The 59556-nt window shown below is 40.8% G+C and overlaps 3 protein-coding genes across 6 annotated transcripts in view; all 3 read right to left on the bottom strand.

Annotated features, from left to right (window-relative positions):
* Window positions 1–6556: 6556 nt before the first annotated feature.
* TAC3 (tachykinin precursor 3) lies at window positions 6557–14620 on the bottom strand. Its single transcript, XM_074220797.1, has 6 exons — window positions 14507–14620; window positions 11442–11550; window positions 11131–11160; window positions 10453–10506; window positions 9965–10039; window positions 6557–6722 (listed from the first exon to the last, which is right to left on the bottom strand). The coding sequence occupies exons 1-5, from the start codon at window positions 14618–14620 to the stop codon at window positions 9966–9968; spliced, it is 381 nt and encodes a 126-aa protein (XP_074076898.1). The 3' UTR covers window positions 6557–6722; window position 9965.
* Window positions 14621–27000: 12380 nt separating this feature from the next.
* On the bottom strand, window positions 27001–43441 carry MYO1A (myosin IA). The gene is made up of 27 exons (XM_074220796.1): window positions 43328–43441; window positions 43008–43123; window positions 42600–42694; window positions 42245–42349; window positions 41995–42041; window positions 41736–41799; window positions 41449–41547; window positions 40804–40907; window positions 40446–40593; window positions 38372–38490; window positions 38192–38278; window positions 37880–37945; window positions 35973–36077; window positions 34753–34815; window positions 34261–34461; window positions 33738–33964; window positions 32634–32834; window positions 32234–32327; window positions 31800–31949; window positions 31541–31609; window positions 30005–30079; window positions 28844–28975; window positions 28589–28695; window positions 28263–28389; window positions 27761–27913; window positions 27506–27633; window positions 27001–27127 (listed from the first exon to the last, which is right to left on the bottom strand). Exons 1-27 carry the CDS (start codon window positions 43439–43441, stop codon window positions 27001–27003), a joined length of 3123 nt encoding a protein of 1040 aa, XP_074076897.1.
* An 11314-nt stretch (window positions 43442–54755) lies between these two features.
* Window positions 54756–59556, bottom strand: part of NEMP1 (nuclear envelope integral membrane protein 1) — a 19013-nt gene continuing 14212 nt past the window's right edge. For 2 of the 4 annotated variants that reach the window (XM_074226334.1, XM_074226335.1), the window contains exons 8-9: window positions 58648–58821; window positions 54756–57954 (exon numbers count right to left, since the gene is read on the bottom strand). In XM_074226334.1, coding sequence (XP_074082435.1) covers window positions 57771–57954; window positions 58648–58821 — 358 coding nt within the window. In that variant the 3' untranslated portion in view covers window positions 54756–57770. The remainder of the gene's footprint in view (window positions 57955–58647; window positions 58822–59556) is intronic. The other 2 variants (XM_074226332.1, XM_074226333.1) reach the window with 2 other exon arrangements.

Below are 59556 nucleotides of genomic sequence, written 5' to 3'. Positions count from 1 at the left end.
TCCAGGGTGTATGGGATGTTCAAGGAGGACTAGCACCTCTGGTCCTTTTCAAGGTTGCTCATTCACCTTTGGTGTCCACCTTCACCATACCCTCAATCTGTGGCTCCAAGATGCTGCCACATCCTGTTAAAACTATCTCATCCAATAGGCTAAACAAGGTGAAGGCCTTATATGAAATAATTCTATGCCTGATTTTATAGCTAGCTATGGATGTGGTCCCCTAACTGCCTTCCTTTCGGATAAGCCCTGAGACATCTGTTTCCCACTTCAATCTCCACCCAATGTGCCTGTCCCACAATTTCACTATAAGCTAGTGAAAGGTCAAAAAAAAAAAAAACCTGCATACAGGTTTCTTTAATATATTGTTGAATTTGAAGACCCCAGCTAACTGCAAGTCAGTATCTGACACAAATATACATGGGGTGGTCAAATGAATACTTTTAAAATGAAGGAAATTTGTCCTCCAAAAATAAAAAACAGAATTAATCACAGAATTTACTAATTTCTAAGTTCAGACCTCACTTGATTTCCTCAACTACTAAACATCTGAGGAGGGAGGAAGGAAGTGATTGAAAATAAAAGCAATGTTGGGGGGGGGGGATGGGGGTGATGGGAGTTCACAAAGCCCAAATTTAGAGGCAGGCACCTGCAGAACTGCAGTAGAATAGTTAAATAGAATAATTTGCTAACATTTTTGCTAAAATTCTAGTTGGCAAGAAAATTGTTGTTTAATTTCTAGTCAGCAAGAATAATTAATTAAAATTATTGTTAAAATTCTAGTTAGCAAGAATAATTTGTTAAAATAATTGTTAAGAAAGCAGCTAGGTTGGCATGGTGGATAGAGTACCAGCCCTAGAGTCAGGAGGACCTGAGTTCAAATCCGACCTCAGATTCTTTTTTTTTTTTCTTTTTTTTAGGTTTTTGCAAGGCAGATGGGGTTAAGTGGCTTGCCCAGGGCCACACAGCTAGGAAATTATGAAGTGTCTGAGACTGGATTTGAACCCAGGTACTCCTGACTCCAGGGCCAGTGCTTTATCCACTATGCCACTTAGCTGCCCCCTCCTGACCTCAGATTCTTAATAATTACCCAGCCGTGTTACCTTGGACAAGTCACTTAACCCCATTGCCATAAATTTAAAAAAATTAAGAAAAAAAGGTAAAATTATTGTCAAAATTCTAGTTAGCAAGAATAATTTATTAAAACAAAGAAGCTATTCAATGGGTTAAGTTGCTTCTTTCCTTATTTGCTCACCTACCCTATTCCTGAGGCTGCTTAAACCTAAGTCCCCACATAGCATTAGTCCCCGTAGGGTGGTGATATTCTGTCTTCTCATCTTTCCTACCCTTAATTGATAGCCACTTTTCATTCTTCTAACCTTAATGGTTAGGTTGACTGAGAAAAACAAAAATCTTAGTTATGACTCTAATTGAAAATCTGATCCTATTCCTTAGACTTAAAAAACAACCTCAGGAGGGTTGAATTTGATTTGTCTTCATTACTTCTGGAATTCCCAACACTGCAGTTTTTATTTAGCCCACCAGAGAGCAATCTTTCTGCATTTATGTCATTCCATTTCTTGGAAATCTTATGGTCCAAGATATGTTCCCTTAGCTGAACAAAAGCAACACAATTCCCTCATTTTCCCACCCCATGAAGACACTCACACCTTCTGAAATGGTATGAAAAGTTTAATGAGGTGATCAGTGCTTAAAAAAGCACCTGAGGTAAGGTGTATTCCCTAACAGGAAAATAATCAAAATCGGTAATTTGGAGGAAAGATGTTTTCATTAATGCCACTGAGTCATTGTTAAGTTACTGAGGTACCTAGCAGTGGAGATTGTTTATATTTCAGATGACAGAATTGTGACCATGATTGGAATTAAATTCCATAGTTAGACTGTAAGCTCTCTGCAGGTAGTAAATGTATCTCATCTAGCACAATGTTCTACACATAGTAAATGGTTAATAAATATTTATTAACCATTTATATATATATAACCATTTATAATCATAAATGATAATTTATAATAATAAATATATGTAACAATTTACAACCATAAATAATAATTTATATGATTAAACAGGGGTGTATGCCCCAAATATTCAAAGACTTCTTCCAGTGGAATGGAAAGTTGAGATTAATTTCTTCCAGGGGCCATGATGGTGGCTGCTGTGGAGGCTTAGAATTTGATCACTTTTTTTTACTGCTTTTTTTTAATTAAAGATTTCATTTATTTTGAGTTTTACAACTTTCCCCCAATCTTACTTCCCTCCCCCCACCTCCCCACAGAAAGCAATTTGTCAGTCTTTACATTGTTTCCATGTTGTACTTGATCCAAACTGAGTGTGATGAGAGAGAAATCATATCCTTAAAGAAGAAACGTAAAGTATAAGAGATAACAAAAATCAGACTATAAGATATCAGGTTTTTTTTTCTAAATTAAAGGGAATAGTCCTTGAACTTTGTTCAAACTTCACGGTTCTTTATCTGGATACAGATGGTATTCTCCATTGCAGACAGCCCCAAATTGTCCCTGATTGTTGCACTGATGTAAAGAGCAAGTCCATCAAGGTTGATCATCACCCCCATGTTGCTGTCAAGGTGTACAGTATTTTTCTGGTTCTGCTCTTCTCACTCAGCATCAGTTCATGCAAATCCCTCCAGGCTTCCCTGAATTCCCATCCCTCCTGGTTTCTAATAGAACAATAGTGTTCCATGACAAACACATACCTCAGTTTGCTAAGCCATTCCCCAATTGAAGGACATTTACTTGATTTCCAATTCTTTGCTACCACAAACAGGGCTGCTATGAATATTTTTGTACAAGTGATGTTTTTACCCTTTTTCATCATCTCTTCAGGGTATAGACCCAGTAGTGGTATTGCTGGGTCAAAGGGTATGACATTTTTGTTGCCCTTTGGGCATAATTCCAAATTTCTCTCCAGAAAGGTTGGATGAGTTCACAACTCCACCAACAATGTAATAATATCCCAGATTTCCCACAACCCTTCCAACAATGATTGTTATCCTTTCTGGTCATATTGGCCATTCTGAGAGGTGTTGAGGTGGTACCTCAGAGAAGCTTTAATTTGCATTTCTCTAATAAGTAATGATTTAGAGCAATTTTTCATATGACTATGGATTGCTTTGATCTCCTCATCTGTAAATTGCCTTTGCATATCCTTTGACCATTTTATCAACTGGGGAATGGCTTTTTTAAAAAATATGACTCAGTTCTCTGTATATTTTAGAAATGAGTCCTTTGTCAGAAACATTAGTTGTAAAGATTGTTTCCCAGTTTACTACATTTCTTTTAATCTTGGTTGCAGTGGTTTTATCTGTGCAAAAGCTTTTTAATTTAATGTAATCAAAATCATCTACTTTGTTTTTAGTCATAAACTGGTTCCCTTTCCATAGATCTGACAGGTAAACTAGTCCTTGATCATCTAATTTGCTTATAGTATTGTTTTTTATGTGTAAATCCTGTATCTATTTGGATCTTATCTTGGAATAGGGTGTGAGGTGTTGGTCTAATCTAAGTTTCTTCCATACTAACTTCCAATTTTCCCAGCAGTTTTTATCAAAGAGAGAGTCTTTATCCCAATAGCTGGACTCTTTGGGTTTAACAAACAGCAGATTACTATAATCGTTTCCTGCTATTGCACCTAGTCTATGCCACTGATCCACCACTCTATTTCTTAGCCAATACCATTCAGTTTTGATGACTGATGCTTTATAATATAATTTTAGATTGGGCAGGGATAAGCCCCCATCTTTTGCACTTTTTTCATTAAATCTCTGGAAATTCCTGACTTTTTGTTTCTCCATATGAATGAATTTGATCAATTATAGACGACAAGACCATCCACGCAACCAGGGACCATTACCAATTCTGGTTTTTGTCTTGCTGCTAGACTTCCATGAGTCAGGAAAAGAGGGTGAAGCTAATGACTATGTACAACTCTACCTTCTCTTAAATCCAATTCACAAGCAAGTCAAGACATCATCCTGTGATCTTAGAAATGAAGGGCAGACCACAAGTTCAAACAGAGCTTGTATGACCATTTGTCATTCTCTCTAAAGAGAACTTACCTGGACCAGGTTACCTCTAAGCCTCCTTTGAACTTTATAATTTTATTATGTGATTGTTTAGAATGCCTGGGGTAAAGCATGTATGACTTCTAGAAGATTGAAACAAAAAGAAACACTTAGTAAGGCTACCAGATCCATAAGATAAAACAATTATAATTAACATCTACATAGTTGCTACTATGAACCAGGCTCTTTTTCAAAGTCTTATCTCAGGTGAAGGTAGGTGCTATTAGATTTGATCTCAGATTTTCCTGAGTCTTACAGGTACAGGCCTTTATCCATTGTAAAGCCTAGCTGCCTCATATCCCAGTCACCCTCCCCCCAGAATTGATGATGAAGGTGCTACCCACCTCCTGACAGAGAGATGACAGATTAAGTCTGAAGAATGACACATTTTTGGATATTGCTGAAATGAGTTTATTTTGCTTTATTCTTCATATTTTTAAAAAGGATGTTGGCTTTTTTAAAATCTGTCTTCTTTGATGTGATAGGGAGGCTGGAAGGAGAGAAATAAATGCTTAGTAACTAAAAAAAAATTAATTAAAAAAAACTCCCCTCAAAGAAGGTAAGGAGGACAATATTCACAAATGAGCCCCAGATGACTCTTTATGAGTTTTCTTACCTTAAATAGGTTCTAAGTCCAGATCCAGTGGGGTCCATCTGGTGCCCTAATGTCAGATCCACTGAAATTTAATGCATATTATTCCCCCTCTAGTAGAATATTAGTGAGATAGCTTTAGTTTTTTTTTGTATTGCTTACATTGCACACAGTAGACCTAACATGCCCATTTAACTGAATTGAATATTGGCCTCTTGGTCAAAGCTACCACAAGAATTACCCAGGATACTTGGATTTTTCCAGAAGAAAACAACCACAGCTTTTCTTTAATTGACTAAGACAGGACAGGGTTTCAGAAAAGAGGGAAAAAAAACGTAGATAATTAAAGACAAAGATACTAGACAGCAGAAGCAGATGAAAAGCTTAGATGATCAAGTTTTATGAACGTATAGTTTATTGTTTCATAACCTGAGTATTATCTTTCTTTTTTAAACAGAATTTTTTTATTGCTCTTTGATTACAATAAATATGCATTTTTATGAGACAGTGGGGGTTAAGTGACTTCCCCAGGGCCATATAGCTAATAGGTGTAGCCTAACAGGGTTAGTTCCACTAGTCAGATAAGAAGCAGACCAGAGAGAGCTAGAACAAACTAAATCTCTCCCAGCCTGTCTATGTGAATAATGAGGATTTTAAGCTTCATCTGCTTCCAAATACATCTCTTTAAGGGTGCCTTATGGATCTTATTATTGTTGTTGTTTGTCCTCCTTTCTGAAAGAGGACTTGATGACCTTAACGGGGTGCTATTTTGACTTGCACATGAATAGGATTGAAGTGATATAGAGCTATGCAAAACTATCAGCCCCACTCTTTCCTCCAAAGTCTTCAGATTCCAATGACAAGACATAGGTCAGGATCTAAGACTTTGACCCAAGAACCAAGGATCCAGAAGAGAAAGTGATTTACACACACACACACACACACACACACACAGTTTCTCTTTCATTTGTGGCTCCTGCTTTTGCCTCACTTTGGTACCTAGTCTAGGAGAAGCTCCCACCCCAAGTGCAGGGCTTAGGCTGCTGGTAGACAGCACTGGAAATTCTGCAGACTATTATTTGGGTCAGGAATTCCCCTTGGGATTGGTGGACTGTGATTTATGGCACATGAATTAACAACAGACACCCTCCCCCTCCCTAAGCCCCCTGCCCCTAAACCAAATCTCAGCTCATATAATCAAAACTGTTAGACCAGAGCTACAGGGGATGGTAACTAAGTATATCCTTAAGGATTGTCATCTTTTTAAACCACTGAGTGAACCCCCATCTCACCCAGGTTTTCAGATTAAGATGAAGAGGAGGAGTCAGGAAGGGGCTGCAGCAACCATCACTATAGTATTAGAGGACTGAACACAACAGTACCCCAAAATGAGCCTTTTTCTGCAGATATGCCTTGTTCTGAACACTTGCCTCCTTAAAGTAGGAGAATCCACCTCCTCCTAAAAGTTCAGATAAAGTAATCAGATCCCCATGTCTTTGTCTGAGATTGGCTTCTGAAAGTCTTTGGGCTTCTATTTTCCAAATTCATACCTTAGTGAATGTACTAATTCAATATTGAGGACTACTGATTAGCTTGAGGAGAGTCCAAAGTGAGGTGCCTTGGAAGGAGGATGGGTGGGGGATAGAAAACTGTACCATTTATTATACTATATTATCCTATTCTCTAGGAGCTTAGAATAACCCACCATTCAATGAAAAACTCAACCAAACCAAGAAAGACACCACTCTAGGTAGGTCATGTGTAAAAATCCTTTTATTGATGATGAGTATGGAGATTATATTTTGAATTTGTCACTAAAGAAAATTGCTTGACATCAGCAGTCAATGCCCTGTGGATTGACAGTACTCTATGTGGTTGTATGGTGTGGGGAGTGGAGTGATAAAAGTAGAATGATACAACAATGGATGAGAAAATAGAATTGAGGGTATTCTATCCAAAGGTTGAGAGGAGGCAGGCAAAATGTCTTCAAAATGCAGTCCAGAATCCCAGGAAGTAGACAGTATGGGAGACTGGCAAAACAAAAAACAAAAAAAACCAACACATTTTCTTTGTCTGTTGAAAGACTTTTGGCTTTCATTCCTACAGCTAGTTTGGAGAAATCTTCTGGGGGAAAAAGGAGCGAAAGCCAAATCTTAACACTTTGCTTTTTCTGTAGGCTGTAAGGAGAAGGGCTAATAAGAAGCTAGATTTCCCCTGCCAATACAATTCCTTTATGTTCTGGGCATCCCATTTAACTGATGGTTTCATTCCTCACAGCCACCTCTGCATATATATATATAGTATATATATATATATATATATATATATATATATATATATATATATATATATATACTATATATATATATACTATATGTGTGTATATATGTATATAAAGAGATAGATAAAGGGATAGATATAGGTAGATATATAATGTTATTTTCCCACTTACAAGTAAAAATAATTTTTAACATTCAATTTTTAAAATTTTGAATTCTAAATTCCTCCTTCCTTCCTTTAACCCCTTTCGGAGATGGTAAGCAATCTGATATGTTATACTTGTGTATCTATACATTTTGCCTAAGATGAACTATGCTGGTATTTCCATTTGTCTACCCACCAAGGGGAGCCCATCACATATCCCTATCCAGGACACTTGTGTGAGTGATTCTAGATCCTATACACATCAATGCCTACTGCTTCCTCCTGGGAGGAAGTCAATAATAATAATAATAATAATAATAATGAGTCTTTAATAATAAAGAAGAACTCTGAATGATAACAGTCTTAAATGAAGGAAATAAGAGGGCAACCTTCCCTTAGGTAATCTATTCTCAAGAGATAGGCCAGGATCTGTGAGGTCAAAATTATTTTCATAATAATACTAAGATGTTTTAATTTCTAATATAATAAATGTCAATAGATATGCTAAATAAACCAAAAGCTCTTTGATTAAGGTTCCATCTGGAGTCAGTTCTTTGTAAGAGTATTAAGTGGTCCTAAGAGTAAAAAGTTTGAGAACCATTATCCCTAGACTCCTTCCCTTCCATTAAAAAAAAAACCCAATATGTTTATTTATTTCAAATCATCTCCGAATGGCATTTCCATTTTCTCCCTACACCTCCTCCCTCCTCCCCAACCTCATGATTTATTCTGCCTGATGCTTCACAGGTTGTGAATGATCCATTCACCCTATGATGTTGATAAGGAGGGACATAATTATGTTCCTAAATCTTTTGAAAAGAGCCTGGATTCACCCGCACGGATTAAAAGTAGGTTTCTACAAAGCTCTTCTTTCTGCCATTTGTATAAAATACTATGGCAAAATTGCACTGTAATTATCTTTATGGGATGGTGCATTACACTGGGGGAAAGTATGTCATCCCGATATAGCTGCCCGTATAATTACCCAGCCATTGGCAGGACTGAAATAACCATCTAATGAGAGCAAAATGATACGGTAAGTACCATGTAATCAAGGAGTTACGGTTATTAATGTTCTTTGTGCCCTCTCACCCAGCAACGAATGGGGACCCAGACCTAACTACTGGGAATCAGATATATACACTGTACCTCTTCAAAGGTGAGTCCATGGGTTTCTGGTCTGGTACTCTAAGGTCTATAGCATGGATAACAGGGACCGTTAGGTTGGGGGGTTCTCTTAAAGGTCATTTGTGGATTTCCAAATTTTCTTCTTCCTCCAAATATCCTCTACCTTCCTAGCTGTAACAACCTCAGAAGCCTCCCCATTTCATTAAACAAAGCAGCCCCAGGAAGTTTAAAAGCCCCCCAGTTACTGTCAGAGCAATAGTAACTGTCCATAGCCCCTTTCCCAGCTGGTGGGGAGTTTGAATAGCAACTCCCTAGGAGTCTTCCCTCCCTTCTCAAATAGCATGAATCAACACCAGTCCCCAGATACAGGTTTCTCACCCCCTCCTCTACTGTCTAGTGTAGCTCTGGATTTTACTGATTGGGTAGGGAGCCTCATTCCACCAGGACCCCAGTTCTACCCAGACCCTAGTGAAACTGACTTGTTCCCATCTTCCCAAATTGCCCTATGTCCCTTAAATAAAATTGGCTTGCCTAATATCTTGTGTGCTACATGTTTGCTTGGCTTATTGGTATTCTGAATCTTACTAAACCTATATCTCTCTGGTACTAATGAAATAAAAAGACCAGATGAGTCACTCTTGTGTGGGGGAAAGATGGTGGTGGGGTGACAAATTCTATGTTTTGACTAGTCATATCCCCAAAGGGACTATCACACCCAGCTCACCAAGTGAGAAATCTGTCAGTCTATTTCATCTAAGGGGGGTCCAGTATGGACAGCATAGTCAGGTTGGCATAGTCTCACAGTCTGCCAATAGGATCATCAGGGACTCTCCCATCACCTGCCCCAACTCCTGCTAGACAGTAAAACCAAGGATATTCTTTTCATTAGATCTAGAGGCATTTTCTGTTCCTTACAAATTCATTCTCTGTTATAGAAAAAGCCACAATGACCAACTTTTCTGAATTTTAAGAAACAAAAGTATACTTTTAACAAGGCTTTGGGAAAAAATTATTCTTTGTCAGATTATGTGACCTGATTTGTGGCTATGAAAGCATGATCTCTGTAGTGCCTCAATGTGGGTACTGGACTAGATGCCCTTTAGATCTAGACTCCTAGGATTCTTATAGGACACAAGAAGAAAAATTAGTTTCAGAGGGCTAATGAATTGTAAAATGCTTTCTTCTTTAAACTAGAGATGTTGGTAATTTAGATGACAATCTTATTTTATTTTACACAGTGCCCTGATACCCATACAGTTCTGACTTTAAAGAGGGAAAACCAAACAAGTGTCAATCCCAGGGAAATCCCAGGAAAAGTCTGTCTCAGCCTCTGGCTCTATCACCAGTTCTAGTCCCTCAGGCTCCCTATTTTCACTCCCAACTGAAGCTTGGACTCTGGCACAAACCACTTAGAACAAGTCTACTTATTTCCTCCTTTTTCCCAGAGCACAGACCAACCAGGATGTGGTGAATGAATCAGACTGCCATGTCCAAGGTTCAAAATGCTCCATGAATAGACTCTTGTGTGTGTTCACATGTGTTCATCTGTCTATTCTGAATACTGTGTGTTTAGAGATAGTATCTTTTCTTGCATCAGTTTTGTAGGCATCAATTATTCACATAACTATTTTTTTATCAAGATGGACTTTTTTGAGAAATAAAAAGAAGAGGAAGGTTGTGGTTCATTTTTCCATACTCTTCCCTCCTATTCTAGACTTACCTCATTCTGAATTGGGGGAATACTTGGGATCGCCAAAACCAGGGAAGTTTTCTTGGTTCACCTCCATGGGTGGTTCTGAGGAAGGACAAACAAGAAACTTAGAGACTTCTCAGAGACTAGCCACTATGTACCCCATTCTTACCAGATAAAGATTGGAATGGTATGGAAATTGAGGACTAATTGAGAGGTTAGGATTAGAAAGTAAAGATGGAGAGAACAGGTGCTCTTTTCAGAGCGATAGGAAGGCAAAGATGGGACTTTAGCCCCCACTCTTTCTGTCTTATTTCATGACTACAACTGGGATGACTCACAAGTGTTTCTTCCCTTTATTCCAGAAGTCTCCATATGGATTGCGGTCAAAGTTGATTGATTGAGAGAGGAAGGGACTGAATGAGGGATCATAGTAGCCCTCGCCAAGGAAAACATCTTTCCTCTGGTTGAATTTTGCTCTATTTAGTTCCTAAGCCCTTAACCCACCCCACACTTACCTGACTGTATATTCCTTTTCCCCATGAGCCCCACAAAGAAGTCATGCATGTCACCTGCAGAAAGAGATAAAAACACCGACTGATAGTGAAAGACAATAGGAGGCAAATCTCAGCACTCAGACTGTTTCTGTCTTACCTACTATTATCTTTATTTCTCCTCCCTTATTTCAAAAAGGGGTGTACTCTACTCTTTTAGCTCCCTACAATCCTCTACCTCATTTTTTAAAACAAGGGTTAAGGAACTTGCCCAAGGTCACATAGCTAGGTAATTATTAAGTATCTAAGTCTGGATTTGAACTCAGGTCCTCTATCCACTGCACCATCTAGCTGCCCCTGCACTACCTAGCTGAACCCCCACTACCTCTTTTAATTACTATCTGAAATCTTCTCCCTCATATTACCCCTATACAGCTTTCTCTCTTTTCCCACTTGGCTTTCGAGCCTTTATACATGCCAGTCCCACTGACTGCTGAGCAGCATTCAACTGTAGATGGATAATCTTTTCATGGCTTCAACTACACCCCTTGAATCAGGAGCAAACTGGCTGAAGAAGAGCTGCTGGTTGAGATGCGCCTTGCCAAATAGCCTACCAGGACCCAAAAATCAGGGAGGCTTGAGCACACAGTAAGCAGGGAGGAAATTGGGGAAGGGGAGAGAGTAATAGAAAGGGTTACTTACGTTTCTGGAAATCCATGGATTCCTTAGGATCTATGAAGCCAAGAAAATGCATGTAAGGAAAAGCACAGGCTGGTATGGAAGGGAGCCCTGAGGAAATGATTCTAAAGGATGAGGGCAAATAAAACAAACCAAGATTCCCTCAGTCAGTGTCCCCCACTAAGAAATCTCTCAGTTTCTTCTCACCTTCACTTCATTGAGGGTGGCTTAGATTGGACCCAGCCCCTGAAATGTTTCTCCAGTCTCTCCTCCTCCCTAAGCTCTTGTACCTCATACCATCTCTGTAATCCTGTAGCAGGAGATGAGGGTCTTACCCACACTTGTCTTGCTCAGCAGCCTCAGCAACCCATCCAGAGAGAGAGATCGACTGTTATACAACCTCCGAAGGAGGGATGGAGGAAGTTGATAGAGATCTAAGACTTTCTGGTGGAGACAGATACAGAAAAACAAGGGTAGAAGCCCCTCCCCCAAGATTCACATATAGCTTTGGAGGGTTATGCCCTAGTCCCTTGGTTTGCTTTCTAAATGATAGCACAACTCCATTTTGAACCCACCACATTCATGTCCAGTTCTCTTTAACCTAATTAGACTTTCTTGCCAGGGACTACTTAGCACACCATAAGATTATCTCATTTATTTCTGGATTTCCTATGTTTAACATCTTCCTTCCCCCTGATTTCAGATACTGAATATTATTGGGAAAAGAAAAGCATAAAGAACTCAAAGAATCAGCCTATGGCCAAGCTCATTCAGGCTTCCTAATCATTGTCCTTAATGAAAGGTCACTGTCTGAGGATACAAAAGAGAGGACTGTGAAGCCAGTAATACTAGCAGTAATACCGCCCCATGTCCTTGATCCAACAGGAACTGCATTGAATTGAAGTTCTAGGGGAGCCTGAGTATGGGGGAGATAAAAAGTGGGAATGCTGAATGTGGAGTCAAGAGGGATCTGAAATTGAATCTACCTTGGATGTCCATTGACTGTGTGACTAATGACTTGACTGCACGGTCAAGTCATTAACCTCTCTCAATCCCAGTTTCTTCATCGGTAAAATGAAGATAATAATGCCACGTAGGCCACAGGGCTGTTGTGAGAATCAAGTGATACAATATATTTAAAGTGCTTTGCAAACCTTGAAGTGCAATATAAATGCTAGTTATTATTATTATTTTTATTGAAGAACTTCAAACTTCAAGTGGGATGGCATCTTAAGGCCATCTCTTTGCTCCTTGTTTGTGCTACCACTCCATATGTTAGATGAGGACTGCCTAAGGTCCCCTTTACTCTGATAAACGTCAGTAGTGACTGTTCATGGATTTTGAATAGCTTGATTAGGGAAAGGGAGTAGAGATTAAGAGCCCTGGCCTCCCTCCTCCCTGCCCCCTCCCCATCCATTGTAGTGGTGGGAAGAATAATGAATCTAGAGTCAGAAGTCCTGTTTGAATCCCAAATGTACCACCTGTCTAACTTTGGGCAAGTGATTTAATCCCTCATGGCTTTGGCTAGTTCACCTCTCAAATGGGAAGGTAAGATGACAGTCCTAATAAGTTGGGGCAATAAATTGAATGTCATCCAAATTGATCTCCCTTGATGGGTTAGCCAGGTGGGGAATTGGGAGAAAAGGGGTTTTACTTTTTGGTAAAATATTGGGCTATACCTACTCTTTTGTGATTTCCCTCTATTCCCCTGAAACACACAAGGAGAAACCCCATCTTTTGTTTCCATCTTTTTGGCTTTCTCAGCCTCTATCTCTGATTCTTTCTTTCCCATTCCATTCCCACTTCATCTACTCTGGTTTTATTTGTCATGGTGTTACTGAGTTTAAAAATCCTTTCCCTTGTGGGAGCTCCTAATTGTTCTCATGATGGGTTTCTCTCTCTCTCTCTCTCTCTCTCTCTCTCTCTCTCTCTCTCTCTCTCTCTGTGTGTGTGTGTGTGTGTGTGTGTGTGTGTGTTTATGTGTGTGTGTGTATGTGCGTGTCTCTGTCTCTGTCTCTCTCTGTCTCTCCCCTCTCTCTATCTCTCCTTGTTTCTGTCTCTACATGTGTTTGTGTGTTTCTCTCCCTCTGTCTCTCTGTCTCTGTCTCTGTCTCTGTCTCTGTCTCTCTCTCTCCCTCTCTCTCTCTCACACACACACACACACACACACACACACATACATGAAACCCTGTGAAAGCTAGAATGGAATGGAAAGCTTTGTCATCCTGTTCAGAATAAAGAATAGAGAGATTGCCTTAGGTCACCCAGCAAGAGAGAAGCAGAAATTCTAACCATTATATACTAAAGCTCTACCTATGATCTCATATATCTGGGAAAGGTAACCCCAGCATCCTGCCCCCACTGCCATGGGCTACTCTGGCTATTCAGGCAATTTGGCACCTAAAATTGTCGATCTCTTTTTATGCCCGGCTTCCATCTCCTAGGGAGGCCACTTTTCCCAAATTGCTCAAATAGTCTTCCCACCTTCTGTAATGAGATGCTAAGCAGACTTGGGCTAGAAAAACAGCAAGATTTCTCACACACAGAATTTGTAATAAGTCCCACCTGTAATCATCTTAAAAGCATTTGTGCTGGTGTAATTGCTGTCATTTCAAAACTCTGAAAAGACTTATCCTTTCCTTTCTCCCCTCCTCCCCAACCTCCTCTTCCCAGAAAGAACTTTAGACATCAGAGTCCAACCTGTTGTTTTTCTATGCTGGGGTAACCCAGTCTGAGAAATCCTAAATTAGAAGGTGGGGGGGGGGGAAGATCACTGGAAGAAGAGGAGAAGGGACTGGATAACTAAGGGAAATGGATGGGGGGTGGGGGCAAGGAGGAGAAGAAAGACAGTAAAATAATTTTTTGCATTTTAATAATTGCATGACTGTGATATTTGTATGCAAAGTAGTGTGTAAATAGTCATTGATTATTTTGGGAACAAGGTTTATTTGTTATTATTTTATTGTTATTATATTATTGGGAACAAGGGTTATTTTTATTTGGGAACAAGGGTGCTGGTGTCTTACTAGGGCTCTGATCATCTGACCAGGAACCAAGCTTTGGGAACCAGTAGAACCTATAGCTCACTCTGCCTTCCCTCCCCCAGTAGCACCATTCAATCAATATTAATCAATCAAGTATTTTTTAACAGCTACTATTAAGTTCTTCTCCCTAAATACAGAGATACAGATACAATGATGGATAGAGATGTACTTTCTTGCACACACACACACACACACACACACACACACACCTACACAAATATATAGCTACACAAAAAGAATTTTTCAACACACACACACATACACACACACACGTTCCTTCCTTTCCTGCCTCTACAACTGAAGAGGCTATAACTAAGGGAAAATATGATTCTGTAGAGGTAAAGGGGGTGTCTTACCTTGCTGTGGCCCCCACCAAATGCCCCTTGTTCCTGTGATTCCTCACAAACAGCTTGGCAGCTTCTTCCAACACCGAGGACCAGAATGGCCATGAGCAGCAGAGTACTTTTCATGGTGCCTAGGAGAGTGAAGTTGGTGAGCCTTGGGCATGGGGTAAGGAAGAGGAGAGCCCTTCTATGATTGCCAGAGCACAGTCCAAGTCTACATTCGACAGACACTAAGCACAGAAACAACATAGGTGTTCATGTGTCTAAAGAGCATATGTGAGCCTACACCCCACCACAGCCCAAGATTCCAAGGATGGGAAGAGACAAGAAGGAAAGCACATATTGAAGCTCTTTGCTTCAACTTCCCTTCCTATCATGGGGTGTCATCCTTCACCTCCCCAAAAGCTAAATCTGACAGAGACAAACCTTTGAGCTGAGAACAGGTTCCATGCCCTTTGCTTACACCCATGGAAGAGTCCTAAATGGTCAATAGCTCCCCAACAGAGAAGTTTTCCAGTTGAAGAAAATGGAGAATGAACCTTTAGTCTCCTAACATTGACCTACTCCTCAACAGAATCTATCCCACAACTTACATATCCTTGTCTATTTGTCCAGTCCCTTGCCTTTATTATCAACTTCCATCTTCCAGTCTCTTCCTCTTGACTGTGGACCCCATCAGTAAAACCTGTCCCTTAATTTCAATGCCCACCTCTCACACACACATATGTTCACATACTCTTTTTCCTCTGACATATTTTATCTCCTTTCCCAATCATACCTACCTGGAATTGACTCCTGGTAAGCTATGGAGTCTTGGATTCTATGGGTCTTGGGGTCCGGCTTCCCAGCTCCACAAGGATGCTGCTGCTGAAGGGAGAGGAGATCTTGGATCTGGCAAAGACTCAGTCACTGCTCCCTGATAAGGGCTTTGGGAGGGTCTAGGGGACTGAGGGGAGGGGCTGAGAGCCACCAATCCTGGGGTAGATAGAAGAGAGGGGGGAGATTGGGTTTCTGGGGGTGGGGAGGAAAACATTGCAGCCAGAAACCTTGAGAAGACAGGCACCCAGCTAGCACCACTGCCACCTTCCCAATACTGTTTGAATAAGGGACTCAGAAAATAAGTACTTATTTATTTGTAGGTGGTTTGATGTGGAATATATTCAAGACATGTCAACAGGTACAAATGCAGTCAGTCCCTTCATCTTTACCCTTATCTCTTAGAGGGTCTTCTGTCTCCAGAATACCTCTGACTCCTCTCCTTCTCTCCCCACTCCATCCCCAGCCCCTTTATCCATTAGCGGGGATGGCCAGTCTGAGAAAAATCCTATTAGGGTTCCCCTAAAGCATCTCACAGTCAGAGTCTGCTCTGGTCCCTTGTACAGGTAGCCTGCATTATATGGGGCCATATTTGAAGATGTTACTCTTAGGACTCTAGGACTGACCTTATCCTTTGCTATGTCCCCACAGCTTCTGAACTGGGATCCAGGATCAGATCAGGATTGGTTAAGGGGTAACTAGGTGGCACAGTGGATAGAGCACTAGCCCTGGAGTCAGGAGGATCTAAGTACAAATCTGGCTTCAGATGCTAAATAATTACTTAGCTGTATGACCTTGGGAAAGTCACTTAACCCCATTACTTTGCAAAAAAAAAAAAGATCAGGAGTGATTAGAGGTAAGGAGGCATGATAAGGAGAGTCTCGAGGACCAGATAAAGGGATGGATTTGATGGATTTTCTCTCCTTCTCCAAAAATAGCTCCCCATGCAAATGCCTATGTTAAAAGTCAACCATATCAACTTGCAAATAAATTAAAATCAATGCCTCTGGTTTGAGTTTCTTCACCTGTGAATTCAGAGTTGGTCTAGAGGAATTCTGACATCCCTTCCAGTTCTAAATGTATGCTGTTTTGATCAATTCAAATCCAGAAATCCCTTCCCCATGTTCCAGCTCATTACTCAAAGATCTTTTGGGACCAGGGAGATCTGGGCTTCCTGTCTCTTACCCTGCCCCAAGGATGTTCCTGACTGTCCTTGCTGTTGTCTAACCTTTGCAGTCTCACTAAAGATAGAGAATAAAAGAACATGACTTCTTGTCTGCCCCTACCACCCCCGCCATGCCTCAGGATTGATCTCTTAATTGCTCTGCCTTTTTTTCCCCTTGTTTCAGTCCCCCCCCCCATCTAATCTGCTTCCCTGAAGTTCTGTCATCTTCTCCTGTGACTTTTTAACCATGCTCTGTACTCCCCTGCTGTTAGGGGGAGCTTATTCTGCTTCATTTACCCCTTTTGAAGCCCCAGGAGATAGGAAGAGGGAGGAGAGGGGGAGAGAGACAGAGAAAGGGAGGAAAGGAGGAAAGGAGGGAGAGAGAGATAGAGAGGAGAGAAAGAAGACAGAAGAGACAGAGACAAAGACAGAGAGAGGTAGGAAAGAGACGAGAGAGAGAGAGGAAGGCAGAGAAGACAGAAGAGAAAGACAGAGAGACAGACAGAGACAAAGACAAAGAGAAACGGAGAGAGGGAGGAGAGGCAGAGATAGAGATAGAAAGGGAGAGATAGACAGAGAATAAATAGAGTTAGAGAGAGAATGGAGTGGAGATAAGAATAAACACATACAGAAAAAGATAAATATTAGTAACTACCGCGATTCAGCCAGATGCTTGAGAGTAGCCTAGCTGGGGTAACCATCTACCCTGCAGTTCTCCCCAGGGTCTGGAAGAAAGCAAGAGAGGAAGACTGAGCCTGCCTACCTCACCTTATCCTTGGATCTCTCTTATCCTGAATCCATCTTAGATGCTTCCTCCCTGTATTCTCTTTTGCTCCTTTTCTTTTGGAGCAGGCACTCAGACTTAATAGCAAGAAGCTGCAGCTTCCTTAAACAGAGGATCTTAACCTAGGGTCTGAAGATGCCCAGAATTCCATGAATAGATATCAGAGGATCCATGAATTGATATCTTTATTTTTCACTGAAATCTAACTGAAACATAGCATTTACTTCAATTATGAATTTTTTTTTTAAAAAAATAACATTTCTTTTGGAGAAGGGATCTGTAAACTGCACAAGACCACCTAAAGAGACCATAATACCAAAAGGGTTAAGAACCCCTGGACCAGAGTATGGGCAGCAGCTGGTTCCCCAGACCCCTTAATTATGCACAAGCCTAATGAGGCCCCTTTCAACACTCAGTTAATTACTGGACTGGATGTACCCTGAAGGAAAAGGAAAAGGACTGGTGAGAAAAAGCACGAAGGGAGAGGCCTTAAAATTTCTGGATACTTAGAGGCAGGAACCAGAGGAGAAAGGTAGGTGCTGAGAGAAGGATAGAGTCGGTTGTTCATGCAAATAAAATGCCAAGTAGCTGATCAATGGATTATTGATTTCAGATACAAAGCTAAGGCAATGTTTAAAAATCCACGTTCTATGTATTAAAAGATAGAGAATGATATGGGTAGGTGAGAAAATAAATGCTTAGTAATTTTTCAAAATAAAATTTGATTTAAAAAGTCAAAACTATTTGATACTGGATAAGAAACAGAATAGTGGATAAGTGAAATAGAGTAGATATACAATGCACAGTAGTAAATATAGTAACCTTATGGTTGATAAACATAAAGATCTAAGTTTTTGGAATCAGAATACATTATTTTATAAAAATTACTGGGAAAGCTAGAAAGCAATCTGGGGGAAACTAGGTATAGTCCAATGTCCTATACTATTTACCAAGATATGATCAAAAGGGATACATAACTTAGCTATAAAAGGAGATATCATAAGTAAATTAGAAGAAAATGGAACATATTACCTATCAAATTTATAGATAGAAAAAGAATTTAAGAATAAAAAATAGAGAACATTATAAAATATAAAATGGATTGTTTTGATTAAATTAAATTAAATTAAAACCAAGGTAGCCAAGGTTAGAAGGAAAGCAGAAAGTCAGGGACAGTTCTCAGCTCAAATGTATTGAGAACTGAGTCAAATTTATAAGATATGAGTCATTCCCCATTGATAAATGGTCAAAGGATATGAAAGGGAAATTTTTGAAGAAGAAATCAAAGCAATATATAGGCATATGAAAAATGCTCTAAATCATTATTGATTAAAGAAATGAAAATTAAAACAACTTTGAGATATCATCTCATATTTATCAGAGCAGTTAAAATGACAAAGTTGGAGTTGCATCACTAATACTTTGTTGGTTGAACTGTGAACCAATCCAACCAATTTGGAGAGCAATCTGGAATTATGCCCAAAGATGTATAAGATTGGGTGATACCCTTGGATCCGACAAAACCACTTTTAGTTCTGTTTTTCAAGATGATTGGAGAAAAATTAAATGAAATATTTATGAAATATTTCTAAAATATTTAGAGCAGTTCCATTTGTGATGGTAAAGATAAGAAATTCAGGAAATGTCTTTTAATTGAGGAATGGTTGAATAAGTTGTAGTATATGATTGTGATGGAGTATTGTTCTAAAAGTAGCAATGAACAGGTTGATTTTAGAAAAACGTGGAAAGATTTGCAGAAAATATTGAAGAGTGAAATGAGCAGAACCAAGTAAATGTATAAAATAATGGCATTACTGTGAATGATTAAGTTATTCTGAGTAATATGAATTTTCAAATCAACTATGAAGGACTTATTAAGGAAAATGCTACCTATGTTCAGAGAAAGAACTGATATATAGAAATATATTTTGTATAGTTGCATAATATTATATGTATGTGTGTGTGTAATGCTGACTTTCTCCAATTTGAGATTGGGAGGGAGAGAGGAAGATAACTAGAACTCAAAATGGAACAAAAATGAGAAAAGAAATATTAAAAGAAAAACAAAAAAATTTAATTGATGCTTCCTCTTTGGTAATTAGTGCCTACTTTGGTGGCACTTTGGGGGCAAGAGAGCTTAAGATGGGTAGAGGAGCTCAGGTTTGGTAACAAAGATCTCTTAGGTCCTGTTTGTGACTCTTCCCTCTTTTCTTCTCCCTCTTTCCTTTCCCTGTCGGAGAGCTTTGGGTAAAGGTCTGATATGAATAATGTTCTTTGATAAGGCTCCCTATGCTCCTGGGAGTGGGGGGCTCAGAGGGGGGTAAGCAAGGAGATGGCAGGGGGAACTAGTAGCCCCTTGATCTGCAGGATTCGTTAGGACTTGAAAGGATTGATACTTAGCTGAGCCAGAGAAGAAGGAAAGAGAGCCTGGCATGGGGGGGGGGTTGTATTCTGGGAGGAGAGGGACAGGGGCAGCTTTTGATGGAAAAGATTAGGGACTTAGGTGTGCATTTAGCCTGGGAAAAAAATATATGCAGATGATACTCAGAATATTGCACAGTACCAGTTCACTTCTATTAGGGATTAGGGACTTAGGTGTGCATTTAGCCTGGAAAAAAATTATATGCAGATGATACTCAGAATATTGCACAGTACCAGTTCACTTCTATTAGGGATTAGGGACTTAGGTGTGCATTTAGCCTGGAAAAAAATTATATGCAGATGATACTCAGAATATTGCACAGTACCAGTTCACTTATATGAACAGCCCCTATTGTAACTAGAATACCAGGGTACCCGCACTCTCCTCTCCTTTTCTTAGAGGAGACCAGGTAGGAGTGGGGGTTGAGAGAAAGGGTTGCCTTAACAATGCCAGCTAAGCTCAGAAAAGGTGATTTAATTACTCCCCAGGACTCTGGAGTGGGGGGGGAGTTCCAGAAAAGGAGAAGGGAGGTGGGCATAGGTATGTACCTGATAATCTTCCCTTATCCCTGTGTAAGCCCACCTCTGCTCTCCTGCATCCTTCCCCCATCATTTGAGATGATGGCTCTGTCCTTGAGGGAGCAGGTGGGGAGGCTGACTTTGGAGGATTGTAACGTCCACTCCAAGCCAAGTCATGGAGCTGAGAGCGGAAACAGTGGCCCTGATTCTTAAAGGCCAAGAGGCGGGTAGCAGGCAGGGCAGAGTGCGTGGGGAGCTGATGGAAATGTCATCCAGGCAAGGCTGAAACCTCCCAGCCAAATGAAATCATGGAATAGTAATGGAGAAACATGGCCCTGAGCCAGTCAAGTACCTAGGCAGCCAAGATGTCCCAAGCTGCTGCACCTTGTATTTCTTGGAGCCCCAAATCTCACAGGTTAGAGAAGATCCACTTCCAGGAATTAAAATAAGGGCTGAAATTATATAGCATGAAAGATTGAGGCTAGAGTATGGTTTTTTTAAAAAAAATGAATTTTTATTGATGCCTTTTTTTAATATCCCCCAAAATTACCCTTGTACTCCCCATCCAACACTTCACAGTCTTTCCATATAATAAATATCATTTTTAAAGAGAAAAAAATTGACAAAATTTGATTAATATATTTTAAAAGTATGAAAATATGTGCAAAGTAAAATACTGCAGAGGGTGGGCATATTCTCATATCTCTTTTTGAGTCATGCTTGATCTTTGCAGTTTTGTGATTGTCTTTTCTATTTATGCTGTTTTAGTCATTTTATATATCATTTTCTTGGTTCATCTTAATTTTCTCTGCTTTGGTTTAGGAATATTTTTCCACGCTTCTCTGTATTCATCAGATTAGTCATTTTTTACAGCACAGTAATAGTCATTGCACTCATGTCTCATAGTTTTTCATTACCCATTCAGGAGTCTATTTTGCTTCCAATTATTTATGATTACCAAAGGAAAAGTTTGCTCTAAGAACTGTAATGATATATGGAGACCTCATTCTTTCCAGTGGCCTCCTTGGGGTAGTGGTGGAATCTCTAAGTCAGAGAATATGGGCTAGTGTAATCACTTTATTTACATGATTACCATTTGTTTTCCAAAAAAAAATTTTTTTTTTACTGATTCACAGCTCTACTAACAATGCACCAGTGTGCTTATATTCCCAGAACCCTACAAACATCAACTCTTCCCATTTTTTGTCATTTTTTTCCAATTTGTAGTGTATAAGGTAAAAATTCAGGGTTGTTTGATTTTTATTTCTTTTATTATCAGTGATTTGGAGCATTCTTTAGTATGGTTGTTAACAGTTTGAAATTATTCTTCTTTTGAGAACTCTATTCATAGCCACTAACCATTTATCTGTTTATCTATATAGTTTTTATATCTACATATCCACACTCACATATGTATATGGCTATATATCTATTAATTGTTTATATACCTTGGTATATTTTTGCTATTTGAAAACAAAGGTATATAAACAATTAACAGATATATAGCCGTATGTATATATATATATATATATATATATATATATATATAATCTGTTAATTGTTTATATACCTCAGATATCAAACATATATGTATGTCATATTGTATATATATATATATATATATATATAAATTGTTTTTGTAACTTGAATACTAGATCCTTATCTGAAAATGTTAATGAAAGTATTTTTTTTCCTATTCAACTACTTCCTAGGATTTCATTTGTACAGGTTGGGAGACACTAGCATGGTGGTAGCATATTGAATATTTTTTTAAATTTTATTTAAGGCAATGGGGTTAAGTGACTTGCCCAAGGTCACACAGCTAAGCAATTATCAAATGTCTGAGGTCAGATTTGAACTCAGGTCCTCCTGACTCCAGGGATGGTACTCTATTTACTGCACCACCTAGCTGCCCCTAGTATTCTGAATTTGGTCTCAAGAGAGGCCAAGGCTCAAATCCAGCTTACTTGTGTAATCTTGGACAAGTCACTTACTATCCCTAATAAATATACCAAGTACTCTTTCATACACACAACAATGACTAGGTTTTGAGTATTCCAAACCACTCATATGTTCCTACTTTTCAAATCTCTAAATAGTGCAATAGAAATTGTGTCAACTTCCTGTTCCCCTCAAGTGTTCTACACAGAAGCAAATAGGGTCCAAGGGAGTATGTTGTACATATAAGCTCTTTCCTGGGCTCACTCTCAAGTCCAACCTTTCAAACATCCCATTGTCCCTGCAAAGCTGACAGACTTGTAGTCTGAAGCTCTGGTTTCAAGTCCTAACTAGCTTTATGACTCTTGGGTATATTACTTAACTGGTTTGAGCCTCTGTTTACTTATTTGTAAAATGGGAATAATAATACCTGTACTGTTGACCTCAGAAGATTCTGGTGAAATAGAAGGTGGAATAATGGTTAGACAGATAGACTTGGAATTAGGAAGAACAGTGTTCAAAACCCAGTGCAGACTCAGTTTCCTCATTTGTAAAATTGGGATTATAAACTCATAGATTTAAAGCTGAAAGGAATTTTAGAAGACATTTATTTCACTTCCCTCATTTCACAGATGAGGAAGCTGAGGCTTAGTGACTTACTCAAGTAGTGTCAGAGTTCAGGATTTGAACTCAGGTCCTCTGACTCCATATTTTTGGTACTACCTAGTAAAATAATTTTAAGGTCTACCTTTCAAGAATATTGCAAAGGAAGCACTTTATAGACCTTAAAATACTATATAAATATGAGTTACTGTTGCTAATAAATTTCTCAAGGGAAAGTTGAAATAATCTGAGAGTTTGAAAATAGTTTCTTTGATTAGATCCTGAATGATTGAGGAGAGAAAATGTATCTCTGGACTAGAAATTGAAAGCTAGTAGCTCAAAATGAATTCCTATAAACTAGGAATAGATTCTGAGAAGTATCATCCCTAAGAAGAGGTCAAATTGAATTACATTCTGTTCTATGGAGGGACCCAGGTTTTGAGAGATGCCCCTAAGTGACCAGAGGAAGGGGTTTGAGGTCGACCAAGAAATCAATAAGTCTTTATTTAGAACCTACCTAGGGGCAGTTAGGTGGCGCAGTGGATAGAGCACCGGCCCTGGAGTCAGGATGACCTGAGTTCAAATCCACCCTCAGACATTTAATAATTACCTAGCTATGTGACTTTGGACAAGTCATTTAACCCCATTGACTTGCAAAAACAAAAAAAACAACCAAAAAAAAAAAAGAAAGAACCTATGCCAGGTCCAGGGGATGAAAAAAAAAAGAAGCAACATCTGCCCTCAGAGGGTTTATAATCTAGGAAGGGAAACAATACAAAAACACATAAGCAAATACAATATTTTTTGGAGAAGGAAATCACACTAGCCAATGGGGAAGGAGGGCATAGGATCAGGAAGAAGCTGAGAAAGGCAGAGATGATTGAGCTGAGCTTTGGAAGGAGTTAGGGATTCTGAGATGAGGTCGTGAGGAGGGAATTGATGATGCTAGTTTTCGGTAAGCACAGTGGTGGGAGGATTTCTTTGGAAGAAGGCCCTCCTACAGATTTTCTCCCCTCTCTGCAGTAAGGCAGATTTTGACTGATAAGGGAAAATTTCCAAATTATTCACTTTTTCAGAAATGGAATAGTCTCAGGAGTTAGGATTTTCCATCCCTAGAAGTCAGATGTTATAGAAAAGAATTCAGTTTAAGTAAACCCTGAACTACCTAACCTCTTCGATCTCTTGCAACTTCAGAATTCTTTGAAATGTTGGCTAGAGGATCAGGAGAAAACATGGTTCCAATCTATGTGGCAGGAATCCTTAATCCTTCTTGTCTCGTGGAATCCTTTGGCAGTCCAGTGAAATCAATGGAACACATCTTTTTGTCTTGTTTTGTTTTTCAAGGCAATGGGGTTAAGTGGCTTGCCCAAGGTCACACAACCAGGCAATTAATTAAGTGTCTTAGGTCATATTTGAACTCAGGTCCTCCTGACTCCAGAGCCAGTGCTCTATCCATTGTGCCATCTAACTGCCCCAATGGAAACGTTCTTAGAATAATTTGAAATAATTGGTGGATCAATGAATAAAGAGATTGGATATGGAGCCAGAAAGACCTAAATTCAAATCTAGCTTCAGATACTTAGTAGTTGTTTAACCTTGAGCAAGTTACTTAAAAACCCTCAGAGAGTTTAGTCTAGGGAAGGAAACAATATAAATACATTTAAAGAAATACAATATTTTTGTATTAGACTTCATTTACTGAAGAATCCTTATCTCTACCCAGGGGGTTGCGAAGATAAAATGAGATAATATTAAGTAAAGCATTTTTAATCTCTATATAAAATATTAGCTAGTATTATTATGTATAAAACAAAATACAGGGGCGGCTAGATGTCGCAGTAGATAGAGCACCGGCTCTGGAGTCAGGAGTACCTGAGTTCAAATCTGACCTCAGACACTTAGTAATTACCTAGCTGTGTGGCCTTGGGCAAGCCACTTAACTCCTAGCAAACTAGCTGCCTAGCAAAACCTAAAAAAAAAAAAAAAAAAAAATACATAGGATTACAAAAACAAAACAAAATTCTATTGAAATAAGATGTAATTGTTTTCCCTATAAACGTTCCCAGATCCTCCAAAATCTATTCACAGATCCCATGCAGAGACATGGTTGCAAATTAAGAGCCCCTGCTCTATGAATACCTGAGGAGTAACAAGTAAAGGGAAGGCAGTGAGGATTTTAAAGGTGACTCAGTAATTCATCTCTCTGCACATTACAGAAGGAAAAAAAGCCTAATCTTTGAAAGAAAGAGGAGGAAAAGGATTAAAGAGAAAGAGACTAGAGGGGCAAGATAGAAGTGGGGTAGGGGGGAAGGGCATCTGCTTTTCCATTTCTCATATTCATTAACCTTCAGATTTGATACCCACTATGGCCAGAGTAAGGAGCTACCTTGGGGTGATGGGGACCTAGGACCAAGGGGCTTCCTGCTCTCTCCCCACCCTGTGCCAGCTACAAGGACGATGGGGGAGAAGAAGTGGAGGAGGGAGCAGCCGTTATATCCTCTCCTGAAATTGCTTCTGAAAATGATCAGACACTTCACCAGAAAATGATGACAATTTGGGCCCTGGGCACAGGATGAGCCGGACGATGCTGATTATAGCAGCCAAGCCCAGGGTCGGGGAGCCTCTCTTGGTTCTTGGGGGCCTTCACAGTCTGCGTCAGCAGCATGGGGTGAGGCTGCCCTCTGCCTCTGGGAACAAACAGCCCGTGAGTCAAGTCAAGAGATGAAGTGACAACCCTTTGCCCTCTCGAAAAGATGGGGGAGACCTAATCCTCTCTGTCCTGACTCAGCTCCTTCCTTTAAGGAGAGTTATATTAATTTGCAAGTTAAATGAAAAATTAATCATTTCCTCCCCAACTTGATTATGTGGGGTGAACTGAGTGATGATGGACCTGGGAAAAGGAGGGACCCCATCCTCAAGACCCCTCCCCTCCTTTCCCTTCCCTTCCCCTCCCTGAGTGATGGACCTGGCAAAAGGAGGGACCCCCATCCTCAAGGCACAGTGGACATAAAGATAGGACTGGAAAGAAAGGAATGAGAGGAGAGATAGATGAGGGAAGAGGCAGGGAGAGGGATACAAATGGAAGAGAAGAAATACTGAAAGATGGGAACTCTAGCAAAAACAGACAAAAACAACCAAGAGGGAGCCATGCAGTGTGCACCTGAATAAATATTTAGGTGGCTGAGGCAGAGAGAGAGGAACTGAGATGAGAAGAAACAGCAAATGAAATAGATGATGCATAAGGAAATATTTTGGAAAGTAAAAATGTGATTTAAAGTATGAGACATTACTATTAAAGACAGATAATGAGAGATTTAGAGAGACAAAGACTGATGATGAGAAAGTGAGACCAAGAGAAGGAATAATCAGGAAGAGAAAATCAAAATGGAAAGGGGTGATGGGGTTGTAACAGAGAGTGAGAGTCTCAGTCCCCCTCCCTCTGAGTACCACCAGCTGCAGGCCCCAGCTGTGGGACATCGATTGGCAATATAATTGTCTGGCATCGATGTGGCATCTAGGGCTTCTGTGGGAGAGTAAGGTCAGAGATAAGGAATAATGAAAGGACCAGGGAGGCAGGTGTGGTCCAGCCAGCCCATTGTCAGAGAGGGCTTCAAGAAGGTTGAGGAGGCATCAGACTGGAGGGGGATGGGATTGGGGATTTTCTCCCCACATTTACTTCAAGCCATCTCTATCCTCTCTCCTCTGACCCCCTCCCAGAAGAAATCTCCACAAGATCCAGTATTTTCTTGGTACGAAGATTTCCAGTACACCAGGAATATGTTTAACATGTTAGTCTATGGGCCGCCTGTGCCTCACCTCCTTCCTTTTATTCTCCTATACAACCTTTTTAAACCCCATCTAAGTTTAGCCAATAAAGGACCAAGAAGCAATTTTCCTTCTACCTGGTCTCACACTATTGGTGTTCTGTATCCAGGGAGTCTGATGACAGTTTTGGGGGGGGGGGGGCTGGGAGGGTACAGTGAAGAGGGGAGAATGGTAATCTAGGAAAAATAGAGAAAAATGGGGAGAGCTGGTTGACACCACCTCTCAAAATAACCAGACCTTTCTCTATGATATATTTTATTAAGAGACAAAAAGGGGAAAGAGGTGGACCCTAGGAAGAAGATAGAAAGACTGGATAGAGCCTTCTCCACTTCCTCCTTTCCCTTCCTCTTCTCCAACTCCTGGCCATGACATTGCCTCTAGAAGGGTAGTGGATTCCAAATCTGGTACCATTCCAGGAAACAGGTCTTTATACCCTCACTGTGCAAACACCTCCAATTTGTCGCTTCCCTTCTTCTTGCAGCTTACTTGGTTTCCCTCGTTGCTATTTTGGCTCTGGATGACCCTCACAGACATCTTGCCTTCTTTGAACTTCATAGTGAACCTTGAAATGAGATTAGGGGTAGGAATAAAAACTGGAGCCCCTACTAACTCAATGATGGGTTGGTTTGTTTTCTTTTCCTCCCTGGACAGGCACCCTCCCCACTCCATAGGAATTAATCCCTGATGCTAGATGTCTCAGAAGGCTGTCTGAAGTAACTAGGAGAGCCGTGCTTAGCATATAGTAGATATTTGAATGCTTGTTGAATGAATAAGTGAATTGGCTGAGAGGAAGGACTGAGGGAGAGCTCTCAAAGCATTGTTCACCCACAGAGTAGAGTTCTGCCCAGTATTCTTTCTCCCTTAATGACTCCCAGGTCATGGTGACCCATAGCTTCCTGGTCATGACCTCCCCAGCCTTTCCCCTATTGATAATCCTTACTCTTCAGTCACAGTAATTGGCAGCTGTTTCTTCATTTTATCCAGTGTAGCCTGGTATAACTTGGTCAGCAGCTCAATCACATGCTCACTAACCAGTAGAAAGTCTCCCTTGGTACCCACTGAAGAGATCTGGGGAAGTGAAATGAGAAGAAAAAGGAAACACTAGGTATGGGAGTCACAACAATAATAGGGAGACTGACTCCTGGATTGACTTTTGTCCTCCCCCAACCCTTTTCCTGACCCATCCTCTGGGTACCTCAGTGAGATGTAAGCCAAAGAGTCCATTTTTAAAGCTGCTGACTGACACCCCAGACACATTCTCCAGCCCAATGACAGTCTTGACTTTGGAGCCCTTAGTATCAGCAAGGATCATATGACTCTTGGTCAAGAGGAGAATCCTTGGGACCATCTTGGGGGAAAGAAGTAGGGCAAAGAAGAATAACATTAACAATTCCAATTCTATAGTGTTTTTTAGGGATTTACAAGATTTTTTCCTCCTACCATATGCTATGTTGTAAATAATCTGACAGATGAGGAAAGGGAGGCTCAGAGACAAGGCAGCTTGATTAAGATCATACCACTAATGAGTGACCAGGCTAAGACCCTACTGAATTTACCCTACTCTACCATGTTGCTTCCCCCTTCATGGGGAGGACCTGGTATCTCCTTTAGTTAATTCAGTACCAGAATCCACATGGTTGCTATGTGGTAGGGGTGGGATGGGGGCAGTTCCAAGGGACAGAGGTTGAGATTCATACCTTGCCATTGGCTCGGTTGACTTTATTCACAGTCTCAGCCATCAGCACAGGCCCATTAGCAGCTGTCTGCTGTAGCTTGGGTTTCTCACGAAGCATCACATAGTCTCCTCTGAAAGGCATAGGGACACTGGGGGGACGGGGAGAGTGCGGAACCAACAAGGTATGAGAAGGCAAGTCCCTTCTGACTTCCCCCAGTTCCTGTCTCCATCTCCCCAGTTTCCCCTTTCCCTAAGTGTTCCCTTAGAGCCATCTTCAGCTATTCCTTTCTGGATCAGATTGAGGCTGACCCACCTGGAAAATCCCCTAGTTGTGGCTCTCCAGCTTACCTTTGGGGATATGAAGCCTTTTTGTCTTTAAACAATTCACTAGCACAAAGCTTCTCCTTTAGGGCTTCTTTCTTCTGTGGGGAAAGCTGGTCCCGATACTTTTTACACTGGACGGAGAAAAAGAAAGACCCAGAAGTGCTAATGGAGAGGGTCAGAGATGAGATATCCTTGGGTGGGGATAGGGGAAAATACTTATAAGTAGAAAAGATTGTATGGAAAAAGGTCCTCCACTCCCCCCACCAACAATTTTCTTACCTTCCAGTGGTGGAAAATGATCTTCAGCTCCTGATTCACCAGGGTAAAGGTTTTGTAAGGAGGGGGTGGCCACTTGTAATTAATGACTTTACTGGGAAGGTTTTTGCTGAGGTCCAAAAGGAATTTCTGTGCCTGGGGGTGGGAGACAGGAGAGAAGAATGAAAAAGGGAATGAAATTAAATTTAAAAATTGAACTTGTAGTGGGATTGAGGCCTCCTCATGATCAGGGAAATTCAGGAGTGACTGGGGGAAAGGGGGGTCAAAGAGGAGGAAAGGTCTTTTTATTTTTTCTAGACAACTGTCAGCTTGAGAATGTTGACTACAGAAATGGGACAGCAGAGGAATGAGATACAATTTGTGTAGGCTGGGCTAAGTTAAGAGAATTCCAAATTCTTCATTTTCTTTTTTTAATTCTGAACGTGAAGATTTGCTGGCTACTAGCAATATAGAAACAATCCCACTCCCCTAGACTCTTCTCTTAGATTCATATATAGTAAACTCCTTGACCGCAGGCACTCCCAAGCTGCTGAAGGTTTTTTGTTTATTTGTTTTGTTTTGAAACAAACTTCTACAAAGAAAGCAAAGCCTCTGTGAATGGAGAGGTGGTTTTAAACCCAGGAAGATCTGGGGTCAAGTTCTATCCCTGGAAAGACATGTAATCTAGGCTACTTTCTAAAATTAGTAGTTGCAGGGACGGCTAGGTGGTGCAGTGGCTAGAGCACCGGCCTTGGAGTCAGGAGCACCTGGGTTCAAATCCAACCTCAGACACTTAATAATTACCTAGCTGTGTGGCCTTGGGCAAGCCACTTAACCCCATTGCCTAGCAAAAACCTATAAAAAAAAAAGAAAGAAAGAAAGAAGATAGGAAGCATTCAGTCTCCTTCTGTGTCATGAATTTACCTGGAACCTTCCACACCAACCAAACATCACCCTTGACTTTCCTCCTTCTCCTCCTCCTCCTCCTCCTGGGACAAGAAGCCTCCTGAAGTACTTGTTACCCTTTCTACCCATAATCTCCTATGGGGCACTCCATGCCTTGTCCACCCATTGACTCCACCCCTTCTTCCTTAGCATCTCATGTGCAAAAAGAGAGAAAACTTTCAGTCTTTCAACTGTTTTTCCCCTTCTGCCAGCCCATTGCTCCCCATCTGACTCACTCACCATTCTCCTATAGATGAAGTTTGCCAACTGCAAAGCTGCCCCTGACCGGAAATATTTCCGATATTCCTTACGGGTCTGGCAGGAGTGACCATGGAAAAGAAAAAAGTAGAGAGAGAGTGTTTTAATTCAGTTAAATTCCACAACAATGTATTGGACACTTGCTCTATACCAGGTGTATAAACAATCCCTACCCTCAAGGAACTCACATTCTTTTGGCTTCAGTCCCTTCTCTTGGATAGTTCAATCTTCATATCCCAAAGAAATCTTAAATTCAATATATTTCCAATTCCAATTATTTCCCCCTAGGGGAATTCATTATCTTTTCCACCTAAGCTGCTATTTGGTACAGTGGATAAAAAAAAGTTCAGCTAGTAGTTAGGAAGATCTGAGTTCAAATTTGACCTCAGAAACTTACTATGAATGACCCTGGACAAGTCATTTAACCTCTGCCTGCCCTAGTTTCCTCAACTATAAAATAGAAACTATAACAGCTCCTACTTCACTGGATTGTGAGGATTAAATGAGAAGATATTTGTAAAGTGCTTATCACAGTGCCCAGCCCACAGTGTTGTTATTAATGCTCAGTCTTTTTCCTTCATGGACCCATTTGAAATTTTCTTGACAAAGATACCAAAGTGGTTTGCCATTTCCTTCTCCATCTCCAGTCTCCATGCCTTTGCAATAGTCATCCCCACCCCTATACTAAGTATGTACTTCCTTCTTTTAAAAAAAAAATTATTTTCAGTTGCTAATTCTCTCCCTTCCTCCACGGTTCCCCCACCCATTGAAAAGGTAAGAAACACAACCCCCATTATTTGTATGAAGTCAACACCCTTCCTTCTCATCCTGTCTTAGAGTCCCTCTCTTCCTCTCAGTCACCAGTTTTTAATGAAAACTTTTCTTGTTCCAGCTCTTAGTTTCACCCCCCTCCTCGTCCACCAAAACTACTCTGTATTTAACTTGCGTAGGTGTGTATGTGTCTGTGTATAAGAATGTCTGCATTAATTTTATACTTCTGTATACTTTTTTCTATATGCTTTTGTCTCTCCCATTAGGAAATAAATTCATTTCGAACAAGTATTGTTTCATTCCTTGTCCTTGTATCCCCATACTTAGCACAGTCTGACACATAGTAGATACTTAATAAATACTTATTGACTGATTGATTTTCTGTTCCTTCAACCCCTTCGAGGCCGAGGAAGAGGGGAAGGACTGAAATGATAGATTACACTAAAAAGAAGAGTGATTAGATGATCTCTCAGGGCCTTTCCAAGTTGTAGATTCTGTGATTCTGGGACAGAGGGCCAAGAATGAGAAGATCGACATGCACACACATATACATATGCTCATTATACAAGATTTTCTTATCCATGCTCAAGAAAGGCTGTGAACAATACCTGTTCTTCTGCTTTCATCCCCCCCATCAATATCTTCTCTCCATTAAGTCACCAGCACCATCTGACTCTGACAGGAATGAGGGACAGAATGGGAAATGGGGGAGCCCCCCAATATCCCCTGCTTCCCTTTATCATTTACCTTCCATCCTCTCACAAAGGCCTGGATCAGTAATGTCGATGCTTTTATCCTCCCATAAAGTTTCTTTTGCTGCAGAAAACATTGGGGGATGAGGAAGAGGAAGGAAGGGTGCCAGAGGTACCTCCTTCCTCTCCCCAACCCTCCCCAACTATTACCAGGGCTGGGCTAATGGCTTCAATGGAATGGACAAGAGGAAAGATGCATGCAGTTACATTGGGAGGGAGGGGGTGAATGGGAGGGGCCCTGGGGTAACTCCTACCGTGTTGCCCCGAAACCAGGCAGAAATGAGAATCTGACTTTTGCGCATGAGTTGGTAATTGGTACGGCACCGCCAGCCCCGGTACATCTTCTGGATAAGTATAGCTAGTTGATGTATTCGAATCCTCCTTTTCTCCTCCAGATAGAAAAGCTAAGGAAAGGTTATGGGAGTTGAGGTGGTGAAAGCAGAATGGAATGGAGGAGAAACAGAAAAGGAGACCAGCATCTACCCCCTTCCACATCTTGCCCCTAGCAACACCAAGGAATTTCCCCAATTTCTCTCTCCAAAACCAGACTATAGGCAGAAGTACATTCATGTATTCAAAAACCCTCTTGGTTTCATGAGGGGGAACCCTGGCTTTAGGAAACTCCCCAAATAAGACCAGGATCTGCCCTCCATCATTGCTCCAAATCCCTTCCCTAATTACCACTCACCGTTTTGGGGCTACGGATGAAGATCTTGGTCCGACCAAAGGCAAACTCCCCAGAGCCCAGGCTTAGTTCTCCCAGAATCTTCTCTATCCCTTCCCTATATAGGAGAAGTAGATGGGTAGACATGCCAGGGACATATGGTTCATTCAGAGGTACTCTACTATTCCTGATGAGAGCTTAGGCATAGGGCAGTCACTCTATGTTCAAGGGAATTGATTTGAACTAAATACCACCATCATATTTAGGAGTAGTGAGTTGGGAAGGGGTATGAGAATAGGGTTCTTGTTTTGATTTTTGGTTCTGCCCTTCACTCCTTTCCCTCTGCTTCTTCCCAAATCCCTTGAACCATACCCTCAGTTCTTGCAGTAATTTCCCATATTTCTTCTCCCCTTTCCCCCATTACCGATCTTGGCCACGCCATTGGGGCCAGGTAGCCTGGCTCAGCATTCGGTATCTCTCCAGGAAGGATTTATAAACCTGCCGGTAGGCATAGCCAGCCCTTCGAACTCGAACATTCTCTAGTAGTCCCAGGTACCGGGCTTGATTGCCCACTAATTCAGATGAGAATACACTTTGTTGTTGATGCTCATTTGGTTTGATGCACCTGAGGGAAGGATAGAGTTGGGAGCAGGTATGAGACTTTCATGCCTATCCTTTTGATTCAATGTCCTCCAGCCAACAGAGACCAGGGTCTTCCTATATTTCCCCATACTTCTGTCCATACCCAATATCAAGAGATTCAGGAGAATAGTACATCTGGCTTCCCCCATTCTATTCCATTAAAAATCTCTCCTTGAGAGCTAAGCCTTCTTTCTCTTTCTCATCTCTCATTAACCTCTCCCTGTCCAACTCCCTTCATTTGTACTTTGTGAGGTTGAAGGTTGGTTTGTTTTCTCCCTCTCAGAACTTCAATTTTCAATATGTTATCTTGTACCTATACTTTAATAATATGAGCTCATTAGTACAGGGTTTAAGGCACAAGATATTTCCATAGTGCATTATGGTTACAGGACTCTTTCATGTACCATTTAAAAATCTGAACTTCATCTACATTCCATAAAGGAGATCAAAGAGACTGAGACACAGAGAGGTCTAGAGGGGTTACCTGGGATCCCACAACTCAGAAAGGGTGGAGCCAAGATTTGATAAGGGATTAGATAATCTCCAACTCTAGATCTTGTTATTGCTATTCAGTTGTATCCTGTTCTTCATGACCCTATTTGGGTTTTCTTGGCAAAGATACTGGAATGGTTTGCCATTTATGTCTTTAGCTTATTTTACAACTGAGGAAATTGAGGCAAACAGAGTTAAGTGATTCATTCAAGGTCACACAGCTAGTCAGTGTCTAAAGCTGGATTTAAAGTCATGAAGAGAAATCTTCTGGATTCTAATCTCAGGTTTCTATCCACTCTGGCACCCAGCTGCCCCCCAGCTCTAAATCCAGAATCCTATAATTCTAAGATCTTATCATGTCTACAGAATAGCTATATAAAGCAAAACATATCACCTAATATAGTTAGGATTCTTGGAATACAGGTTCTTCATAAGTGTGGCTATAGAGTTCTTGAACTGGGTCCCAGCTGTGGGAGGTCGCTTAAGGGAGGCATGCTTGGGGTCCCCCTCAGGAAATAGTGCCCGAAGCAGGGAGTGCTTGGAACTCCACAGAGCCTGGGACAGATCTCGGAAGAGCAGGTCATTGTTCTTGTCCATGAAACCATTCACATTGTATGTCACCTGGTTGGAGGGTTGGAGCACATATGGGAGGTGGCTTAGCTAACTGCCCATAGTCTTAGCTTCTTAGTACCCTACTCCTCAGGTTTCCCCAATCTCCAACTTTAATCCCTATGCCACAATCCCTGAACTTTATTCAGCACTCTTGAGGACTTCAGTCCTTGTACCTTATTCTTCAAATGCACTCCACCCCACCCCACCCCGACTCATCTACTCTTCCTCATCTTTGGCTCTTGCCTTATTCCTACTCCTTCTCTACTCCACTCTAGTCTTTCCCCTCCACCTATCACTCCACTCACCTTGCCAGCATAGTGTAGGATACGGAAGCAGCTAAGGCCCAGACTGGGGTCATGCTGGTGTTGGGCATTCTGGGTCACCCGGCTCTCATAGTAATTATGTTTGGAGAACATCTGATTCAGCTTTGCCAGGAAGGTAGAATCACTGACCATACCAGGGCGAAGGCACTCCTCATCCAACATGGCCAAGATACCTTGCTGATTCTGGTAGGTATATGGTATGGTATGTGGTTAAAAAAAATATTTATTCCTTCCTTTTCCTTCCAGGGAGGGGGAAAAGGATAATTTATTCCAATCCCCTCCCCCCCAAAAAACAACAAATGTACCCTGGACTACAGAATATGGAAGTTTCAATCTTGGAAGCTTCAAAGCACCCTATCCCCTTTTTCCTTTACTTTCTTCCCTTCACTCCCTAGCTGGTTAATTGTGACAATAGGGTGAGAACTTTTATTCATTGATATTGAAATGTGGGGAGAAGGGGAAAGAGTTGCTCACATGCTCGATGAGGTTGCAGATGATTCTGTTATCAAAATATTCAATATTATCCCAAGGTATACCCTGGTAGAAAGGTTCAAAATAGGTCAGAGGATTAACACAATGAATGTCAACAAATGCCTATACCCCACAAAATGAAAATTAGCATCTCTCAAAATTGAGGGAAATCCTCAGAACTGCTTCTCTCTCCACAACTGATGATTGGTAGAGAACATTTGAATGGAGGTATGGTGACATGGAAGCATGGAAAAAGAGTAGAGGAGCTGAAAGGAGAGCCAAGGTTATGGAGAGGAAGAATATATCTTGAGAAGAAAGCTGGACTGTGAATTGTAAGTTGTAAGTGTCCTGAGATGGAGGGAAGAAGGAGAAGGGGAAGAAGTTGAGGGTTGGGGAGGGAATATACTCTCTGTGTAGAGGATCCACTATGATCAAGGGGTTGGACAATTTTCCTTAGATTTGTTGAAAATAAAAATCACACATATACACACATAAATTAATTCAACACATTAAATAGATTGTCTTTTCATCACCACCTCCTACCTACCTCCCACTACTCTTTGGAGTAAATTGAGAAGTGATATTTAAGAGAAAGGATCTCTGTCCTCCTAATCCTCCCCTCCACCAAAAAAGAAAAACAATTTAAAAAAAAAACACTTCTTTATTGTCTGAAATATCACTAATGAGAATTTCATTGGAGTTAGCCAAATACTTTGTTGTTAGAATGCTTGGAATATGAAATTCTTTCAGACAATGTTGCCCTGGATTATTTAAGGTAACCTGGACAAGAAAGCAGGCAGCAGGAAGGCAAATAGTTCTCAGGAAGGATAGTAGCTTGGGAAGAAGAAGGATGATGAAAGGCCAATAGAGGTCTAAGCTTAACTTTTCTTCTAAATCTTTCTTAAGGTCTGTCCCACCCTGTTCCTGGAGATTAAGCTGAGCATTAATTTAATTCTTATTCAGTTCTACTTCATACTCTTGATGGGAATATGCTTGAGTAGTAGGAATGCAAGTAAGTGGGCATCTCAATGGAGTGACTGTCCTTTTGTCGTTCTTTATATCTCCTTTTATAACTGACAACATAGGTTGGTAACCAATGTGTCCTGGATGAAACTGGATGGTCAGCCCAAGAGCTCATAAAAGCTTATGATCAGAGATGAGTGTCTAGGTCATGGTGGGGAGGAAGAGGGGTTTAGGAGTATATGTGTGAGAAAGATATTTACCTCTTTCTTGTATTCTTCCTGTTCCTCTTTCAGTGTCATCTCAATGAACACTTGCTGTAGCTTCTCATTGCAATAATTAATCACGAATTGCTCAAAGCTATTATTCTGGGTGGAAAGATTAGCATACATGGGTTAGAGAGAAATGCACCTGGCATACCCTGTGACCCTCTCTCCAAATCAATTTAATCCAATCCAACAATATGTAAAATGTATTGTGTGAGGTGTAAGATGTTTTGACAAAGATAAAACAATAACAACAATCCCTGCCTTCAAGAACCTTACCTTAGACTTTGTGGGATGCTACATTGGATCTTAGATTTAGATTAGATTTAGAACTATAAGAAAGTTCAGAAGTTGTCTAGTCCTGCCCCTTCATTTTTGAAGATGAGAAAACTGAGGCCCATAGGAATTAAGTGATTTCCCCAAGGTCAGACATCTAGTTAGCAAGTGCCAAAAGCAATATTTGAATCCAAGAAAACAAATAACATGCACAGTGATCTGAGAAAGGAAAGAGAGCTAACAACCTGGGTATAGAAAGAAACTTCCAATAAGATACAAAGCATCAACTGAACCTTGAGTGAAGTGAGGGATTCAAGGTGGGGAGCTTAGGAGAGGTGGAAGGTAGGGGTGAAGAAAGAATCAGAGGCTAATATTGGAATGCAAAGTTTTGGGAACAGTAGAATCAAAATCAATAAACATTTATTAAGCATGATGTTTGGTAACATGTTAAGTGTTGGAGATATAAGGAAAATCCATCAAGAAATTCACAGTCTAGGAGGGCTAACACATAGCTAAGACTAACCCATTAGAAGCTAATGAAGGGTTCTGTCTGAAATATAGTATAAAAAAAGGAATTTGTGTGGGGGTGGGGGAAAGTAGATTGGGAAAGAATATAAATTCTAGAGTAAGGAGTTTGCTGTTATTCTTAGTGACATGGTCAGACCTGAGCTTTGGGAAGATTATTTTAGCACCTATGTGGAGAATGGATTGGAGAAAGAAATAAATTAGAAGTAAGGTCACCAATTAGGAAGCTGTTGTGATAGTTTAGTATGATGAAGCCTTGAACTAGGGTGGTAACTATGGAAGGAGGGAGTGATGAGGTCCGAGGTCCAAGGACAAAGATGTTAAGGAGAGAGAATAGACAAGATCTGGCAACTTATGAGACCAATATGGGTGGTGGTGGGGAAATGAGGAAGAGGGAAGGATCAAGAGTGACTTTGTCTAAGATGGAAAGTTTCAGAAAAATTGGTGAGGTAGAATTGAATGCTCAGTCGAAAGAGTAATTTTTGAATGAAAGTTCTAGGTATCATTGGCATGGATGACCATACTCTTGGGTGGGAGAGGGGAGAGAGAGAGAGAGAGAGAGAGAGAGAGAGAGAGAGCAAAGACTTTGAATTCTTTGTCCTGACCCCTGGTGTCAATGTCTGAGGAAGGAGTACTAGGAAAGAGTAAAGTCCCCTGGCCACTACTGCTCCAATTTTCTCTCTATCCATCTTGCTTCCTAAGGGATAAATTCATCTCTATCAATCTCATCTTCACAGAGATTCCTTTGGCTCTGGCATTCAACCCATTAGTAATCTCCATTGCCTCCCTCACCTCTTTGATTGGATAACTGAAAGGCAGAGAAAAATTCCCTCCCCAAAATCTCATTTATATAAAGGATTGATTCCCATTAGAATTAGAATTTCCAGTCAAATTTTCATTTCTTGCCAGCTGTGGTTTCAGCTCCACAAAGGTGTAAGCTCCTAGAGGTCAGAGACTATCTTTTTCTTACTTATTTGTATTTCCAACCCTTACATTTAAGAAATGTTGTAGGCTATAGACTATCCCCTGGAAGTCATGAGTCAAGTCAGTCATCCATCTGTTAGTCAACAATCATAAAGTTTAGAAAGAAAAGAAACTCTCACCTCTAGGATCTCAAAGCCATAGATATCCAACACACCCATGACCTTCTTTTTGGTTGAATCGTTCACCTAAAGGGGAATGGGAGATAGTCTTGGATAGCCAGTCCCACACATGCACAAGAGCAAGAGGTTCAGGGGGAGAATTAATGGGAAGGGGGGGAGGAATTATAAAGGCAAAAGCAGGGTGGACTTGGGGAGAGCAAGAAAGAAACACTATAGATTCTTGTTCCCTTCTCTCTGCAGGAGGAGGTATGAGGAAGGGATGGATTGAGAATCATTAAGTCCTTAGTTGGAAAGCAATGAGGTCTCTGTTACCTTGATGTTCTCATTGATCCGGTTTACTATCCAATTGAAGAGACGACTATAGATATTCTTGGCCAGGGCATCTCGTGCATAGCATGCCTGTGAAAGTCCCCAGGGTAGGTGAGTCTCAGATGGGGATGATGAGGCTTCAAAACATTTCAGAAGAACCCAGACTTATCCCCTCCCTCTTACCTGAATTTTGTTCAAATTAGTGACCACTTTCTCTTTGTTCGTTTCCATGGTCCGGGAACACAGGGCTCTCTCCAACATTTCTGCCTGCAGTCCCATGAGGTCTGAAATCTCTTTGATGACTGAAAATGAAACTAGGTGTCAATAGGCTAAAGCAGCTTTGCCACCCTCTCTCCAGAAGGGGAGGAGTCAGAAAATGAATGACAAGTTGATATTCATTTTGAATTTAATTATTTGTTTAATATTTAATTTGATATTTGATTACACTAAAGTGGATAGAGCACCGGCTCTGGAGTCAGGAGTACCTGAGTTCAAATCCGACCTCAGACACTTAATAATTACCTAGCTGTGTGGCCTTGGGCAAGCCACTTAACCCATTTGCGTTGCAAAAAAAAGTGAGAGATTAACATATATATATATATATATATATATATATATATATCACAAAATTCTGTGGTGGAAAATCCATCAGAAAAAAAAGAACACAAAAACTCGATAAAAGCTTATTAGCACAAACAGACAAATTTAAAAAAAAACAGGAAGGAAGGATGAGTATATGGTAGATAGAAAGACAATCTGGGCAGACAAGAAACCCCAGTTTGAATTCTGTTTGAATTCTTGTTATGTGATCCTGAGCAAGTCACTTAATCTCCCTTAGTCCACTCATTTGTAAAATGAGAATAATAAAGGATATACCCCCACAGGGTTGTTCTGAAAATCAAATGAGTATGTATGTGAAGTGTTTGGCAAATCATAACAAAATATATAGAGAGAGATAACATATTTAAGCTATTATTGTTATTATCAAAGAGATGGCGGCTATTTTAACAAATATCAAAAAACAAAGAAAAGTAAAGTTTTATGAAAAATAGACTTCTAAAATGCATAGAAAAACAATTTTAAAACTCCAGGATAATTCAAAATGAAAATGAAGTTCACAAAATAAGAATTAGAAATGAATAGAGATCATAATTTAGTGCTCTCAATGCAGAAATTTTAAAACCCAATTAGTGGATTAGAAAAAAAATTAGTGTGCAATAAATAATTTCTCTAAAGAAGTGAGAGATTGGGGCAGCTAGGTGGCATAGTGGATAAAGCACCAGCCTTGGAGTCAGGAGTACCTGGGTTCAAATCTGGTCACAGACACGTAATAATTACCTAGCTGTGTGGCCTTGGGCAAGCCACTTAACCCCATTTGCCTTGCAAAAAAAAAGTGAGAGATTAACATATATATATATATATATATATATGTATATGTATATACATATATATATATATATATATATATATATATATCACAAAATTCTGTGGTGGAAAATCCATCAGAAAAAAAAGAACACAAAGCACAAAGTCTCTATAGAAATGTAAAGTGATTGACCTTGAAGACAGGATTGGAAAGGCAATTTAAAGAAGATAAGTCACCCAGAGAAAACATGACAAAAATTTTTTTTAAAACCACTGAACATTATAGTTCAGGGAAAAAAAATGCAAGAAAATCTCCCAGAACTTCTGAAAACAGAGCAAAACAGAGAATAGTCATTGATTTTCTCCAGAGAAACATTATGTCTCAAACTTTAAGACAAATAGGGATTTAACAATTTCAATGACAAACAGCAAATTCTGCAAGCAGTCAAGAACAATATCTTAGAAATTAAATAACAAAATATTATTCCATACTCAAGAGAAACTGCAAAAGGGAATTGAATAATATTCCCAAAAAGAAAGAAGCTCAAGTTGCAACACAAAGTGATATAAATCCTAATATCCTAAAATATAAATCCTAATCATCATTTTAAAAGGGGACATTATGGTATGAGCAGGAGAATCAAAGGGATTTTTCCCCAGTGAAAGTTTTGGGATTAACTAGGGATGACTGGTAGGAAATTGAGATAAAGAAAAGGACATGTATGTGTGTGTGTGTGTGTGTGTGTGTGTGTGTCTGTAGCTGTGTCTGTTTGATGTGCATACACATATGAATTGAGGTTAAAATATAGCCAGAGGTAGAGAAAAAAGAATATAATCCAAAAGATAAAGATGAAAGAGTTTATAGAATGAATTTCAGCTAGGGCAATATTACCTTTTCCATCATGGATAGTACTCCCTGCCACTCCATTGGCCTGGAATTCATCCCCCAGCTCCACATTTCCCAGCTTTAGTACTATGGCTATTACTTCAAGAATCTTCTGGATCTCCTCAGTGGAGAATCCAATGATGTTCATGGCATTCTTAGGGAGAAAACAGATATCAGACCCTGACCTAGACAATGGCCTTTACTCAATTTTTTCACTTGTGTTCCCATCCTCCCCAACTTGACACACTGAACAGGGGATCCTCCCTCCTTTCCCCTGTCTTGGGTGAGAAAACTGGACTTGAGGAGATGAGCTTAAGGGCACAAGCTTGCTCAGCTGCACCTGTAGACCATCCCATGTCCCCACCTGCACTGCTCTGAAGTTGGCTGCATCATCCATCCCATCTACTCTGGAAACCTCAAAGTTCAAATATGAGTAGGAGCTCCCATCTTGTTCCAGCCTCAATGCCTCTGGAAATAAGAGTTGAAGTTATTAGTTTCCTCCCCACTCACAATGTTTGGCCTTAATTCCTTTTACCCCCTGAGCTTAATCTCTCATTCCTGGACAGTCAGGACAGAAATGGTCAGAACCTTGGGAAGTGTTGGAATATGTCATCATCTCAACAAACACTTTTCCAGGATCTAGTTAGTGTTCTGAGGCTGCATATATTTATCCAATACTAGAAGTTAACTACAAAAAGTTAAATCTCCAGAGGTATACCATTTGGTTGAGAGAGGAGTATAGAAAATGACCAAAAACTATAGTGTAGCTTATACAAAATGCAATATAACATTCAAAGCCCCAAATATACTTATTGTATAACCACTAGGTGCAATAGGAAGCAGTCATGAGTGGTCATGTTGGGCAAAGATAGCTACAAAATAGATAATAAAGAGGGGAAAGGGTCCTGGGTATGTGTCTGGGAAGACCTAGGTTGTTCAATAAGGCATTTTCCCCAAGGGTTCAAAGAGAGACTCAGGTTGTATGGGGGAATCAGAAGTAGATACATACTCAGCAGCTGGGCATCTGCCCCAGCCAGCAACTGGTAGAAGATATGGAAGTTCCGTTCTCCTTTGATATGCTTCACTACTCGGGATTTTTCCAACAGATCTGAGAGGGAATAAATAATGATGTTCTGGGAAGGAGCCTACCTATATTTGAAAATATCTTGATCCCTCTTCATGATCCTCCCCCATTCCTGGGTTTGAGAAACTACCTCTCTCCCTGCTGCAGGGTTAGGTGAGGGGAAAGGGAACACAATAAGAAGATAGGATGAATAGAAATGATGAAGTACTTACAATTTGTGATGACACCACCAAGGGGAGAGCCCTTAAAGTCAAATTCAATGTCCATGTATTTGCCCTAAGAATGAGGGAAATTGATACAGAAACTTAAGAGAAAAGGTATTTCTTCCCATGACTAGTAGAAGAATCATGGCTCAGGACAATAAACTAAGTCACCAAAGTCTTCTCCACTTCTAAAGGCTAGGTATTTGATCCACCCCATTCTCCCAAATGTCCAGAACCTTTCCCTCAAGTCATCCAAGGTTTCACTTACAAATCTGGAGGAGTTGTTGTTTCGGATCGTCTTGGCATTGCCAAAAGCTGCAGAGAAGTGAGTAGAGGATAGATAAGGTAAGTAAGATGGGAGAACTTCGAGAAAGCAAGGAAGAGGAAAAAGGGGAAAGAGGTATAGTAGTACTAATGAGAGAAGGTATTTTTCAGATTTGGTCATGGATGAACCAGAGCAATGGTTGGCAGAGTACTGTGGGGGAAGAGAACATGATGGAGGGGGAATGGTTGCTTACCCTCCAGGACAGGATTTGATTGCAGTAGTTGCTCCTTTACTGAATTAACTTGCTCTCCCTTCTCACACACGGCTGCCACATATGACATCACCAACTTACTGGCTTCTGCTCCAAAGAAAAAATTACCATCATCCCCACTTAAAGTCAGTCCTTTCCACCATCAGTCACAATTCCACTCCCCCCACTCACTTTCAGGATCTCATTCCCCCATCTCATTCCCAATGTCTATCTCAAATCTCTTGCTTTGTTATGCCCTAGAAATTTGACATGGTTTAAAGGATACTATAGCATGGAGATGAAAGCACTGCTACATTAGGAGGAGGTATTAGGGGATTCCTCTGCTCAGTCCCCTCACCAGTTTTCCCAGATCCACTCTCTCCCGAGATGATGACACACTGGTCTCTGTCATGATCCTTTAGTGACTGATAGGCTTGATTTGCCAATGCATAGCTAGAAATGGAAGGCAAGATGATAATTAAGATGGGGTCTACCACCAAGAGAACCATATCTCACTCACAGCCACCACTCCTCATGGATTGGGTGGAGATAAAAGATGGTGATGAGATCTGAGGCATCAACTCCATGGAACCAAGGGAGTTCTCAGGAATCAAGGGCCATGGAGAACCACTAAGGTAGAGAAGGAAGAAACAAGGTAGCCAAGGGAGAACAATGGATGAGGAAGCTGGAATTGTTTGAGGCAGAGAATCGGGGTACTTCAGAGAAGGGGATTTCTTAGGGCTTCTCCCCCCACAGGGGCTCTCACATGTGGGGCTTCAGCTCATAGAAGTTATACTCCTTGTACTTCTCAATGAACTCAGGGCCAAAGATGGGCAGCTGTTGGTAGGGATTCACGGAGATCACCACATTCCCAATGTAGGTCTGGAGTATAGGGAAAGGGGAGCAGAATGAGCCTGAGGAATAGAATACTGTTCCCTAACCAGCTTCTTCCTCCTTGAAAAACCAATTCCATTTTCTGCCTCATCTCCAGAACTTAGAGCTCATTCCAAAGTCTGATTCTGCATCTCTATCTCTGCCATAGTGGGAGTAGAAGGGTGAAGTAGGATAGGCAAATTTTGTACTTACATAAATCTCTTTGTTCTGAAATCGCTTTTCAAGGTTCTTAAGCAAAGACTTTTCATTCAGGGGTTCCAGAAGGACCATGTCCCCCACCTCCACTGAACCCTCTAGCAAAGACATCTCTGTAGGGACAGGTGAGAAGAGGAGGACAAATTGGTGAGAAGGGGTTTCTAGACTAGATCAGTCAGGATTAAAATGCCCAAGAATTCAGCTGGAAGCAAAAATACTCTGACTTGACTCTCCTGCCATGGGAGAGGAAGAAGTAGTGAGAGGGAACCCTCCCTTGGGTCACTAGGAGAAAGGACTGGGAGGTGGCAGAGACTAAGGGGTCAGAGGAGTGGACTGATGTGTCCCCTTCAGTCCCAGGGTAGGTAGGATTGCATATCACCTTGCCTCCTTCACTAAGACTCTGGCCAGAATCCAATCCACTTATCCATTCAGGGGAGGTACTTTTAACTAAGTTTTGAATAGTTTTTCCCCTCAACCTCATCCCTTCTTGTTCCTTTTTGCATGCATTTGTTAATAAGGACTGATGAGGGGCAGGTTGAGAAATAGAATTGCCCAAAATGCATTCAGTATCTCTCCCCAAAGAGGCAAGAAAGGGAAATGCTTATCCCTAAATGCCCAAAGAACCACTGTCTAAACTCCTGGGCCTGGGAATGGGTCTGAACATCTGCATCTATTTTTAAACCTGTATGATTTATATAGATTTTTAACCATCCCCACAATCTTCCTGCTTGGACTCTGCACCAGAGGGACACACCTAGCTTTTTAGTAGTGGGAATGCAAGAGGTGTGTGTTTGGTGGTAGTGGTTGGGGCTGGGGGGGGAGGGGAGGGAGGATGCATAAGGTGGCAGGGATGAGAGAAAAAAAATCTCTAAGTAGTTCTACTGAAGGTGACTTTTCTAAAAGAAATTGTGTCTGATCACCTTTCATGAAGTTGGCATATAGCAGAACTCCTTAAAGTGACATGAGATGAAGTGCCCTCTGTGGGACTGGGTGGGGACCGAGGGCAGGGGAGATAAGTATCAGCACAATGGTCAATGTCTCTCCTATGACCTCTACACCTCCTCACCACCCCCATCCTTCCAGCAAAAAAAAAATATAATTTTGTTCTCTTGTCTTTTCCTCTGAAACTCTCAGCAGGGGTAAATGGAACAGGAAAAGAGAATTCCTGGTAGGAGGCTTTAGAGAACCTTGTCTTCCTCCTCCAGGGTTCCCAAAGAAGGGAATAGCTTTTGTTGCCACATCCTTTTGACAAGCTGCTAATGGAGTAGCTTTGGGTTGGGGTGGTTAGTGGGAAAGAAAGGGGGAAGAGAGGACAAGACATTCCCTTGAGAAGTTGTAGGAGAACTTTGTTGAGAGTCACTGTCCAGAATTCTCCATGGCTCCATCAAACTCAAAGGAATGTGGAAATGGAGGGATGTGGGGGGAAAAGAATGGCAAAGAGTCAGGATCGTCTCAGCTGATTGGGAAATGGTGAGTGAAGATAGGAGGGGAATAGAACTCACCTGATGCTGGAACAGGACTATGGCAGCAGCAGCAGCAATCCTTTGAAAGGCAGTAATAAATTGAATACCAGCCAAGATTGAGATAGAAGACTTAAAGGGGACCTGAGAGCAAAGAAGGAAATCTTTTAGTAGGAGCTGTCCATGGTGTGGAGCAGTAGGTTTGGATGGCGACCCACTGGATGACCAAGATGGGGAGGCTGCTCTCTTCTCCTCTTCCACACTCTTTTCTTTCCCTATATCCCTCTGACTAGGATTCCCTGTGCTGCTCAAGCAAGAAGACAGCCAGGAACAAAGTCCAGGGCAACTCCTGTGTAGGGTGTGGTTCGATTAACCCATCAGAGCTCATATGCCCTAGTGAGGGAGGGCTCAGTTTCTTCTGAGAGTCTCAGCTGGAAAGAGGTGATTTAATTGGCCCTGGTTCTGGCCTTGGCCTTAGCCCAGGGATATCTTGGAGAGGAGGGGATGTGGGGAATAGATAGGAAGTGAACTTTCTAATAAAAAGGGTAGATTCTCTGCTATCATTTTGGGAACAATTATCAAGAAAATGACACCTAGAAATAAGTGTCTTCAACCCACAGAAATTGTGTCTCTTAACTCTGTTTCCTTCTTACCTGCCATCTGGGTAAGGTGACTTTACTAAGCTGTTGAGTCTATCGTTCAGATCTAGAGGACAAAAGACTACCTGCTTACTTAACCAAAGTGAACTCTGAGGTCTAACAGAGAGAGTTCAGGGAGACAAGCTCCAGATACCTTGAGTCCCACCCATAGTCACACCATTTCTGGATGTCTCCAACCTTGAACCCTTCTGCCTGGTTTAGGATACCATATACCTTGCGGTACAATACCTCCAAGAGGATGGTTTAGCTTTGTTGTTGGCCAAGAGGAACTTAAAATTTTCTTCTTCCTACTCCAGTACAGACCAGATGACTAGTCTTTAACATAAGAGGACAGAAACTTCAATACTAGACTCTTCCTTCACTTCCTCCAACCAGAATGTTTGACTCTCTATTTTAGTAAGTGAAGTAAGCTTCCTACACCAAGCCTGAATGACTTTGGTATACGGTTCATGTTTTATTGACTTCACAAAAAGCAAATTGCAGAGATCGTCAATTGTCAACAGTAACATTACCCATCTGCTCCTCTGAGCATTCATCCACATACATCCACACACTTAAACACAAACACAAGAAGAAAGTAACTCAAGATAGAAAACTGAGAATTAAATTATAACTCTGGGTAGAGGCTTGTGATAATAAACAAAGGTCCATGTTCTGACAAAAGGATACACAGCAAGCTAAAGCACAAACAACATTCATGAACTGTTTCATTTGTCTGAGAATAAAGGCAGGGGACCCAAATAATTCTCCCTTCCCCCAAAATCTTTGTAGTCAGGACCAAGGGAGTTGAAGGGTGACTGCCATGTATGCTTTAAAAATCTTAATTTTTGCGTTAACAAAAGGCTCCAAGGGGCGGCTAGGTGGCATAGTGGATAGAACACCAGCCCTGGAGTCAGGAGTACCTGAGTTCAAATCTGGCCTCAGACACTTAATAATTACCTAGCTGTGTGGCCTTGGGTAAGCCACTTGACCTTATTGCCTTGCAAAAACAAAAAACAAACTAAAAAAAAAAAATGGCTCCAGAGAAGCAAAATTAATGGCAATTTGCCACCAACATGAGTTGAAATCGGGGAAGGGAAAGGAAGGTTAATGTAAATATTAGAATGGAGGAGAGATAGAAAAGGAAGTAAATGTAAAGGAAGAAAAGGATGAGTTCCTTTAAGAAGGACCAGTCTTACCCTTATATAGAACCATAGTAACCATAAATTCTTGTTGGTACAGTAACAGAAAAGTACTGTATTTGAAGGGAAGATGGCACAATAGAAAGAGCATTGGTTTTGAAGTGAAAGTACTTAGGTTCAAATTCTACCCCTGTAGGATGTTGGATAAGTCATTCAACCTCCCTAAGCCTTAGTTTCTTCATCTGCAAAATGAGAGAATTAGACTAGATGACTTCAAGGTCTTTTCCAACTCTAAATCTCAAGCCTTTGAATTTCCTACAAGAAAGTGAACTTTGGAGAGACATTCTGGGTAAGCTACACCTTACAAGGAAATAATTAGCATGCTGAATTTCCAACTTGCAATAAAAAAAGGAAAAATTATCCTCTTATCTTAGTTTCTCTGGGGGGAAAGTGGTGACAAAGTAAATGACATACTTTGGGAATCATATTATTTCTTTCAGACTCTATCAATGTGAATTATAGCTCTAGTGCCCATCAGAGCACCCTAGTTACTTGAAATTCCCCTACAAAACCAAGAATTGTTGATAGATGATTTTGGAAAGAAGAAAAATCTATTTTATTTTATAAAACTTTCAAACAGAAATTGCATGAATTGTTAAGAAATGTTACATTCATATACAATACTTAATAGAATTCTGTACCAAAATCATCATGAATAAGCAGAAAAGTATATTCTATATTTATACAGTATTGCTCATTTGTCAAGAAAGATATAAATTATAATTTTTAAATTATCGGGGTCTTTTATTTCAGAGAACCATCACCCCCCAGACCTTTGCATCAAAATTTCTGGTAAAAGTCTGGCATCCAAATGTATAAGGAACTTCCAAATTTACAAAGCAAATCATTCCTCCAATAAAGTGATTTTAGACTACAGTAAAAGAAACAATTCTCTTTTTTTAGTCTATAGTTCACCTTTAATCAATATGCAGAATTTTTTCAATTGAAATTTTATTTTATTTTTCCAATTACATGCAAAGGTAGTTTTTCAACATTAATCCATTTGCAATTTTATGAGTTCCATAGTTTTCTACCACCCTCCCTTCCTGTGGCAGAGGACAGTCTAGTAAAACCTGTACAAGTACAATTGGGTTTAACATATTTCCATATTAGATATGTTGTGAAAGAAGAAATAGAACTAAGGGGAAAGAAAAAACCATGAGAAAGGAAGAAAAACATAAAATAAATTTTAAATAAGTGAACATAGTATGTTTTGCTAAGCACCCTGACTCCATAGCTTTTTCTCTGAATATGAATGGTATTGTTCATAGCAGATCTCTCAGGACTTTCCTTGATTTCTGAACTGCTGAGAGGAATTGTGTCCATAGATAATCATCTCACAATGTTGCTGTTAATGTGTACAATGTTTTCTTGATTCTGCCCACTTCATTCAGCATCAATTCATGCAAGTTTTTCCATGCTTCTCTAAAATCCAATAGCTCATGATTTTAAAAAGGCAATTCTTAGGCAGCAGAAGCAGTTTCCTGACCTGCATCCCAGGGAGCACTAAGAACTTGGAAGATCAGCAGGGAGAGCAAGTGCAAAGCCCAGGACTTCAGCATGGCCACAGCACTCAGCACAGCTGTGGCAGCCCAGATCCCAGAAAACAGAAGCAGGCCCATGGAGCCACCCAGCAGGGACCTCCAGGCAGCTGCACCCTGAGTGCTCAGCCCATGGAAGGTAAAGGAATGGAGGGAGACTGTTGAGGTCTGTCCTCTGTCCCTGGAACAGGATTCTGGGGCTTTGACCATATTCAGACCCTGGTCACAGTCTAGACCTCCCATAGAACAGCCCCCCCCCCACAGCCCTGGGTTATGGTCATTCACAGACCAGGAGAGCAGTCAGAGCCTCACACACTGAGGTCCTTGTGGGAGTAAACAGGAAAAAAAGGAACCTAACCATAGACAATTACTTTGGTCTCATGGAGGACCAAAATACACAATCTGAAGATGAAAAAGTCCAAGCTTCTGCATCTAAAGACTCCAAGAAATATAGAAGTTTGGCTCAGGCTATGATAGAGCTCAAAAAAGATTTTGAAAATCAAGTAAGGGAGATAGAAGAAAAACTGGGAAAAGAAATGAAAGAGATGCAGGAAAAACATAAAAATGAAAGCAGCTTAGTCAAGGAAATCCAAAAAAATGCTACAGAAAATAACATGCTAAAAACCAGCTTAGGTCAAATGGATAAAACAGTTCAAAAAGTTATTGAGGGGGGCGGCTAGGTGGTGCAGTGGATAAAGCACCGGCCCTGGAGTCAGGAGTACCTGGGTTCAAATCCGGTCTGAGACACTTAATAATTACCTAGCTGTGTAGCCTTGGGCAAGCTACTTAACCCCATTTGCCTTGCAAAAAAAAAAAAAAAAAGTTAGGGGAGAAGAATGCTTTAAAAAGCAGAATTGGCCAAATGGAAAAGGAGATAAGAAAGTTCTCTGAGGAAAACAAATCCTTCAGATGTAGAATGGAGCTAAAGGAAGCTGATGATTTTGCAAGAAATCAAGATACAATAGTTCAATACCAAAAGAATGAAAAATTAGAAGAAAATGTGAAATATCTCATTGAAAAAAACAATGGATCTTGAAAACAGATCCAGAAAAGATCATTTAAAAATTATTGGGCTCCCTGAAAGTCATGATCAGGAAAAGAGCCTTGACCTCATTTTTTTTTTAGTTTTTGCAAGGCAGTGGGGTTAAGTGACTTGTCCAAGGCCATGCAGCTAGGTAATTATTAAGTGTCTGAGACCGGATTTGAACTCAGGTACTCCTGATTCCAAGGCCAGTGCTCTATCACTGCACCACCTAGCCACCCCCCCGACCTCATTTTTAAAGAATTTCTACAGGAAAATTGCCCTGATATCCTAGAAGCAGAGGGCAAAATAGAAATGGAGAGAATACCCTGATCTCCCCTGGAAAGAGAGCTAAACAACAACAACAATAACCCCCCAAGAATATTATAGCCAAGTTCCAGAACTCCCAAGTCAAAGAGAAAATATTACAAGCAGTCAGAAGGACACAATTCAAATATCGTGGAGCTGCAGTCAGGATCACACAGGACTTATCAGCAACTACATTAAGGGCCTGTAGGACTTGAAATATAATATTCTGGAAGGCAAAAGAGCTCAGAATGCAACCTAGAATCAACTACCCAGCAAAACTGAACATCCTCTTCCGGGGGAAAAGATGGACTTTCAGTGAAATAGAGGAATTTCAAATGTTCCTGTTGATACAACCAGAGCTGAACAGAAAGTTTGACCTTCAAGTACAGGACTCAGGTGAAGCATAGAGGGTGGACGAGAAGGGTAAATTATGAGGGACTTAATGATGATGAACTATGTGTATTCCTGTATGAAAAGATGATACTAATCAAACTCACATGAACCTTCTCATTTGATAGAACAGTTAGAAGGAGCTTTTATAGATGAGGCACAGGAGAGAGCTGAATTTGAAGATATAATATATTGTAAAGATGGAGTCAATGGGTGAAAGGGAAAGGTACTAGGAGAAAGAGAAAGGAGAGGTAGAATACGCTAAGATATTTCATATAAAAGATATTTCATGTAGCTTCTACAATGGTATGGAAGGGGGGAAGGTGAGGGGGAATGAGGGAACCTTCACTCTCATCAGAAATGGCTCAGAGAGGAAGCAGCAGACACACTCAATAGGATATAGACATCTAGAAGAAAAAGAAGAGAAGGGGGACATGGGGAAGGGGGGAATGTGGGTGATAGAGGAGAGGGTAGATCATAGGAGAGGATATATAGTCAGATATAACACATTTTTTTTTTGCTTTTTTGCAAGATACTGGCATTGGGTGGTCTGTCTGGGACCATGGGGCTGGGTGGTTGCTGGGTCTCTGGGGTGGGATGTGGGCTTGGGACCTCTTGGCCCCAGGGCCAGTACAGCACATTTTAGAAGAGGGACAGAGTGAAAGGAGAGGGAAAATATAATAGATTGTAGTGGGGAAGAAAGGATGAAGGGAATTACAATCAGCAACAGCAACTGTGGAAAAATATGGAAGTAACTTCTATGAGGGACTTATGATAAAGAATGTGATCCACCACCATTTTTTCTCTTTTATTTCTCATGAGATTTATATTTTTGTGGGGGAGGGGGTATTATGTTTACTCAAAAAAAGAATATTTTAGTAATGTGTAAATAAATTAAAGAAAATTAAAAAAATGAAAATTAAAAAAAGGCAACTTAAAAGCCCAAATTATCAACAATACATTAAAAAATCTTTAATCATCAAAGAAACAAACAACATAGCTTTGAGATTCCAGCTCATGTCCACCAATTTGACAAAAATAGTAAGACAAGTTGTGGCAAAACAAGGGTGCTATGTATACTGGTGGAATTGCAAATTAAGTCTAACTTTTTTGGAAAACAGTATGGAATTAAAAGTTATAAAAATGTGTATATTCTTTGACCTAAAGGTCCTACTAGATGGACTATCTTATAAGTAAGTTAATGAAAGGTAACTGCAGTAGCAAGTATAAGGCTCCATCTCTCCTCAAGATTCCTTCCTAAGTTAATGGGTACAGACCCTGTGCTGGAAGCTTTGCTATCCTAAGGATCTTGGGTACAGGGTTCTAGCCTTCTTTCTTTTGAGAGTGAGGGGAGATTTTGGTGGTTAAGCTAGACTGGATCACCTATCTTGTGGGTAGTGGGTAGCTAGGATGGCTAGCCCATTTCTTTAGGAGTTGCTTCTATAGATGATGGCTATGAGAGTTAGGTGGGAAGTAGGACCAATGGTCTTGGAAGCAGGGGTAGGGGTGTGAGGGGTGGTGCTGCCATTTCCATAGATCTTGTGCTTTTCTTTGCCTATTGATGGCAATTGACCAGCAGCTGTTGCTGATGAAGAATTTCTCCTCTTAATGATGGCTGTGGGGGCTGGAAATAGGTTTGGTGGGGACTATTTCCAAGGCTCTTGTCAAAGAAAGGAAGATAAAGGGTGACTTAAAAAAGGTTGGAGAGTAGAAAATTGGAGTCCGGAGAACTGAGCATTGCTGCCACCCTTCCTGAAGGTGTTCTAATCAGTCTTCAATTTGGAATATGGAATCCCAGAGCAGACGTTCCTTCACCATAGCAAGAGGGTCACCTCCTATTGAGGAAATTAATTTATTGCAAGAAAATGTTTTATTTATGCATGACTCTTCCCAATCCCATTTGGGGTTTTCTTGGCAGAGATATTGGATTGGTCTGTCATTTCCTTCTCCAGCTCATGTTACTGATGAGGAAACTGAGGCAAATAGGATGAAATGACTTGGATCACACAACTAGTCTGAGGTCAGGTTTGAACTCAGAAACGTTCCTTACTGACTCCAGGCCTGATGCTCTATCTACTCTATCCTGGCCCGGTAATTTAACTGGGCAAATAGAGGTGACCAAAGTGGGTGGACCACTGGTGGTGATCACCCATACCAGCCCCTCTACTATACATAGGACCCCTCAGCTTGTACAGAACTGCCTGCCACTCCCCCCCCACCCCCACTGATGCTGCCAGTTACCAAATTACCTTTCTTATTCTCACTCCAGTCAAGACCCAACTACTCATGGCAATTTATCTCAGCTAACAGTTCATTTATATGCCTCTTTCATAGCATTTTCCTCACCATCTATGTATCATTTTACTTCATTTTACAGGAGAAAACTGACTTTTCCAAGATTTTTTTTTTTAGTTTTTGCAAGGCAAATGGGGTTAAGTGGCTTGCCCAAGGCCACACAGCTAGGTAATTATTAAGTGTCTGAGACTGGATTTGAACCCAAGTACTCCTGATTCCAGGGCTGGTGCTTTATCCACTACGCCACCTAGCTGCCCCCTACTTTTCCAAGATATTGCTAAAGACTTATACTCAGGTTTTTTTTAATCTAAAGTTCACACATGTATTCATTAGCCTGCCAAAGGGTATTTTTGGGGGGAAGGGGCACTTTCTTTTAAAATAAAATATAAGGAAGAGGAGGGGCTTCTTCAAATCCCCCCCCCACATGCCAACATCAGCTAACCTAATCTGTTCATTTGTTTTTCAAACCCTTCAGTTCCTATTTTCCACCATTACACTCCATCCCCAACTCCCATCAACATATCTCCATATTAGTTATCTTCTCTGGGACCAAAAAAAAAGCATAAATATCAACATAGCTAGAATTATGCTTTGTTTCCCCTGTCCCTAGCCAAAGGTATCTGGAGAGGGAAGTTATCTTGAGCAAAACCTTCAAAAGCAATAATGAAGACTAGTGAGCCACTTTTCCCAGAGCCCTGAGATCCCTGCCCAAATTTATTTTGCTTTAGAAAGGGAGGGGGTGGAGATGTCAGCCCCACCAGTGTTTAGTAATTTACATAAACTTGCATAGAAACTGCATCCTATCTTTTTTCTTTTGTCCTCCTACTCTATCTTTAAAAATGGCCAATTTATTTCCATGGAGTCTAAAAAGCTGGGAAGGATGGATAGACATAATCTATGTAAATACTTGAAAGATAATGCAGTGAAAGGATCCTAAAGCTAAGAAAATAGTCAATACAATGGAAATGAGAGTTCTTAGACTGCTACTTCAGACAGTAGGTCTGGATAAAAATTGGATCTCTTGTTTCATGGTGCCTTCAGCTTTAGCAACCCTGCTTGCCCTCTCACATAGTTTTCCATGGTTGTACATGTGACCTATCTTTCTGCAGACAAACAAGGTCCAATGCAGAAAACACTAAGCCAGAAAGAGATGAACAGCAAAGGTGGATGGGCTCAGAAGATTTACTAGAAGGGGGGTTGGCAATGACCTAACAACCTGAAAATTCTACCCAGTAATCTGTCATTCTGAGAATCTACCTAGTCCACCTGGTGAACATCAGATTTTAAATCAAGAACTGAAAGATGGAAGTTGTAGAAATGGAAATGGGTGTCATTAAAAATGAGAAAACTGCCAACTATAAAGATGAGATGGAAGTTAATCCCGGATGTGAAAACAGGGAGGTTAAAAAAAAATCCACACACGTGAGAAACCACACACAAATATATAAAACTTTATTAAAACTTTTTATAAACTATACAACACACACAAGATGAAACAAATAGGAGAAAGGGATGTATGTAGACATGTACAGAAATAGAAATACTTTTGTTTTAAAAAGCAAACATCAAGGCATTGTCCACTTGCTGATACTTCACCATCATTCCAAAGGCACATAGCAGTCAAATTCTACTCTAAGACCAGAGTCACCATCTTTAAAGTTGTCCTAGGCTACTGGGAGCTCTGGAATAAGGAGGCATTACATGAGTGAGGCCAAGGATTGTGTATTAGATAAGCTGCCTATTCAAGAGTCTGTTGAAAGGGGTAAAGTGGTCTTGATATAAAGTTACCCCCTAATTACAGCTCACAGAACACCCCATCTAACAGTCTTCAGACATTAAAGTCCAAGAGGGTCAGGACCAGTTTACCAGAGCTAATACCTTCAGCATCTAACAGCACTCTGCACTCAAGTGCTTAATAAATGTGTGTTGAATGACAAAATGAACATTTGGGATACTTAGCAATCCTTATAAAACCTGAGATGCTTCCCTAGTTAAAAAAATGGAATCCAATTCTTCAGGTTTCAACACTGAAGAAGCCACCTGAATCCAAACCCATATCAGTAAGACACTTAGAGGGATAAGATTTGAGGAGCCCAAGCTCCTTTTTTTGCATAGTTAGTTCACTTCTGCTCCTGCTACAGTGAAATCCACAGAAGTACATTTACTGGTGCAATGTCTATTTTATAGGTTTATTACTAGGTTTCAGTGCTAGCAGAACATGTAGGCACAATTGAGTCTGTGAAACTATTATCCTAAATGATTCTGATCAGTTCAGATAAAATTCTTGGCATTTACTTACCAATTCATGGTATTATCCAGCAAATCTGACCTCAGTTCATGGGAATACTTGAGGGATATCTCATTCCCTCGTCCTCCAACTCTCACTTTTCATTTTAAAGAAAAAAAATATAGTACATAACCTGGAAACATTTTTCTGTTGGCTTCAGTGTGACCCTATCATTTGCTGGGTGACTACTGCTCAATCCACTTCTGAGTCTCACAAGGATATCAAAGTTTGGATGTGACTTACAGTCTATCTCTGGCTCCTTCACATATATCCCAGTCTAATTCTCTCTCTCTCTCTCTCTCTCTCTCTCTCTCTCACACACACACACACACACACACACACACACACACACACACACAAAAACACTGAGACACTCCCTCATTCTAATTTGGGTTTGAGAAGGGCAGGGGGCTTGCTAATCAATGAAGAAAAGGCATGTGATCACTAACATAAAATTGAGGTTCAAAGGGTCCCCCATTGGTATAGCACCTCTGCACTAGTGATTCATGAGTAAAAGGTCCAGATAGAGAACAATTTCATTTTTGGATGGGATCAAAAGTGGCTGCCAGGGTTTTCTTAGGTGTAGAAAGGTGTCCAACGATGCTCAAATTTAAGATAGCAGCATACAGTTCCAAGTCAAGGCTGATGATTTCCTCCATATAGGGCAAGAAATTTCCAAGCTGATCAAAGAGTGACCTTGAGCCAACTTCTGGCCTGGGGCTTGCCAGGCCAAGACTGATGTAGGCACCAAACAGGGTTCCATCATTCAGCTCACTCTACAGTTCTCTGATGAAATCAGTCTGGGAACCAGAGACAAGACAAGTGCTGAAATTGCAGGAGCTCCAACTGCAGAAGAAAATTAAATGGGAGCTTCAAGTGGCGCTGGAGGCGGATGGCCCAGCAGCTGGGGGGGAGGGGGGGTTCAAGCAATCTGGGCAAACCAGTTCTAAAGCACCTGAGGCAGAGCAACAAGCAAGCAGCAGGCCCAGGGTCAGGCCACACACCAAGGATGCCCGACCTTGACCTTCAAGGACCTAATGCAACTTTGGCTGGAACCAATGCTCATGGCACTGACAATTAACCCTTACTTCCAAAGAGATAATATCAACCATGGAGTCCCTGCCCTCCCAACTGGGGAACTACCCTTCCTCCACACAGAAGCAACTCAGCCAGGCAGGTTGACTTGTTTAATCATGAGTCTACACTACCCAAAGCTAACCCAAAAGGAGAGCTTAGGACTAATAAATGCTCAGTCCCAACCAGCACACGGTAAAGACAGACAAACCCCTGGTGAAGTGAGCAGCCCTCTTCTCCGTCCCTTCCAAAGAAGCAGGATCCTCCACTTGGGCAGCCAGGACTGGACTGGACTGGACTCTCAGGTCCCTTTCTATCCCTTAAGCCCTGGATTCTTCAATTGCCACTGCAGCCACTCCCCTTCAAGGAATGAATTTCCAGTAGACTATCATGAAGCCGGAAGGTTATTTGAAAGCATTATTAGTAATAGCTCCACACTCCAGTTTATTCTTTTTTGCATTACCGTGGCTCAGAGGGTGGAGGCTCAGAACTGCCATTATGAAAGGCAACAGTTGAGCTCAAGGCATTTCAGAATCTCAAGACAAAAAGACTGTACTGGAAGCTTCATTGCTGCTTTTACAAACTGACCTGCCTTTTCCATGTCTACAATGGGATTGACAGGGTGTGAAGTCTCCCCAGATCAAGCAGTTCTCATAGATTGACTTTTCTAAGAGGTCTAGATTTCAGAGATCTTGACTAAAGTCATGGAAAGTCAAACACTAAAAAAGGCACTTGGCAACTTGGCCTGCCTGGAATGACCAACTCAGGATAGAAAGCTTTTCTACCAACCCATTGTTGATGGTAGAAGGTCAGCTGCCAATCCATCAGTCCTTCTCATGGTAAGAGAATCTAAAAGGAGGGGTTAATGACTCTCTGTGTCATGATAAAGAGACACACATGAGCAAAGATCACCGCAACACTTATCCATCACAACTTCAAGGGCACTGAGAGGATATCCTGGGTCTAATGTGTTGCTAGCTTAAATGGTGATAGCTAAATAGCTTGGGATTATTTTTAATCATGATGCTCTTGCTGGTAGCATTATAACTACTTCCTCACCCCCATTCCCTCATTCCAAAGGCATATGGCAGAAAAATTCTACTAGGAGAAAACCATAGCCTAGATAATGCCTCTCCCATGAACTCCCATAGATTGCCTGGGGTGAGGAGGAGGGGATAGAAAAACTAGAGAAAAAGAAAGACAAGTAGATGGCATTCTGCCTCATTTCTCTGGAGACTCAAAGGCATGCAGCCTCTGGAGACATGGGGAACTAGTGGGAACTAAGTTTTTAGGACAAAACTGACACTACAACTGGCCCAGACAGAGCTAAATGGCTTTTCTGGGAAAAGATCAACTATAGATGATAAAGGGAACTGTAACCATTTCAAGGGTTAAATCATCAGACAATTCCTGAAGGAACAAATGAAAAGAATAAAACCTGATAATATTAGATGAAATGCAAAGTTCCATAAAGAACTTTTTTAAAAAATCTCTTATATCCAGAGGGAATTAATCAGAAGTTGAAGCATTATAATCCATGAGGCTTGAAATGGCTGACAAATATGAAAGTGTGATCCAATGATTCTTGCCACTCTGAAGCATGAACTTTTTTTTTAATTTAAATGCAGTTCAGTCAAAATCCAATAGAAGGAAGTGTACTTTCTCCTCCAAACAGCTAAATAAAAATCTCACCCTAAGACCACTTGTACCAAAGCAGGAATAGAGGAAGTTCCCAAGGAGCTGTGGATTTTCCTAGAAAGAAGCAAAGATTGAGAAAATTTCCCCTCCCTCTCTGAGAACATTTCTGCCCTTATAACGAATGGTGGGTCTGTGTCAACCACGTACAAGAGCACTGCACTGGGCAAACTTCACAAAACCCTTGTGTAGAAAACAACCAACCAGATACCAGGGCTATAAAAGAATCAGCATGAACACTCTGGGCAAGATGGTCTGGAGTGGGGGAGAGAGGAGAGTGAGGGCTCAACTCCCTTGGATCTACAAGAAGTGCCCGTATTCTTTGGTTAGCTGACTCAACCCCTAGCTTCCCATAAGATCTTTACACAGACCTCTAGCCAGGGTTCAGAATGGATGCTCATCAGGCCCCTAACTTGGCATCTCTGGAGCATCTCATGACAGGTGTACTTGTACACACACACGTAAGAGTGTTAAAGCTCTGGCCACCTTGAAATTAATTCAGTCTATGTGAAAATACCAAGGTGCTACCTAAGACACTATATGGTTCTGTAGGACTGAGGAACACATAAAGTCCTCCTCGTCCTCTTCTTCAAATGACATGTCCTCAAAGAGTTCATCCTCTGCAAAATTGCTCCCTAGTCCATATTCTTGCTCATGGACAGAAACTTCACTTGGTGTGAGGTGAGAAGATCCTTCCACAAAATCTGCAAACCTGAAACACAGAGGAAGGAGTCAACCATTAGGACACTGCCTTGTCTTCTCTGATCACCTTTGAACCTAAACACAAAGCGACATGACATGGGGGGAGTTCCTAAACCACCTTGAGTCTAGCCAGCATGCTTTTGTTCAAAATGCAGATCGAGGCAAGGATAAAGAGAGGTAGGATACTAGGCCCAGACTCCCCCATGTCTCCACCATGCTTAACAAGTAATAAGTCTGCCCTCCTTTAGTCACAGCAGCTCTACATTGCCTGATAAGAAGAGATTAAAGAACATTACACATTTACAGGTATTTATCGTTTTATGAATCTATAAATGATAAACTTTATGCTGGCAGGAAAGTGAGTATTACAGCTTTACTTACTCATTGGTACACTTGCTCCTGAGTCAAGGGGGGGGGGGGGGACAGCTCTGAGAGCAAAGAAAGAATACAAGATAGGAAAATTTAATTTGCAGGCCTCTCAACTCAATGCTAGAAAAAGTTGGAATCGACAAGGACAAGTGGCATCATGTTGAGTTGTGAGGAGGCTGGCTCCTGCAGAACTTTCCCTTGACCATGGGATCAAATGGTGGGTAGGCTAAAGAGTTGCTCACATTATTATCTAGATCAGATAGATTCTCTAGATCAGATATTAAAAGTCATAATTACCTCCTGTCCAAACCCTCAGCTAAAGTCATTATTTTACCTCTTGGGGGACTGGATGCGAGCTACAGTTTTCCATGCAGAAAACTCTGGGCTGCTGCAGTAGCCTCGAAGCTCCTCCAGGGCTTTCCGGGTCTCCACTTCCCCCTGGATGCGGTATTCTTCTTCTGTCAGGAGACGAGGGGGTATCGGCTTTTCTGCTGCCTTATACACCTTTCTGTGCTCACCAAAATAACACCGTGAATAATTAATCACATTCATCTAGATCTCCATCCTTATTTTCTATCTCCCTTCATGGTGCCAATGGTAACCTGCAGCCCGAGGGTCAATCCTATTTATTCCCTTTCCAAAGTCTCCCTTGGTGATCCTTGGTCACAATGACCTCTTTCCACTTCAGGACAGGAGGGCCAGCCACAGAAGTCAGTGCTGCTCTCTGGCCACAATGGGAGAAATGGGAGAGCAAATGGAGAAACAAAAGGGAAATGATGACACAGATCAGCAGGATGATAAAGTTAAATTTCTCATCTTGACAGGACTTCAAAAAGATAATCCATGCCAGAATGAATGACTACAGATAACATCGTCATATTAGAACAACTATGTGCAAGACAGAAATATGCTATGAGTTACTTTCACTTTCATCTACATGCTAAGATAAGAATATTGCCAAGCAAAAGCAAGTCACCTACGACATGGAGTATAATTGATGCATCTTGCACCATCTAGTGGCTATAGGAACAAATGACACTATCTAAGAAAAATTTTTATTTTATAAAAACTAGAAGATATTCCAAATATTAGAAATGTTACTCAGAAACAAAAGTAAAAAATGCTAGAGGAAAAGAAAAAACAAGTAACAGTTTCTTGCAAACAAGACCCCTGTCAATGTCTCTTGATCAGCCCACTGCTGTTGCCTTAGTTGACTGCAATGCTGATGAACAATTAAGACACA

This window comes from Macrotis lagotis, chromosome 2 (assembly GCF_037893015.1).
Source record: "Macrotis lagotis isolate mMagLag1 chromosome 2, bilby.v1.9.chrom.fasta, whole genome shotgun sequence".
NCBI lineage: Eukaryota > Metazoa > Chordata > Mammalia > Peramelemorphia > Peramelidae > Macrotis > Macrotis lagotis.
The sequence above is the reverse complement of the archived record's forward strand: the minus strand, read 5'-3'. Positions and strand labels throughout refer to the sequence as shown.

Bases quoted from the DNA above. Each gene is read 5' to 3' on its own strand.
- TAC3 (XM_074220797.1), bottom strand. From the start codon at position 14,620: ATGAAAAGTACTCTGCTGCTCATGGCCATTCTGGTCCTCGGTGTTGGA. The intron at 11,161-11,441 runs GTAAGACCCTCA...TTGGCTTCATAG, and splicing joins GCTGAGCAAGACAAGTGTGG to ATCCTAAGGAATCCATGGAT. The intron at 10,507-11,130 runs GTAAGTAACCCT...CTCTTTCTGCAG, and splicing joins ATCCATGGATTTCCAGAAAC to GTGACATGCATGACTTCTTT.
- MYO1A (XM_074220796.1), bottom strand. From the start codon at position 43,441: ATGTCTTTGCTAGAGGGTTCAGTGGAGGTGGGGGACATGGTCCTTCTG. The intron at 41,548-41,735 runs GTAAGTACTTCA...ATTCCCTCTCAG, and splicing joins TGGTGGTGTCATCACAAATT to ATCTGTTGGAAAAATCCCGA. The intron at 28,976-30,004 runs GTGAGTGAGTCA...TCCCACCCCCAG, and splicing joins ACTTCATCTATAGGAGAATG to GCACAGAAATTCCTTTTGGA.